The 72,089-nt window shown below is 39.8% G+C and overlaps 3 protein-coding genes across 15 annotated transcripts in view; 2 read left to right on the top strand and 1 right to left on the bottom strand.

Annotated features, from left to right (window-relative positions):
- Positions 1 to 13,607, top strand: part of pax6b (paired box 6b) — a 17,937-nt gene extending 4,330 nt beyond the window's left edge. Inside the window, exons 2-15 of one of the 12 annotated variants that reach the window (XM_072464585.1) lie at positions 271 to 452; positions 2,410 to 2,482; positions 2,683 to 2,736; positions 3,424 to 3,447; positions 5,467 to 5,597; positions 5,907 to 5,942; positions 6,026 to 6,241; positions 6,461 to 6,626; positions 9,469 to 9,627; positions 9,773 to 9,855; positions 9,944 to 10,094; positions 10,584 to 10,696; positions 10,815 to 10,956; positions 12,086 to 13,607. In XM_072464585.1, the coding sequence (XP_072320686.1) occupies positions 2,724 to 2,736; positions 3,424 to 3,447; positions 5,467 to 5,597; positions 5,907 to 5,942; positions 6,026 to 6,241; positions 6,461 to 6,626; positions 9,469 to 9,627; positions 9,773 to 9,855; positions 9,944 to 10,094; positions 10,584 to 10,696; positions 10,815 to 10,956; positions 12,086 to 12,171 (1,320 nt within the window). In that variant the 5' untranslated portion in view covers positions 271 to 452; positions 2,410 to 2,482; positions 2,683 to 2,723 and the 3' untranslated portion in view covers positions 12,172 to 13,607. Of the gene's footprint in view, positions 1 to 69; positions 86 to 210; positions 453 to 2,409; positions 2,483 to 2,682; positions 2,737 to 3,423; positions 3,448 to 5,466; positions 5,598 to 5,906; positions 5,943 to 6,025; positions 6,242 to 6,460; positions 6,627 to 9,468; positions 9,628 to 9,772; positions 9,856 to 9,943; positions 10,095 to 10,583; positions 10,697 to 10,814; positions 10,957 to 12,085 lie in introns of those variants that run through there. The other 11 variants (XM_072464581.1, XM_072464584.1, XM_072464580.1 and 8 more) reach the window with 11 other exon arrangements.
- Positions 13,608 to 15,137: 1,530 nt separating this feature from the next.
- Positions 15,138 to 57,640, bottom strand: elp4 (elongator acetyltransferase complex subunit 4). Its single transcript, XM_072465117.1, has 10 exons — positions 57,435 to 57,640; positions 56,776 to 56,811; positions 53,872 to 53,993; positions 53,288 to 53,422; positions 48,085 to 48,221; positions 45,500 to 45,584; positions 43,818 to 44,006; positions 40,654 to 40,762; positions 38,880 to 38,986; positions 15,138 to 16,021 (listed from the first exon to the last, which is right to left on the bottom strand). The coding sequence occupies exons 1-10, from the start codon at positions 57,610 to 57,612 to the stop codon at positions 15,893 to 15,895; spliced, it is 1,227 nt and encodes a 408-aa protein (XP_072321218.1). The 5' UTR covers positions 57,613 to 57,640; the 3' UTR covers positions 15,138 to 15,892.
- Positions 57,641 to 63,383: 5,743 nt separating this feature from the next.
- immp1l (inner mitochondrial membrane peptidase subunit 1) lies at positions 63,384 to 69,609 on the top strand. 2 transcript variants are annotated; one of them, XM_072465734.1, is made up of 6 exons: positions 63,384 to 64,096; positions 64,466 to 64,576; positions 64,657 to 64,745; positions 64,855 to 64,975; positions 68,555 to 68,665; positions 69,468 to 69,609. In XM_072465734.1, the coding sequence occupies exons 2-6, from the start codon at positions 64,472 to 64,474 to the stop codon at positions 69,546 to 69,548; spliced, it is 507 nt and encodes a 168-aa protein (XP_072321835.1). In that variant the 5' UTR covers positions 63,384 to 64,096; positions 64,466 to 64,471; the 3' UTR covers positions 69,549 to 69,609. The 2 variants fall into 2 exon arrangements, with proteins under 2 accessions (XP_072321835.1, XP_072321833.1); XM_072465732.1 differs by lacking the exon at positions 63,384 to 64,096 and having other exon boundaries at positions 64,445 to 64,576.
- The last annotated feature ends 2,480 nt before the right edge of the window (positions 69,610 to 72,089 follow it).

Here is a 72,089-nt window from a genome sequence, read left to right as displayed (position 1 = left end):
GAAGAGCGGCGGAGGGAGGCGAGGCGCACACAGCAGACCAGAAACACATACATTAATACACTTGTCCCATCACCAATCAGCATAGGTGTGTTCATTTTCTTACCCCCACCTCCTTCCACCACTCCCCCCTCCTAACCCCCTCCTTCTCTTTCCCACTCTCTCTCTCTCTTCCTCTCGCTCATTCGCTCACTCACACGCCAGCGCACATCCACGCCAAACACCGTGCGTCCTGACATCTGAGTTCACTGTCAATCTCTGTCTCTTTCGCAGGGATATCCCCTCGGTCTTCACCGCTGAAGACCACTGGAAACTAATTTTCCTCATCAGAAGTTCCTCAGAGAGACTGATTCGGCTCTGTGTGGGCTTTTTCTTTTTTGTGCCTGGTCTGGAAAACTGGGCTAAGCCTGTAGTTTGCCAAGGACATTGACACCGGAGCAGGATGCCTCAGAAAGGTGAGAAACTTGTTTAGAGTGTATTATTATTATTATTATTATTATTATTATTATTATTATTATTATTATTATTATTATTATTATTATTATTATTATTATTATTATTATTATTATTATTTAAACTGATATAGGTGTAAGAGTAGACGTGCCTTTTTTAAAGCCCGTCCGTTTTAGGCGCAGTTTGTTGTTGTGTTTAGGCGCAGTGCGTAAAGCTTGGCGCTTATTTATAACAGCAAAGAGTAAAAAGTCACGTTGGGCCAGGACAGTGTTCATCGTGGAGAATGGGGCGCAATGACCCGTTTAGGAAAGGTGTCAGATTGATTCATGCAGGCTAGTCACCCAAGCGCCTTGACAAAAAAGAGAGCTCCTCTGAAGCACTTGGGAACGGAGAGGCCAGTTATATGTCTGTTATAACAGTTACATATTCTGCGCCAAACGGCGCGATGTTAGTTAAAACTTACTACAATGCTCTCCCAACACGCACAACTAAATTCACATGTCTTAACAGGCCTATAAACTTAAAAAAGCCTGAAGGAGTAACATAAAATGTTGCACCTGCCGCCATAGCTGTAAATATTATTCGAAACTTATCTCAAAGATTCCGCGTGCCAAGCACTATTTTCAAGAACATTTATCTTACAAATTAGACCAAGAAAATTGCCTAAACAAATTATTCCCGTCTGATCTAATTTAGCATTAAATAAAATTAACCATCCACTTAGAGCAGCTAATAAAGTGTTCTGACTTGTTTCCGAAACACATAAAGTCTGTCAGGCGCATACATTGTTGTCACGGCTTACTTGAAGAAAAGAAATGCAGATCAGTTATTAGGCCTTCTTATCCACAGAAGAAAACGTTTGAGCTTTTGGCATTAAATCATTAACCAGCGTGGCCTATACAAAGTTAACGGGCTGACTGTTCCCTATTTTTGAACAGCGTGGGCCTGAAGTGAAAGCGTTTTCACATGCATGCGCGTAAATGCATAAACCTTAACATTGGGTCATTAAATTCTAATTAGGCCCACTCAGCCTGTTGGATGTTTTCCGGAATTTGGGGTAAAATAGGCTGGCCGGGGTTATGTGGGCCAGGGTGATGGAATCTGAGTTTGATTAATGAGCGTCGGCCAACCTGTTTGTTAAAAGATAAAAGAAAGCTACAAACTCACTGCAATGGCGGTCCTGGGGCATCTCTCACACTCCTCAGACTAGCCTGTGTCAGACCTCGCTAGAAGACCATTTTGCCTTGCACACAACACAGCTTTTGGTGAAGGAAGAAAATGAAAACTTCAGAACTCCCTGACTGGCCCCCTTTTTATCTGTCCCTCCATTCAAAGGCCTTTTAATGCATTTGTCTTTCCCAATTGAGCGCCCTACTGCGCTGTTGTGTCTTTAAAACCGCTTTACAACCAGCACCAGCAGCACCGATATAACCACCAAATATTTAGCACAAGAAATTACTTAAATTTTTCCCCTAAAAAAGAAGTGAAGACAAAACCCACATTCACACAGTCTGTATAGCGGCAGCAGAGGGGTCACGGTCTTGTGTGTAGGCTGTGCGTGAGTGTGAATGATCCCGGAGGGGGTGGATGCATGCCTCCGGCTCTTTGTATTAATCTGAACTTGTTGGTATGTTTGGAAGGGAAGCGGTGTATTTTTAGACGAACAGGCCCAAGTTTTGGAGGTGTGTTAACGGGAGGGAACGGGTGCAATTTTAAGATGGCTGTCTTGCAAATCGACTTTCGCTCTAAGCTTTTTTATTTTTTTTATTTTTTTTCTTTGAACAGAAGACAGAGACAGTCAATAATGTAGGCCTAAATAAGTTTATAAAAGGATAGAAGCGTACAGGTAAAATAGATGCTGTTACATGAAAGTGACTGAAAAAGGCACCATTTAGGGCACAGGAGGCAGATAGCTGGAGGCCAGGCTGTCCTAATGTGTTGTTTTGCTCTGTCCTATAGGGAGACATTAAGTAGTGAAACGGCAGATGATTGACTAAATTGTTATAGAGTGGACAGTCAACTCTGTTTCAAGGCAAGTTTAATTAATACAAAATTATACACTGCGGATGTCATAGCTTATTGATATTTTTGTCATAAACTTCGCAAAAATGGCATTAGAATAAATTGAAATAGGATACTTATTTTACAAAAATGAAAACCTCTAAAATATTGAATCACTATCATGTTTGTGCATTATGTTAATCTATTTTGTTGTTCCTTTTGACGCTATAGAATACCACAACCAAGCCACGTGGGAGTCTGGCGTTGCCTCAATGATGCAGAACAGTAAGTTGTGTTTATTTATTTTAATGTTAATTACAAGTGCAAATTTGATTGTGATTGCATGGCGCCCACTGACATAAATGCACCTGTTGGTACTTAAAAAACACAACAACAAAATATAAGAACAAAAAATATAAATAAAACCCAGGCCGAATATTCGGTAGCTATCTCATTGATGTTAATTTATTTTTTATTATTACATTATTTCCTTTTGCAACGCTACGCTATAGAAAGAAGTTAAATTGAAAAAGTTAATCACACGTCGCATTACTCCAGGGAGAAGCTGAGGGGGTTGGGTTGAGAAAGGATGCAGATTTTTTCATGTTTCTGCTTGAGTTGGTATTAAATAATTGCACAGCCGTCTGCATTAGCGTTAGAGCTGGCTGCCAGGCTGCATACGAGATTAGCTGCGTAGATAAGAGAGAGCCCTGCATGAAACATGAGGAATAGCAATAATGTCTTATGTAGATGACTCCATATTCTTCACGAAGACAGCGAGAAGAAAATACTCATAACCAAGGCCACGGTGTTAGCAGCGCAGTGGATGATAAATATTAACAAGCACATTGTTGTGGGTGCCAATCAAAAACAAGAAGTTACAGTTGTATTAATAAAGTGGCCAGTGCTGTATTTTGTGTGTCAAAGCAAAAGTATAAACATGAAACGTTTTTTCTCTTGCTGCTGGACAAGAGGTGTTTGACATCTGTGATGAAGGTGTGTGGAATAACTTTATTATTATTGTCCATATACCTTCATGTGTGTGGATTAGTTTGCATCATTTGATGACGCAGTGTGGAAAAGTGCTAATTCAGATTAATGCTTTTTTTGGGACATGTATTCCTTTAATTTTGGTTAAGGCTTATAGTATCAGTGTGCAAAGCCCAATGCCCCTATTTGCCGCGGGTGGATGTTAATATGCTCCCTGGCTCAGTGTGTGCTGTTTGCTGCGAATTGCCGAGTAGATATTATTGGGCCCGGCCCTTTGGGTTGTCTAAAGGTCGCGCCGGTCTCTGTGGCTTTTGTGCTAATAACTCCTGTGTGTTTATAGAGAGAGCGTCCAAATTGACACCATATGTTTTCCTATTAGTCGCCTCGCAATAGAATACAAGGCGCATAATCAGCGCCAGCGGGCGAGATCGTCTCGAGTCACTTGAGGGAATTGTGCTATGATTAAGACTTAACCTTGGGACATTTTGATGCGATGTCGTTATCTGACAGGTTTATCGATCTGTTGGATTTATGAGATAGTAGTAAATCAGAGGTAAAGACACAGGCGTGGAAAAGCCGCACAGCAGTCGCGCGTAAGCAGCCAGGTCAGTTTCAGAAACAACTGTATTAATTCCCTTAATCCTGGAATTACCAAGGAGAACAAGGGATGATAGTGGATTTATATCAATCGTGTCCCTGTTGCAAGAATATTAAGATATCGCAAAACATCATCTTTGCGCACATACTTTAATGGTTTTAATTTATTTTTATTAAAACTCTGCTAATTCAAGACAGTCCCTTGACATATTGCATAGGCTAGTAAAGACGCCAGCCGACTGCACACAACAGGACTGCAGTGGCTGTGAGCATTTGTTGTCAAATACAAACAAGGGGGGGAAACGGCTTGTCACTTTTAATATGTTAAGAACCCAGGCGCGCCCTCGTTTCTGTGGCCGCGCATCGCCCCCGGCCACCTTAAAACGAAGTCTTCCTCCAAGGGTAAACGAGTAGCGTCCAATTTTGTCTGAGTGATATCCAAATGCAGACAGAAAGGGTCGTTTTATCATGCTACTATTTGTCGTGACGATGCGATTTTCAAAAGCAGAGCGGTGTCATAAAGTGACATGCCTGCCACAAGTGCTCCAACTGATCTTTTCAATTAGCCTCCCATGCATGATCCGAGGCGACTTCCGCCTATTTCCAGAAATTAAGCTCAAACTTGACGTGCAGCTAGCTTTATTTTAAAGACAAATGTCAGGCAGGCTCATCATATTTTCCCCCTCTTCTATATTTGGAGCTTATTTATTGCTAAGGAGCCTCTGCTCTCAGAGTCAATGTAGCCGGCGCCAGCGCAGGGGAAGGCAGCGCGGAGACAGAGGCAGAGCAGCGCAGCACTCCGGGGAGTCAGGGCTCCCTCTTGGCTTCAGGTTTGCTTCTTCTACCACCGCTTTAGATACAGAAGAGGATGCTAAGGACACGTTTTAACATTTATTTGTATTTTTGTAGTAGGCTAATTGTAAAAGAATCGTGCATATAATGGCATTAGATGCCTTTACGGTTGTGTATTTTACGTGTTGATTGAGTCAGTGCGGATTGTTTACTCGATTTTTCCGGTTTATGGATGTGGATTGTCTTTTTAAATTGTTTTATTATTATTATTATTATTATTATTGTTGTTATTATTATTATTTTGTTTTTTCTTTTAAAACAGCAACAACAACAACGTAAATCTTGTTTTAGAAAATGCATGTCAAAAAAAGCGACTTTGTTGTTGATCCGCAGACAGATGAGTCGTTGATGATTGTTCATAGTTTTAAGTTCATATTTCAAAGAGCAGGTGTAGAGTTCGTTTTGAAAGGGGCTTGCACATCAGGCGACACGTACTTTGTGTCTCCATTCTCCATTTTATTCTCCTTTTCCCATTCTCTCTTTTGACTGTTTGATGGACCTTTATCCTGTTTTATCTGAAGTTTACGTGCGCGGGCGGTGCGCTGTGATGACCATAGTTGCTTTGTCTCCATGTAGGTCACAGTGGCGTGAACCAGCTCGGTGGTGTGTTTGTTAATGGGAGACCGCTGCCGGATTCCACCAGGCAGAAAATAGTTGAACTTGCTCACAGTGGCGCGCGACCCTGCGACATCTCAAGGATCCTGCAGGTGAGATACACTCCATTTCAACAAACTGATTTAAACCCTTCCCCGATAACAAACAAAATGGAAAGCCAAAAACGAAGGTAAAGCATGATTTTGTACAAACAAAGGCCTGTTAGCAAAAAACCATCATCATCATCATCATGATCACAACTCTCCATGTGTGATTTCAAGACAGTAAATTAGGCATAAAGCACGATTACATTAAATGGTAATGTAATTAAGCTGATAAACAGGAAGTAATCCACCTGTGTCTCAAGCTGTAGAACGTGCCTCTTTACTATACAATTGAAGGCATGTTTTCTGTGTTTATAGACCGATGATGAAGTCCAAGTGCTGGACAGTGAAAAGGTGATAATTATTCGATACAAGAAATTCAGTGAATACTAGTCTTAAATAATGGATGTGAATTGTGTCTTTTGTTTTTGATCCAGGTATCCAACGGCTGCGTGAGCAAGATCTTGGGCAGATACTACGAGACGGGCTCCATAAGGCCGCGGGCGATAGGCGGAAGCAAGCCCAGGGTCGCCACTCCGGAGGTGGTCGCCAAAATCGCGCAGTATAAACGGGAGTGTCCTAGTATCTTCGCCTGGGAGATCCGTGACAGACTTTTGTCGGAGGGGATCTGCACCAACGACAATATACCCAGCGTAAGTGTATTGACTGGAAGTTATGTGCATGATTTAATTTACCACATGAAGTCACTTTTCTCATGCGGCAATGGGAAAGGCCAGCCATGCATTCAGACTTGATAAATTCACTGCGATGCGCGCCAGCCACTTAAAAGGCTGTTCCTCCTGCGCACGCACGCGCCTGTACGACAATTATAAGGTGGCTCCGTCTTACCTTTCGTGTGTTATGCCATTCAGGTGTCATCGATAAACAGAGTCCTCCGCAACCTGGCGAGTGAAAAGCAACAGATGGGCGCAGATGGCATGTATGACAAGCTGAGAATGCTCAACGGTCAGACAGGAACTTGGGGGACCCGGCCAGGCTGGTACCCCGGAACATCGGTGCCAGGGCAGCCCAACCAAGGTGAGTCTCATTATCAGAGCGCGGGATAGAGGCACCTTAACGCGCGGCATGTATCGTCCTTATTGGATCAGCAACGCGTTGTGCCATTTTAATTGTGGATACTGTTTTTACTGTAATTACGCACACGGTTTTAAGTGAAGGTAGAGGCCGCGCGGTGATTGTGATTACTTTCAGTGGCTCAGACATGGTTGTGCGTGACAGCGGCTCGTCTTTTCAGCGGAGGTGTCCGTCCAGCAGCTTCTGACGGGCCGAGATCGGTGCATGCGCGGATATTAGTGCAGAGGAATGTTTTTCCTTCACACGCAATGACTGGTTATGGGAACGCTCAACACTAATGTAATTGCTCATTAGAAGGGGCTTTGTGCGTCTTTATGGCAACATGCAGAAGTGTGTGGAGACGGTGAGGAGCTTTACACTTGAACCTCCCTCCCTCCCTCTCCCTCTCTCAGAACAGCGCGCAGGTATGCGCCATTTGCTACAAGGAACCAATCATTGCGTGTCGAGCATGTGGTCATTAGGCTAATTATTTCATGGTGCATTGTGAAAGCAAGTGTTGTATGTATTTATTTTTATAAATTATCAGAAAACCAAATGAACCTAATTGGACAAGCAAGTGTTTTATATAAGATATAAATATATATTTGTTTATTATTATTTTTGTTTTTCTATTCTTTGATTAAAACGTAACGGGCTTCGCCCGCAATGACGCGTGATCATATATTTTACATTAACTTAATAATACAAATTTCAGTTATTTGTTATTATGTTATTATTGATAGTTATGATTAGCTAGATGTATTATATTTATGATGATGATGACTATTATTAGTTATCATTCTTATATTTATTATTATTATTATCATTATTAATAATAACTAAATTAATTGGTATTTAGGCTAAAATACGTATTTAACGCGCCACACACAGAGCGCAGAGTGACAGGCCCAAATATACATCTCTATCCAAAGCAAACCGAATAAACCCTCTCCGCCGATTTGCGCTTTTATCTCTTTCTGTGGCCTATATGGCTCTAAATCCTGTCTATAGGATTTAGTCTCCCACTTTCCCTTTCACTTTTAAGCGGTTTCTCAAGAGTGTTTTGATCTGGTCTCAGCAACTGAAAGGTGCCGCAATTGGTTCGGTATCTCTAACTCTTTTTCTCTCTCTTCTGCTGCTGCTGCTGCTTTTCCGCCTCACTGGTTGAGACATCGTGATACTAAAGAATGAGTTTATTTCCCAGCGCTTTTATAAAGAAAACAAATCCCATCCATAGCGTCAGTGGGTCTGGCAGACGGATAATAGCTGCACATTCACTCCTTTTTATGGATTATCCGCAGTGGAGAAACAAATAGCAAGCACAAATACAAACTATTGGCTTTTGGAAGAAAATACTTTTGTCTGCTGGAAACGGTTTAGGGACAAACTTTGGTGTTTCTAAGCACATTTCTTAACTTTTTCTTAAAGTTTTAATTAATTAAGAACACAGATTGGTTGATTAATGTTATAGGCCTTTAGGCTTTTTATTTTAAGTCTGACGTTCTTATCCCAAGAAAATCAGCTTCAAACTTTGACCTGTTAATAAGTCATTGTCAAAATGGCAACTTGAAACAAACAAACAAACAAACAAACAAAAATAATAATATAAATAAATAATTGCAACGAGGAGACTAGGCCCAAGCATACAGTTAACAGTTTATAGGCTATATACAATCATTCAATTACTTATAGCTTAAAAAAAAGAGAGAGAAAAATACCAAAGACAGCAGACAAAACCGCTCTTTCCAAATCGCAATTATTAATATCCTTGGCCACAGTTTGTCTTTGTCAAACTGGCCCCTGTCAAATATTATGTTCGAGCGCACCCCCTGCTTAATTTCGCATTAACTCCTCGGTGTGATAATGATGTCCAACAAGTGGACAGGCCTCCGCGATAAGCCCGGGCCCGCAGCTGAAAGGCTCCGCGCGCCCACCGCGGACACGCAGCGCCAGTCAATACACGGGCCCTATTTGGAGTTGTTCGGGGTCTTGCATGCTCTCTCCTCACTCATTTGTTTCCAATTGAAGACAGAAATCCTGAGTGGCGTGTAGCTGGCTGGGGGACGTGATTAATGATGGTAGTGGATAAGGGTTAACACACTGGACTCAAAGCTCTGTTGACTGGGATCCTCGTGCGCACAATGCCAACGCACTATAGCCTTGTATGCCTCCACAGAGAGAGGATCCTTTTGTCATCCGCTGCTCCCCCCCTCCCATACATTACACCCACCCAGGACTGGCTCACTACCCGTCCCTGGCTCGGACCATAGCTTAATGGTTTCCCTTACTCCTGAAGGCATTGTATCAGTCTGAAAAGCGTCTTCTCCTATTCAAAAGTTGGTGGTCACCTCAATGGCCACACCAACGCCCATATGGGAGCAGACCATTGAAGCATTGCTGTGGCCCAGAAAAAAGGGGAGCTAGTGAGCGAGTTTGGAGGTTTTAATACATTTCGTGGGCTCTGAAAGGAGGCTCGCCACATCTTGTCACATTTCTCTTAACCTTTTGAGAACACACTCCATTGTTGTACGGTAAAAAGTACGAGAAGGGTTTTTGCCCCGCACAGACTGTTTTTCCCACAATATTTTATAAACACTTGAACCACCGCTTTGCATCAACACGAGCTGGCTGTGTTGAGTCAGTCACGATGACGCGTTTAATGAATGGCATGTAGAACAATTAGCTCCAGGCATGCGCAGAACAAAATGCCGGACATGCGCAATGAAGCAATTAGACCAGTTTGATTCATTTGTGCTAAATATTTCTTACAGTTTTTTGGTTTGTTTGTTTGTTTGTTGCGGCAAAGATGGCTGTCAACAACAAGACGGTGCTGGGGAGAACACCAATTCCATCAGCTCAAACGGAGAGGACTCAGAGGAGACACAGATGCGCCTGCAACTCAAAAGGAAACTCCAGAGAAACCGCACGTCTTTTACGCAGGAACAGATCGAAGCGCTCGAAAAAGGTACTTTGATGTAAACAGATTATTATTTTTTTGTAAAATAAATACATACTAACAATTCAACAAAAATGCTGCAATTTTTATTTTTATTTTGTTGCTGTTGTTATGATACTAATTCACATTTTACGTGTGTGTGTTTTTTTCGTAGAATTTGAAAGAACTCACTATCCAGACGTGTTTGCGCGGGAGAGATTAGCAGCCAAAATCGACCTGCCCGAAGCAAGAATACAAGTAAGTCATCACACGTGCTTTCAACAGTTGTGACTCTTTTCCACCACGTGAAATAACCCACAGTAAATATATGATTTTCTTTGTGAAGGTATGGTTCTCAAACAGAAGAGCAAAGTGGAGGCGAGAGGAGAAACTGCGGAACCAGCGTCGTCAGGCCAATAATTCTTCAAGTCACATTCCCATCAGCAGCAGCTTCAGCACCAGTGTGTACCAGGCCATCCCACAGCCCGCCACACCCGGTAGGTCCAGCATCACTCACCACTTGTTATGGATGTTATAGTGATCTGTATAAGAACCAACATATTCAACTGGTAATAATGAGATTTAGTACACCAAATAGAGGTGGAAGTATGAGGAAATTAAAATTAGCAAAGGAACTATTGTTTTGAAGCTATGCAAAATTAGAATATCCAGTATACTGTATATATAGTGTAAAAAAAAGTAAAGTGATGTCACATTTTGTGCAATACTTGTACCTCAACTAAGACATTTACAGGCACGTTTTAGCATATTCCTGATGCATTGGTAAATATCCTCTGAAAGAAAAAAAAAGAGACATTCATTTTTTTCAAAGCGGCCCACACGTAACCCTAAACGAATCACCTACTACACCGTTTAAACTCTGACCGACTGTGTTATACTGCAGAAGTCAAGCCATTATAAGCCAATAACATTACTAAGCTCACCTTTACAGGCTATTGGACTAATTGTAACCTGCCCTTCCACAGTGTCGTTCACCTCGGGGTCAATGCTGGGTAGACCGGACTCTGCGCTCACAAACACCTACAGTGCACTGCCTCCCATGCCCAGCTTCACAATGGGAAACAACCTACCTATGCAAGTAAGTACACACCGACACTGACATGTAGATTAGCTGATCGCTCAATATAGCATGGATAGCGTATATACCAAACAGATAAAACGGTGGTTGGCTAATGGAACATTCTCTTCCCCTTTAGCCCAGCCAGACCTCCTCTTATTCCTGCATGCTGCCTACCAGTCCACCAGTGAACGGTCGGAGCTACGAAACATACACGCCCCCTCATATGCAGGCACATATGAACAGCCAATCAATGAGCGCTTCTGGTACCACCTCAACAGGTAGGCAGAAAAGTTCACTGTCTTATCACTTGTGTTCTTTCCTGTATACTCTGCCCGCCGCAATACTGTAACATGGGGGTACCGTTCATTCACCCGATCTCCTCCCACTCATTTGAAAATTCTCTCATTGTCTGCTAAAGATATCGTTCCATCAGTTATATCTTTGTTGCATGACTGAAGCTCATTTCGCCATCACCGTCTTTACGGCGCCATGTCAGCCCCGACACTCCTGCCCATAGTTTAGTTCCACCCCATTAGAATGCTGTTACCGAGAGCCATATATACCAGTTATAGTCATGAAGAGTTAATCATGCATAACCACATTTCCTCTGTGCTAAATTGCTAATTAATTTGATTCATTTGCCCGTTGTAGCCTCTCTGTTTAAATGCCATTGCAGCGGCTTTCAATTTATTGAGCTTGTGAGCGTTTTACTGCGTGTTGTGATTTTGCCTACCTACTGTATATTGGCACAAAAGGTCGCGCTCACACGTCACAACATTCTAAAAGGCCTAGTGTAAGTCTGAGATGGATGCCCAGCTAACGTTCTGTGGTAGAAAGTGTCACTGTTTAGATTTTTTAGCATGGTAAGTGACAAATAGGGATATTAAGTTATTCATAATATACGATAATCGTGACAGCTAAAAATGAATAATTGTGGAAAGTGTACGCGTAAAATCGGTTCCAAGATATACTCCAAAACAGTCAAGCTACATGTAAAGTACTTTTATATCTGGCTGTTTATGTGACATTATCATTACTTTTTCCTTCAGGAAGTTTGAGTTCATAAAGCTGTAACTGGTACAAGAAAGCAAATGAAGGATTTCACTATTCTTTGGTCAAATTGTGATGTTTCTTCTCACAATAATACTAAAACTTCATATGGTGGGATACTTAGTGAAAAATACAGATCATTTCAAAAATATAAAACACCAAACATCAAGTCACAAGATCATTTTAGTGAAGCTGAAAAATTAATTCCTGAAAAAAATATCATATTCCACAATCACAATCATTTTTCTTTGCTCTCAAATTGAACCATTGAGACCAGATTGTAAAACATGAATGCAACCATTCTAAAAAGGCACGCTTAATCATCCACTAACAAACTGTTTATTCTTGTGTGTGCAGGACTCATCTCTCCTGGAGTGTCTGTCCCTGTCCAAGTACCAGGGAGCGAGCCTGACATGTCTCAGTACTGGTCAAGACTACAGTAGAGAAAAGAGCTACTTGACTCTCTAAAGCATCCACTCCACTGTCGCCCCTCCGGCTTTGGGACATCCACGGCACGCAGGAGAGCTAGAACAAAGCCAAGAAAGAGTGGATTGAAAAAAAAAAAGGACAGATGAGGAGGACTCTGTGAGAGCTTTGGGACATTTCTATCCAGCGGGACTGTGTTGTTGTGTAGCTCAAGGCACATTCACAACCTGAGGACCTTTAACGGACGGAAACAACAGGAGAAAAAATATGGACCTCTGTAAAGTGCCCGGTGTTTTTATGGAACAAAAAACTTACCCGTTTCTTTTTCTATTTCCAACTTCAGTCATTGTTTCCTTTTTCTGGTGTGTTAGTATATGACCATTTGTATGTTAATATAAAAAACCAGGATAAAGTACTGATAGATGGCCTGCTAGAAAACCATGGTGGTCTTGCGTTGGTGTGTGCGAAAGGAGAGAGTTGGGAGCTTCTGCCATGACTATCGTTTTAAATCTGCTTATATCAAGACTTTCTACCAAGCCTTTTTTGCATGATCTCTGGACACTCGCATATCATTAAAAGTTGCATATGGAAGATCTTAACTAAACACTGTACAATATTAGGACTTGCCGAGAATGGAACATGCAACTTGAACCTCTGCTTCAACAGTTGGGATCGAATCTAGATTACTACAAAAACGAGTCTTAAATAAAAACATGTAGTAAATGGTAGACTGCGTCTTCATTATAAGCTTGTTTATGTCAAAATGTAAAGTACTTGTCTTCCCTCTAGAAATCTGAAAGAAAGATTTCACTGATATTTTTTTTATATCCCCGAAAATATTCTATAAATGTTCCATGCATCTTAAAAATACATTTCTTTAGGGTCAGGTACAATTTGTCTATTAGCTATAGTTGTATTATAGTGTCCTATGGTCAAAAATGTGCAACTAAAATATTTAATTCTTATAAATATGATTAAACATTTGCTTGACAGAGTTCTAATGTGTTTGGCAGTTGTTTACAAGTACATATCAGATTTAATCATTGTTGATTGTAAAACAGACCAAAGCCTTTGTATTTCATCTAGTACACAATGTTTTTTTTTAAAACAATATATTAGTCTTGTGTTGCAAACTTTTGTAACCATGTTCTGTATTGACTACATTGGCTTCGAGTTGGTAACCCGCAGTCTATATTTATAATTGACGACCATGGGAGGGTTTTTCTAGCATCATCTGTCATGCTCTTATTGAGTTTTTGCATTTTGATTTAAATGTGTATGTAAAAACATCTACACACAACTGGGTTTATGTCCGAGCATTGCTTCTGAGATAAACGTCGACACGCTGTCTCTTAAATATTTCAATTTAATTTTATTTAAAATGGAGCTTTCTAAATGTATTTTGTGAAAACTATAAAACATTTTGTACAGTAAAATTGTGTCTTAAAAGAAATGATTTTTGTCTGTTTAATGCAGCAGAGCAACACACATTTCTATATCTATAAGTGCCATTTCTCTGTGTGCTACTGCCAAACAGTACAACTACGGTACTTTTCTAAACAAAAGGTGCCCAACACAGCAAATCTGACTAGATGTATGGTCCGGCGTAGACCACACAGCGCAGACACCATTGCATGTGGAGAAAGGTCAAGCAATTCACCAACGCGGCCTCTTGTTTTAGTTGAGTTACAGTGTAGTATAAAAATACAGGGCCAATGAGGCGGGGAGGGGGAGGGAGCGCAAAAGAAAAAAAAGTCATGGAATAAAGCAGTCAGTGCCTAGAGCAAGGCAGAGGAGCAATTGTGTGGCAGAGTGAGTTATTTTGCTTCACTTGCCGCATCAGCAGGGGGGTGGTGTGTGTGAGTGCATTTGCCAGTGTCTATTGGAGAAAACGAGAACAAGAGCATCTAAAGGGGGGCATGTCCAGGAGAGTGAGGTCAGGTAACAATCACACAGCATGCACCACCGCCTAGTATCCCACCAAAGTGATTAATTGAAAATCACACATCACTCAAAGTTAAACAGACCAGCCCGAGCTTGGCACATTTAGTGAATTGGCTTTTTAACAATTGCAGTGAAAAGCATGTTTTAGAAAGTAATACAATATTTTGTTTTCACTGTAGAAAAGAAAGAGAAACTGCAGACTCCAATTCAAAGACATTTTCTTTCTCAAATGAAATTTCAAGTGTGTGAAACCATCTAAACTGCCTCAATCCAGACTAAGATTAATAATTGGGTTCCCTAAAATAACAAAACTAAGTTAACAGCCCTGCACTATTTAAGTTTGGGAAAATATCATTTTTTAATCTTTCCATTTGCTTCCTCACAGGATGGAAAAGCATGGTTTTGAGAGTAGGGCACAGAAACACAGAAGAGAAGCATTAATTATTACACACAAAGAATGAGCGAGAGACTCGCAAGAAAGATGCAATTAGAGGATGTCTAAATAATACACAACTCCAGGATTAAAAGGTTTAAATGTAATTCACGGTTGGTACAACGTCAAGCAATTAAAGTTTTTGCAAAAGTTTGGAGAGAACTTTGTGATAATATGGACAAGGAAATCCCCCAGTGCAACTAAAAGCAGACACTGTGCATCCTAATGTGGTAAGTTACATTGAGTGGTCGTGTGAGCCAAGCTCACACATTGGAAATTAACAATGTCTAGCTATGTCCCAAGTGCCACTTGAAGTTGTACTTTATGGTCTTAAAAGCCGCTTTACAATGCAGTAACGACACCGTGAAGCCCCTGTAGGTTTTGGATATTCTAAATGTAAAGTTTTAAATGTTATATTCATTTTTGGGTCTATTCATCTAATTGTTCACAAAATTATTATCAGACATGAGGAAATGTTTGGAATGCCTATGAAAATGATTTGACAGCACTGACATAACTGTGGTACAGATACTGTACCTTTAGGTGAAAATCATAAACACCGGGAAACACACATGTTTAAGAAGGTTTGTAAAAGTTTATTTTCAAAAGAATACTTTAAAGGTTTGCTCTCTAAACTCAACAGGCCTTTTCCACAACACAAACAGACAACAGTTTCTGTTGTTCACCTGTGTAAGTGTCTGCTGCTTTGCCCATTCGCTCAAACAGCCAATACAAGCCATTCATGCATAAAGCTGTCAAGTTACACTAGCTTTCTCTCTTCAATGTGCTGCAGATTGTTACCATTTCAGCCAATTTTATGGGCAAATATATTCAAACTGGCACAAGAACTACACTGAAACATACAGAGAATTATTTTATGCTGTTCCGTAATTGTCAGTGTCACCACTTGACCTAATTTGTTCTTTTGGGCTTGTCATTGCAGAGCAGCTCATCCAGCAAACAGGCCTGATGAGGTGTGAAGCTCATACACAAACCTTCTGCTCATGCTCCCCGTTCAGTGGAGGTCCTGGGACAGGTGCAGGGTAAGATGGACAGCAATATCCCACACTGAAGCTCAGGGGCCCATAGATAAACCATTCAGCACATCCTCACAGACAATACAAAAATCTTTATTTACATTTTGCCATGATTAGAGCAAAACCATTTCCCTTGTATTTTGTCATAATAAAATGCCACTCACAGTAGAATAAAATCTTCCACTTGTAGTATTTCCACTCATTGTTGTACATTTCCTGCGTGCTAAGTTTAGTCCCCACTCTGTTTTGTGGTCATGTCCCACTTGACATTCAGTGGACAGAGACAAAACATGTGGGTGCAGTGAAGGGTACAAGGATGGCCTCTCAGAAATCCAGGTGTTTGTTAGTTGAGGTGCTGAGGCCACAGGCTGACGCTGCACCGGTCGCTCCAGGCAGATCCCCTCGGCTCACTCGACTCACTGTTTCAGACAGATCTGGAGGCAAATGCAGTCTCTGCAGAAAGAGAACAGGCAAGGGCAGAATATTAGAGCAGCTCGTACGGGTGAAATGAGACACAAACACAACAGTGGGATCCACGTACAGTAGACTCTGCACTCCAGTGATGTTTATTCAGTCCATGTTGGCCTGAAATTGCATTAGATGCTTCAGCACTCCCTTTAGCACAGGCAGAATGGAGTAAACCTGCTAGTGTGTTGCTAAATGCTTCAGAGAACTTTAGATCTGTTACAGCTCACAGGGAGTGTGTTCAAGGGTTGTGAGCACCAAATAGCCACATGATATAAGGTACAGAGCACGGGGAAGTGCACATGGAGTTTTACTTGTCATAGGTGCAGTTATTCCATCACTATTTTTCATTTCTTCAATTATGCTTACAGCATTGATATAACAATACTGAAAATTAGTTCAGTAACATTTTTTCTTCTGTAAAAAGCTTATCGGACTTGCTGCTCTTGCCAACATTAAGTACAAAGACGGTAGGTTAATGAGAGCCATTCACCTAAAGCCCACTAACACCAATGACTATAAAGCTTAAGAGGGCTGTCTTTCTCACTGAGCACGCTGCATGAAAGGCCCTACGTCAACAGACTGAGGTTGAGAGCACTTCAAGTACCTCCAGAGTCCAAAATGTGTGTTGAATCAGTTCAAGTGTCTTTCGAGAGAGCCACCTCAGGCATACAAGCAATATAGCCTCAACAATAGGAGAAGTTGAACCCTGTAATTTTTCCATGAAAGAATCTCCAGTGACATCTGAAACCTCTACTCAAAGCAGGATTCAAGCTCCACCTGAACCCTCTCTGCCCATTACATTCACAGCCCCTGAAGACATGAGGCCCGCAGATGCTTATCTTAATGACCAGGCGTTAGAAACAGGGCTTATCTGCGTCGTTTTTAGGAGATAATTCAGGACTACACGACACTTGTTAACCCTTTGGGGTGCAGTACTTCCTTCTTTACCACCAAATTGTGTTTTTAAGGATTTGGGGATTTAGAGAAACAACGTTTTACCCCCAAGAAAATGATGTTCACGTTTGATATGAAGCCGTGCGTTTCCTCCCTCAGCAGTCAGGGGGTCTGCATACTCGCCCTTTGTGTGTCCTTTGTGTGTGTAGAAGAAGTTGGCTTGTCGGGCCAGTTGAGGAAACAAGAGGAGTTGTATTCATGGAGCCAGCCTTTTATGTAGAGCAGGTGACTACTCTGCAAGCCCTATAATTTAATGTAATGTGGTTAAGGTAAGCTTTCACAAGAAGAATACACACAGGGGTGGAAGATTTCCACTGGGAGAACACAGGGACCTACAAATATCTACTAGACGACACTAAAAGGAACGACCGGTACTACTTTCTCAAACTTTTGCAAACCACAAAATGAGTGTGTGCCCAAATATTGGCCTAGGGGGTGGCTCCACAAGAGTTGTATCCTGCTCTGCCAAACCTCACCTGTGTAACCTTTCGTGTCTTCGGCTCACTCAAGTGTGATTGAAAAAGAAAAACAATGCATTGATCAAGCCTGGATTCGGTCCTGCTTAGTGCAGTGCAGCGGAAATGGGCAAGAGAGAAGGCTAGTAGAAAAATCAATCACATATACATCATCCTTGGTGGGAGGGTAAAAAAAAGACATCACACCGATGTCTGGCTGTCACGCATCCACAGGCCTGGCTCTCTGGGTCTCTCTGGCTCTGGGCTCGCTGAACCAACTGAGCATGTGCAGAAGGAAGGTCAAAGCAATCGAGAAGTGAAGCTGGCTCCTCTAACCTTTGAGTTCAGGGGCATATGAGAACAATCAATGCCTACATCAAAGTTGGAGGGAGGAGCAGACAAACCCAATCGATTATTGTGACACACAGGGAAAAGGCAGCCTGGCAATAATCAGCAACCAACCTGGACATCCGCAAACAAGCTTTATTATAGACAATATAACACAACTTGGCACAATATCAAACTTCTCACAAGAAAAAAATAAACTTGGAGTGCATTAATAAATAAACAAACTTTATACAAAGACGATATTTTAAAAAAAATCATATTTTTACAATACACATACAATTTACAATAAATACTTCTATATACAAAATTCAAAATACTATATACCGATACCATCTTCCTGACTAATAAATAGTGATATACTGTAATTTTAAACAGCAATAATAAAAGATGCGAGTTAGTAAACAGCGAACTATACATAGTTAGGACAAGAGCCACAACATATGCAGTGACACCAAATGAATGGAGGTCAGTGTAGGATCAGACAGACACCGTCACAGAGGCTGCCTTCCTGCGACCTGCACACTCCATGAAGTAAACAAGGACATCCGGAAAAGCTCTCAGAGGCATAGTGGGGTGTATGTGTGTAGAAAGTCTTTCTGTGCTGCCTAGCAACCTTCAGAGGGTGCAAAAAGAGGAGCAAAAATAAAAGGATCTAGAGGGCTGGAGGGGGTAGTTGGACTGGAGCGAATGGCGGGAAAATAGCCTATTGGCTCTGGTGCTTTGGTTTCGTGGTGGTACAGAGGGAAACTGTGAAAGTGGAAGAGCAGTGCAGTGTTAGAGCAGTACATGGCTTTGCGTGAATTGACGTGATGTCAGCGGTGCCTCTGGTGCAGACCAGGCTGAAGGTCTGTGGTTTAGCCCAACTCCACAGCAAAGTGGCTGGGGTTGTGTTGGCTAGAGGCTAAGAGGTGACACGACTCCAAATGAGCGCTAAGCACTTGAAATGAGCCCTCTGGGTCGGCCCACAGACTGGATTTACCTAAGAGGGTTACCCATATCTCCTCACAATGGACAATTTCCTTCAGCATAACTAACTAAACATTTAACATGGTTCATTTGTTTCTTAATAAATAACAGTATTTCAGTTCTGAAAAAATAGACTTCTGTATTTGTAAAGCTTTTATAAAAAAGAAAATGTGAGCAACACAGACTAAATCCTTCTGGCAAATTCTTTAGGTACAAACTCTCAAAGCTCCGCCATCAAAAGCATTCCAGTGGTGGTAACTGCTTGCTAATGACTGGAGTATTAGGTGCTAATTTAACGAGTCATTTCTTCCATAGAGTTTTAGCCACAGTCTCAAATGGCCTGTCACTGTACTTTAGAACTATGGGGAACTCAACACCTTGTTGTAACACATGATGGCTGGAGTGCACTAACAATCAGATTACCACTGTTTGAACAAGCAACATGAACTCATAGTAGTGACACGATATTTACTACGACCAGACCTAATGCAGTCACTATATTCTTTTCTGTGTCACAGGTTTGGTCTGTTTAGTATGCCAGTGCAGATACGAAGATGGCTCCAGACTGAAAAATATTACAAATAAATTGCAGAGGTTTCATTGATGCAGAAGGAAAATATTGCATGACCATTTTTGTCCTGGACAGTTGTTATGGAGTTTATATATTTATACCCTTTGTCAATTCAATTTCACAGAGCTGGGCTGCTACAGTGCATCCACTGTGTCTTAACACGTACATATGTCCAGGCACCAGGTCAATGTCCTACATTTTCAGTCTCGTCTTTGCAAACGTCCCAGGGTCAATATGGCAGCCCTACATTTTGTACCGTAATTGGAATTGCTACACATTCCCAGACTTCCCGGTCTTTTCACTCTCCTCCAGGTGCCATAATCCCTTGTACCTATAAAGTTACAATACAGATTGTGTGGGAAAATATTTGTTGAACCTCCAGAAAGAAGTTTCAACACACCAAAATCCACAATATGAGGTGAAGTCACATCCTATAATAGAAGCAGACTATCACTGGTCATTTCAGACAAACAAACCCAGGAAACTGCCATGGTAAACTGCACAACAATCTGTAACTCTACCCCACCTGTACTAAACCATGTCTGAGAAAACGCTCTACCTTCCACTGCTATTGTGACACTGAAGAATGCAGCACTGTGCCAGAATATCCTGCTTAAACATTAAGTAAAACGCAGAAGACGATCGTACTCACAAATAATAACAATCTCGATATTACAAGATACTATAATGATCTATGTGTTTTTGGTATTCATTTCTGGTATATAATCTACATACTGTAAAACTGGCACAATAAAAACAACTTGCTACTTAACTTTATGGCCCTACATGCCAATGCCAAATCACATCAGCTCTGCAAAGCTAAGCACTGCTCCTGCCAGTGGCTTCCTCCAGGTGAATGAAGGCCATATTTAATTCCAATGATTCATTAATTATTTATTAATTAACTTTGGGGTATAGAATGTACTGTATACTTACAAATTACTGTGGCCTTAATCTTCTGGAAAATATTTCAAATAAGTAGTGTAAGGAATATTTATGTGTATGTCTGCGTATTATTATTATTTTTTATGAATTGAAAATAATTACCATGGGCAATACAAGCAGTATTGACATAAATGCAGATATACGTTAATAGAATAAAATAGAGAACAGAATTTTCTATAGTCTACAAGTAACTGACAATGATTCAAGATTTTGAAATACAAATCAGTGATTCTTGAGTGTCGAAGAAAACATGTTGAAAAATAAATAAATTATATACAACATGAACTGAATTCAAATAATAAGTTTATTTTTGAATCCATACATTTGTATGGATCTGATTGAGTTGAAAAAATGCCTTAACACTGGTGAATCCCCCTCTGGGTCTGCGTTCATCCTTTATTCTGATCTGTGAAAATACCTTTGCTTTTGTGACAAATGTTAAGCAATAGGTAAAGAAATGTTAAATTGTTTACTAAGTTGGAGGGTTTTTCAACTCTGTCACCCTAAAATGTCAACTCAGTCACACATTCAACAGGAGGGTTATAAAATATGATATGCTGAATGTATTTATGTAAATGATGTGCAACTTAAACTCTGAAATGGCAATTGAACACATTTCTAAGTTCACAATATTATTTTATCAGCACATACGGTCTATCTTCCACTTCTAAAACATGAATGGTACACTGCAGCTATGGCTTTCTTCCATATTTTATATTATTTTTTATATTTGACGGGGAGAATATAGAAGAAAAATACTTTGAGGATTATGCATTGTTTGGAATATTTAAAGTCTTTCATTTGACATCAACAGTTGCATTTTTTTCTTAACTCTTGCAGAAGACACAAAAAATACATAAACCTTACAGCTACATTTACATCGAAACACAAAAGATATTTGCAAATAAATAACTTCTTTATATAATTTTGACATGCTTTTCTAAGTATGTAAGTATGTCTTAAACTCTTTTGTGATTTCTGTATTTTGATGCATTTTTCCCTGTTTTTAATTACAATTTGCACTTTTAAAAGGGGCCGAATTCATCTCAACTTTCAAGAATTACCAAGACACCAAAAAGATGGCATGGGGCCCTGGTCTTGTGGTGTTTTTGAATAACTAAATGGACAAAGCAGGGCCAAAGTGTAACTGCGCTGGAGAAGGGGATTTGACTCGTTCTGGCCGTCTCCATCTTCTGGGGGCCTCGGCTCTAACCTGTCAAAGGCCACTGACGGAAGACCCAGCGTGAGGCCATTTTGTCTCCTTTCTGTTCGTTTTTATTTCTCTGTGGAAGTGTTGTGGTTTGGACTGTAGGCATTTTGCAGGGCGAGGGGCTGAGGGCACACTGACTGGGCAGAGAAAAGGGTGGTGAGGGTGGACAGGGGTTAGTGGGTGTTAGATGGACTTGGGCACAGTCGGGGAGTGTGTTGAAGCCCCGGGGTGACACGGCGCCTGCGGAGAAGGGCAGAGGGAGAAAGGGCGGAGAGTACAAACATGTCTAAGTGCTGCCTTCACTGCATATAGAGCCAACGCTGAGAGTGAGGCTGCATGGGTTATGACAGCATATCTGGGGGCCTGAGACACATATTTTACCCTCAAATCATGACTGTGATACATAAGAAGAATGTGAGATGGGGTGAAGCATGTATTTGTGACTGCAGATGTAACAATGCTTTGAAAGTTGGTTAAAACGTTGATGTGATGGGTGTGTTGAGTGTCTTGATGATTACAACTTAACTTGGGCAATATGTGCTCCCTTCTCTCTCATTTGTACTGTGCAATATGTCAAAATGAAATCATATCGTGAATCATATATGGATTAATTTGAACATAGAGTATATCGTGCTACAAAAAACCTGATGTCCAATGTGTTTGGTAACGGCTTATGCAATTAACATCATGAACAGTGAACGAAAAAAATCATTTATTTTGATCAATTTTCAAATGAATTATTTAGAGGTGGGGGATATATTAAAACATGTATAGTATGGCTATTGTAGTTTTGTCTATATTTGTCTAGTCAAGAATTAAAAGAATTATAAATTACCTCAAAAAGAAGCAGAAATATTGGGCATATTTTACAGTGATAGTGATATTTCTGGCCTTTTGTGGTTCATTTTATGGTCCATGCATGTTTTGTGCGACACTTGAACCTCAACAAAACATTGGCAGACACATTTTAGCACATTCCTGATACATTGTTAAAATATTGTCTGAATAATCCTCATGAAGATAATGCAAACAAAATTTAGATATGACCCAGCCCCAATATTAATCAAATCTAATGATTCAAATTCAAATATAAAAATGATTCTTTGTTGGTTTGTTTGTGGACAGAAAACTACATTTTACCCATTCAGCCAAACTATTGTTCTGAACATTTCATTTGTATAGTATTTGTAAAAAAGAGAGCAAAATTACATCAAGATTCTTTACTTCCTTTTTTCACACCTTTGACCTTTAACTTTTTTTTACTAGACAACAATCTATTGTCAAATTTGATGAATGTAGAAAAATAAAGAACTTCATAGAACAATGCCTGCCAACTGTTTTATTCTGCTGCATTCAACCCCCAAAATACAACACTCAGGACATTTTGTCATATATTATTCATAGTTTTTGCCTCTGCGGGCAGACTACAAGAACACACAGCCATGTACAAAAACAGAGAGGGACCCATAAAACAACGCAGCAACACAAAGCCAACTGTAAAGCCCTTCACCACCACCACTACACCAGTCTTTCCAGTTATATCTGCCCCTTATCGTTTGGGCCACAGTAGAGTTCATGAGGTTAACAGGCAAACGCTGGACGAGTTGAAAGGTCAGTTGGAGGTTACTGTGCTGGCTGGGGAAGCAGTTCAGCCATTAGAGGGGTGTGGCAGGGGCAGAAGTATAAGGCGTGCACAGCCATTAAACTGAATTATTGAATTAGTATAGTTTAAACAAAGTGTCACAGCAAGGTTGTGCCAGAGCAATGCAGATGTTCGAAAAAGCAACAGAACTGACATTATGTCGAGTATTGAGATAATGCTGTGGGGCAACTGATTATTGGCATCACACAGATTATTCTATTATTATACACATTTGTATATTAAAAAAAACATATATTTGTGTAATTGCTACAGAAGAAATGACAGTAAGTATCCCAAAAAATAAAATGTTGTGATTTTTATGCAAAAACAGTTCTCTTATTGACAGCAAAGGCTTAAAGCTCTACAAAGAACATGGATAGAAATGATTCCTCAGCATATATGAAAACGTGCGTCTGTTCTATTGCATAAGACTTCAACACGCTACATTGATGAGTTTGTAATAGTATCTGTGAATGTGCCCAAGAGAGTGAAAGTTTGCACACATCCTCGTCGAGCCGCGAGAATAAAGGGGGAGTATAATCCATCACTAGTTGATAGTCCTCACAAAAAAAGAGGCCTTTTCTGCTCAGAGGACAGCCCTTGTGTGGACAAAGACCACCATACTGAGGACTTCATAGGACCCAGCTGAAAAGGTGTTGCCCAGAGTAACCCCATTCACATTAACAGGCATGCCGGCCAAAGCCAGTCATTACTGCTGACTTGGACCAGCCGGGCCACACATAGACAAGTCTCAAGCCTCACAGGCCAATCAGAACATCAGGCACAGGAGCATCTGACTGTCCACCAAGAGGACGAACGCAGATAGTATAAGACACAACTGATGAATATAGAAACTGGTCAAATATGGAGCTGAAAGAGAAATCATGTAAATGCTGCAATATCTGAATTGGGATAATGTGATCAATATCATAACTACTGTTGTCATGATACTAACCTTTAAAAAAAAAAAAGAAAAACTCTATTTCGATACTAAGGAAAAAAACTTGATGCTTAATACAATTTTTTATATCACAATGATTATTAAAAATGCTCTCTTTTTAGGTCAATATCATGGTTTTAGACAATACACTGCTATTTTCAACACAAAATAACTAAACCCTGGATCTGATAAAGCTCAAGATCATTCCAAAACTGTTAACAAAGGAAACATTGTGCCCGGTAGATGTCATTTTTGTTGTAATTATACTGGCTCATGTGAGTATCTAGTTTTAGTATCGAATTAGTATCAACACTTTTGACATTCCTAATTATGACATAATGTCAACTTATAAGAAACTAAATGTTTCATATTTGTTCTGAGTATACAGAGTTTGCACTGCAGAAATACAAATGACATTTTGCTAAACAGAGATTGAATGTGAAATGATAAAAGTCCTTTAATTATGCATGTTGCAAAGCAGCAGCACATTTCAGTGACCTATCATCTCTCTCCCCTTTGCCCTCTACACCCCAAAACTAGCTCGGGCTCTCTAGCATGCCCTCGCTGAAGGCAGGTGGTGGTGGTGTAAATTTAGCCACAGCTAGGTGAGGTGCTTCCTGGGCTAGCTGAAGGCAGAGCCACCTTTAGGGTGTCCAACACGTCAGAGGGAATGAGACATCACCTCGAGTGGCCTGTCAAAAAATTCACCACCTTCCATTGCTCTGTGACCCCAGGTCCTAAACTCACGTGGGTGATGGGGATTTTTGTTTTGTCTGCTTTAATTTTACCCCAAACATAACAGTCTTTAGCTAACCATTAGCAGAGTGTTAATCATGAGGCACTATTAAAACTATTAAAACAGTGAGCTCTGGCCTGAGGACAATACATGCTATTTGAAATCTGTAAGATCAAGCTAAATGCATGCGATATCTCCTTTGAAAATGACCTCTAAAGGTGGCAATACAATAAAGAGACATAAGGAATATTTTCTATTTTAATGATTTTTCTTTCATTTAATGGCCTTCATTTATACTTTATAAATACAATTTATAATTGTAATGCCAAATGCATGATGAATGAATTAGTATTCAAATGTAACATTATAACAGAGTAAACTAACATATAGGTTTATATAGATGATTCAAACAACAGGGCAGGTAGCGAGTGCAAAATAAAACTAAACAAAGCCTCACAATCTACAAAGTTGTGTGGAGGTTTAACATGTTCGTCAACGATCTGAATGTGACCACGGAAAACTTCAGAAGACTAGAAAAGTTTATTAGAATATTAGTTTGATGATTTGTAATCACCATCTAATTATCTTGTTTCAGTATGAAAGAAAAGTTGGGAACAAGTTTTGAACTAGAATATCTGCTTTTTCGTTCTTCCAATGAGACATTTTGCTGGGAATTGGGCGGCCTGCCAGATTGGGGCCAAGTCAGAGTTGTCAGGGGATTACAGTTCTGCCTTGCTCACCACAGGGGGTGCGGAGTGGGCCTCAATTACCCTGGAGCGGCGTGTTTGATTTGGCCCGGCACTTTTGGGGACGGACCAAAAGCTGAATAATGCACCATTAGCAACTCAAAATCCTGTCCTGAAATGAGCCCACTTATGCATCACATACAGTAATTGTGTGTCTATCAAAGGCTGGCAGGTCTACACCAATTACCCTGATAACAACAAAATAATATATGCATATTATAAAGTGCAGAGCACCTGTGGGTGCCAGACTCATCTTTTGAGTTCACAATCAGATGGTGACTATGTGTCAACTTGAAAGAGATCAAATTCAAATTCAAAGAATAAAAAGAGATGAAAGCATTAGAGAAATGAAGAGACAAGTGAGTCTACAGTGGGAGTTCTGTGCAATTGAATTTTACTGGATAAGAAGCAGCAAATGGCATGTAAAGGCTGAAGCGTCAGACGACTGCTGCCACGTGGGCCACACAGATAAGGGAGGTGTAAGTGAAATCATTAGGTAACTCTACAGGACATCAGGGCCAGTCCGAGGTTGGCAGGGGGCTCGCACAGCCAAAAGGTCCTCCTTGAGCTCAATTGAACAGCCACTCATCTTGATACATGGACTCACAAACGCACAGGGAAAATCACTTCTACAAACAGCTACAAGGCAAACAAGAACCCAAGATTGACACAGGCAAGCAATCAAGTTCTGTTTTTCCCACTTCTCCAACAATACATGCACAGCAACACACAGATGTAGTGATGGTGCACGTGCGCATACTGGAGCACTCAGCACTTCAAACTACAGACGCCTCATTGAGGTATCAGCCCCGGCGATTGTGTTTGTCCACCTGGGTATGAAAGAGCCTTTCTGGCTTGTGTCGCACAAACTGCAGAGGGGTATACAGCTCAAGCCGGAGCCCAGCTAGGCTGCGTCTGTCTCAGGCTGAGGCAGGGAGCAACCAAGTGTGGATGCACCTCATTACCTCACTCATCCACACACCAATTACCCCTAAATAAATACACCCAGCCCACAGGCAGCAACAATGACATCCTGCCTGAAAGGGAAGAAAGGACGCTGTTCAGAGAGCATTTGCACGCACAAAAAGTGCTGTTGGATAATGCTGAGAAAAGTGCAGAGAAAAGAAGCAAATAGAAGAACATGCAGCAGGATGTAAGTCTTTTGAAGACCTCAAAGACCAGGCACATAAAGAAGAAGAATGAAACAAACACTGTGCAAGCCGAGTGAAGTGATTCAGAAAATGATAATTTCTTGCTAAATTTCACCCAACACATCCACAAATGATTTTTGTTGCAGGGGAGGAGCCAAGTTTAATTGTTTTAAAGCAAGCAGCCATGAGATAGCCACACAGTTGAATAAACTGGTGAATACTGTAGCTGACACATATTTGCATTTAAGATGGCGTGCTCGAGGGTAATCACAGCAGCAACTATGTATGAAGGCCATATTGGCTGAAAAGCAAATGAGTTAGCATTTACATCGAAATATCTCTGTTAAACATCTGACAAAGTGGGACAACCTGTATTAAGTGACATTGATGTGCATTACAATGTTGATTTAAGACATATATCAAAGGTGTGTTGGACAAGAAGTGGGACAGAGGTATTTGGAATACGGAAGAGTCTAAATGAGGAGATAGTTCCTTGATGCCCCCTCCTCCTCTCCCACCTCCTCCATGTGGGATCTTTCTGCATGAGTGCCTGTGTCGTACCTGGGGACAAAATGGTGTCTGTCTCCCCTATCTGTCTGCCGCTCTGCCCCACTTCCTTCCTTCCCATCTCTCTTTAAGCTAACAGAGGGACAGTGGGCCAAGTTTGTGCTGTTTGAGACACAGCCCAAGGAAAATGCAAACAAACAAGTCATTAATAATAACTCTTCAACGTCCACCGTGAATCACCGTCTACAGTTGAAATGTTGCATGACAGCCAGAGGCAACAAGATGATTCACTTCCTCCTTTGACACCTGAACATTCAAAAGTGATGGGTTTGATGAAAATTTTGATGAGATGATTTCCAAGCCACGAGAACAAGCCGTCCTGATTTGGCCGACTTAAGGCAAATTTTTGGTTAACAGATACAACGGCTGGGAACGTGTCACTTTCCGAGCTATTGAATCCGTGAGGTAAAGGCAATTTGATGAAGGGAGCAGATGAGATGAAGGCAGGTTTATTAGGGCTCCTTGTTCATTTAAAAGAAGAGCATGTGTGCACTGTAGGTCAAATGCCACAGGTGGGTTGGTCACAGTTGTTAACAAAATGACAGAAATTCTTGGTTGCGACACTTCTTGAGAATCCAAAACAGGCATACAAATTTTCAGCATGACTCAATTATGTTTTCCCTCCACTTCACACGCTCTTTATAAGAACAGGCCATGTGCAGTATCTTCCAACACATATCAATGGTTAAGGTGGATAAACGCTTTTGTTTTTGTTCATCAGATTATTTCCTGCAGCAGCATCTGTCACCACTTAAGTATATTTGACAAGTGAAAATGATTTGGTGAACCTGACAACAAAAGGTGTGGTTTGGCTATGTGCCTGAACTGACAATCACAGTTTTATTGTTGGTTAACATTGCAAGAGCAAAGTCTTTGGCAGATGTGTAAGTCTCATGTCTCCATTTGCACTGAATCACCAAAGCAAGTTCGTTGAATTTTGTTCACTGACAACGGCAATAAACCTTTTCTGATTCTGATTCTAAATGAGAAAAAAAATCTATGACTTGTATGTTTGAATTTTTGAATCAAAATGGTAAAATATTGCAGGTGTTGAGTGACAGTACACTGCTGCTGTTAATTAAAGTGCTATTAATAAAATAAAATAAAAAACACAAACTGCTGAATAAGCACAACACTTATTTGGAGTGAACATATATTGGCAAACATGCAACATCGGCCAAAACACTAAAGTAACACCTTCCTTTTTGGTGAGAAGGCCCAGTATAGAGCAGATCACACCAACACCACAGCTGGCATTCAAGGGTAAAATTAATTACTTCAGATACATGTGCTTCCTCTCAAAGTGGCAGACTTATTTGCATTGAGGAACATTCAGCAGAAGTAATCGATGCACACACAAAATACGGCCACCCGATGACCCCAGCCCCGTCACAAAGTCCCTCCTCATCCCCAAAGCCCTGACGGCTCAGCCATGCATGGAGGAACAAACATAGGTAGAGAGAGCAAATCACACTGCAACAAAACACAGAAACATGAATGGGAGCAGTACAATGACGGGCAGGATGCAGGACAATGGGCGAGCTATTAAACAAACGGCAAATCCCAGGATGGGCTGCACGGGTATGATACAGATTATATGCACCTAGTCCCTGCCTGGGGAACAGGGGAGTTGGAGAAAAAAGGACACAATATTGCAATCTGACAGCTGACGTCTTCATATAAATGTATGAATTTACATTCCAATTAGAGGAAATTTACATCTTAATCACAGCGAGCAGTACGTCGGTCCCTGGGTTTGTGTGTTGCTACGGTAATGAGGTGGGATGCTGCTGTGCTCTCTCATCCAGACAGTGATCTGTCAGCAGACGACACCTCCCTGTTATGAGACTGATGCTTCCTTAAATGCAACCACCAACACAATTCGGTAATTTTCACTCAAATCTGTCTTAAATACCAACAAGGTTTGAGCTGCCACCTAAGGATAATTTGCCAAATACAGAGTTTGGGAAATATCAAACATGCCTTAAATACAGTGCGCTGAACCAAGAGTATCTTTAACTGTCACTCAAGTGACAAGCCTTCAGCTCATTCCACTTCTAATTTCCATACTAATAATGGGTGTATTATCTCAAATGAGATGACTTTGTTTTGAGGATTTTAATTTTATCATGAGATAAAATTCTGCATGTTAAATAAGCCAAACTGAGTTCAAAATGATTACGGTTTTGAACTGGGCTTTGTACAAAAATACTACTACAAAAATAATCTTCAGAGATAATTTTAAATGGCTTAATCACAAGGAAATTGTTCTTGATACGAGTCACTTTTAAAAGTGCACTTCTGCAAGTCTGAGTGAGCTGATAAGAGGTGGCTGTATGATGATGATCTGAGGAATTAACTTTTTGGAGAATTTATTTATTGAGTAACCAATTTTTTTCTGTGGGTTTGACATTGGTGATTGCTGACAGTGCAAACAGAGCAGATTAGTTACACGAGACAAGAAGGGATCCCACAAATCAGTTTAACATTGTCCTTTGCTACGAATGAATTTAATACAGAGATGTGTGAACAAAAAATTGGAGGTAAATGAGGCATGGGTTCTTTATCAGCCGCCTCATAGCCAAACAGGCCTTTTCCGCCAGAGACACTGCTCTAATGGCTCATATCTATGGATGCAGCCTATTACTGGATACTGCCTGTAATTAAGACAAGTCAGATTACACCAGGGCATTTCCTCATATTTAATATTGGACTGCTATTAGGGTGAGTGGTGTTATCAGAATCGGAAAGGGCACAATCAGCACAGTCACTCATTCCATCAGAACAATAAATGAGGCAATGAACACCATGGTGCAGATTGTAGCCTGCTAAATGTTTAATGAAAAGATGCGCACTCACACAGTTATGGCTTATATTAAAACTAAAGAATTTATTCCTGCCAACCACAAGTGACTAGACTCTCCGGTTTGAAAAGAGGAGTTGTTCAGCTATGATATAATCAAATAGACTACTTCTCATCACATATGTTTTAAGCTACAAAGCCTTCCAAGTACCGTAGTACAGATTGAAAAGTAGAGATGCTTTCCAAAGCCACCACGAGCTTGTGTAAAGGAGTCAACCGTTAAGATTGTGAAAACTATAGGTTTATAGCAGAGTACAACAAAAACAAGTATGACTGTATTAAGCCAAAGCTCTGGTGGTACCATTGTCAGAGGGATAGGGGATTCTAACATATGGAGTAACCTTTGTGGCCTTGAGGCCTTAGGGAGCAGTGGCGAGGTTTGAGGGGGCTGTAACGCTCAGAGGACGGTAGGCACGCTAGGGAGAGGTGAGCTGTCACCCCCCATTACCATCACTGCTGCGCTCAGAGAGAGGGAGGGGGAGTAAGTTAGCAGCTAAAGAAAAATACTGGTTCATTGCTAACTGCCATCTCATCTAGAGCCATCCTCAGCCTGCAAACCCTAGGCTGCCTCCCGGGAAACATTTGCACGCAACTTCTCCCCATTCTTAACTAGCACCGGCCACAATGAGCGCGTGAGGTGCAGGGGGAGGGGCCTGTGTGGTCAGCCTGGGTAAGCAGAATGTATAGACTTGCGTAACAAAAGGACAACTGCCTCACACATTGTCGCGCCTTCATGCCTTGTAGTTAAGATATTCTGATTGTAAAAGACAAATGTAAAGTGACAGAAACCTCAGATTTAGATTTTAATTTAAAGAAGTGAAACTAAAGGTCAGGGATAATTTGGGGAATGTACGCCAGGGTCAAAACAGCCCTGTGATAACGTCAAATATTAAACATAGGAATATGACATGACATCTTTAACATGTGTCATAGAAGATGCTTGCCTCTAATGTGACCTTCTGGGGCCTTTTGTGTGAGTTTGGGTGAACACTGCTTAGCCACATTCTGTTCCCCAGATCCCACTGCTAACACCCCTGTCACTCATCATCACTCATCATTGTTGTGGACAAAAGGAAAGTTTGGTTAAGCCACACACTGGAGTACTCTCTCACCCCAAACATCCCCCACTTTAACAACAATCACATATGTGCACTAGGTAACAGAGAAACAAGAACGAGTTGATGCTTCTGTATGACTTATGTAGCATGTCATAAACCTTTTTGATAAGCTGTAAGCATCTTGCCCTCAAAGTTCTCTTTTGAAGTGCAGACTTGTCCTCCCAGTGCCCTGTGCTTTGACTATAGAGGGTAATTAAAGTCTATTCAAAGCTCTACGTGTCTAACTATCCTCCATCATCTAGCTAAGCCTTTCAATAGCCACCTGTGAACTCTGAAGGACACTTGCCCTCACAAAATTCATGAGTGCAACTACATTCAGCCGCAGCTCAATGTGTCTCACTCATTTAAACAACTTTGCATTGACTGTTGGTTGACTCCATTTAATACACTGGCCTATTCCAAGTAGAAGGGGTTAAGTGGTTCATGTGATTAGCAGAAACAAATACCTTAATTATGATGAAGTTAAATCAAGAAGAAAGAGGAACAATTTATCAGGTAGGGCTTCTGACAAAATCATATGAAATAATGGATGTTGGAAGATATACGTAGTTATCTGTACAATAACATTGTTCAGCTCTTCTTCATTTCTCATACTTAGCAACTGTGGATAATAAATTAGCAACGAAAAAGATTTGTGTTAATTTTAGTGGTGCCTCGGCACAATTAAATGGCAGCTGCATGACCAATACAGAACTAAAGAGTCAAATAATCTACACTGCGATCGTTTCCAATTTTAATATTTCACAATTCATTTGAAATTTGAATGGTCACAATTAGCAAATCGCAAAAACTGCAATTATTTCATATAACTGTCAACACATTATCTTGTCTTATTCTGCGTAAAAGCTGCAAACCCTGTAGTTTGGACCTCTACGTACATTGTGAATTGAATTGTCTTCACAGTGCTCGTCAGGAAAATCACAATCAGATCATTTAGCTCTATGTGAGATGCTAAAGCTCATGATAAAAAATACAACATTCATGCATGAAACACTGTTAACTGTTATATATAGATGCCGTTTTGACTGAAAAATAAAACGTCCATTTAAAAGAAACCCCCAGTCGGTCTCCATGTTGTGAACCTTCTGCAGATCGAGCGGTGAGAGTGTGGGAAAGTTATTTTTAGGACCCAAGCAGGGAGCGTTCCAGAGGTTGATGCTCCTGCTCCGGATCAACATTCCACCTTTGAACCACTCAAACCATGGAAGTGTTTGTGCCCACATGGCAATTTGACATTTTTTCTGCAGAGACATGTGACTTTTGTTACACCAGTTGGGAAACTTTATACAAAAAATCCTAAACCTAGCACCCTTGGCAATAACTAAATGCCACTATCATTATGGTAATGTTACAAATATGAATGCATTTATTCAGGTTCTATACGAGCAAAGACCTCATAGAAACAAAGTGGCCTGAAGAAACAGCCCTTTACTTGTACTTTTAATACAAGCTGAAGACGACTAGTGCTGCTTTAATCAGGTTTGAGTCCAGTGTGGCTGGTCTGGACTGATCCGGGCAGAGCGGAGCATGGACAATGTTAAAGGTTCACTGCTCATTGATGAAACAGCTTCACAACCAGGCTCATGTAGACCAAGTTGTTACTCGCTTTGGCAGAAAATGGTGCATGTGGTCTGTTTGGTTTACTTTGGTATTCAGAAGTTGCAAGTATTATTTTGGCACAGTGTTGATAAGGTGCAGAGGACAGCACATAGTTGGACCTTAAGAGTCCAGAAAAATCAGCAAGAAATGTCTGTTGCCCTAGTGCAAGAAAAAACAAGTGAAAAAGCAGACATCGAAGTTGGTAAAAACACATTTTCTTTTCTATAAACTAAGTTTTCATCAACACTAGATCTGTATTGATCGGTCAGCGACCAGTTGACTATAAAAAATAATTGTTTGACTTTAAAACACGTTTTTTAAAAAGGTCTCCAGCAAAGACAGTGGCATTATTATATAAAAAAGCAGCAATAATACACTTACACAAAATAGAAATAATCGTTTGACTAATTGTAATTTTCATTTGTGATTTTCATAATTGTTGCAGCCCAAATCAACACAGTATTTTCACAATAACTGTGAAAGAATATTTCAGTTTGTCTTGTGTGGTACACATCAACAAATCTCTTATATTAGTTATTACATTTCTTTCAGAATATTAATCATGATTTCAGTCACGATTAGAATTCTGAACTAAAATATTTTGAACTTCTGTAAATATTCATTTTTCGCTGCATTAACAGAATTAAATGTTTGTTGATGCAGACGCCCGTCGAATAAAAAGGTCTTGACATTTTAACTAAATATGTCTTATTTGTCATGAAGCCAAAGATATGATGCCACAGTCGTATCATAACACATAAATCTGTAAATAAGTTAAAAAAAACATCCCTCACAAACCCAAGAGTCAGCAAACAGTCCATACAAGCACATTTCCAGAATAGATGAAAACCCTTTGAATAATTGATGCGTATCTGATGTATGTTGCGAATATTGTTCAGCTAACGGGTCTGATCGCGTGCCACTGCCTGGTCTGCACTCTCTCAGTCTCTTTCTCATTCGCACACTCACCCTAACTACACCTCATTCTAAAACGTGGGTGAGAACGGTGTGCATTGAGGGAGGAGGTATAAATTATTTACTGACATTTTTATTCCAAAGGTCCATTCACATCTGATTGTGATTCCCAAGATAATGCTATGAATCGCAAATGCAGAATATGCATTTTATGAACCTATTGGATTTCTTGCCTTATCCATTTGGTTTCCTCTTGTAAATATGCACAGGGAATTACTGGTACATATGAATCAACTGTTCGTCATGAAAGCACATACAATCACCAGGCATGGAGCATAAACAAAGACACAAGCAGACAAAAGATGCTCCAGGACTGTGACTTGTCCAACTCTGTAAATATTTTTCTCCACTTTACATTTGCTTTCTGATAAGATGGTTTAGTGCCTCTGAGGAAAAGCCCTCATTTTAATTAGACCTGACCCGAGAATCACTTAACTGCTCCTCTTCACCAGCGCACCCCTCCCCTTACAGTCTTTGCTCTGCTCCTCACATAGCTCCATTAACACCCTTCCCTTGGCACCCAAAGGCTGCAACAGGGGGCGGCCATAGGTGTGGCTAAAAGATGTTTTGAGGACATGCCAAGAAAACTTATCTTTAACCACTACCATATTCAGACACTTAGTTTATGCCATTTTAATTCTTATAGCTACATTTTAAGCAAAACTCTGGCACATGGCCCCAATCATTCTGTTCTCGTTTGATGATGTTGAAATTCAAAGTACAATTTACATGCCCGGAGCAGCAATCGGCCTACTTAAAGGCAGCATCGCGTGGTGCTGGTAGAGGCTCCCAAAACTATTAACTATTTCTATATCCTGACTATGTATCCATACAGCACACACAAGACCACAGGCTTACAGGCGTTCAAGCCAAAACCATTTGTACAGATAGTTTTGTTTATACAGTACAGAGAATATCTATATTGTATAAAGTAGAATAAACTGATCAGTCGTTCCTAAAACTCTAGTAAACTCACTCGATGTTTTCACCATGCTACTGTCGTCCATATAACGCCTTTATAATGGAGATGATATAAATCAATTCATTATAAAAATTATCAACTGTGAAATCCAAATGAGTAGAGCGCCAAAGCCATACCTAAAATATCAAGAGTATAATCAGCTCAGGCTAAACTAAAGGTAGGCTAGACTCCGACTATGCAGACAGTCAACAGTCCTCAAAGTGAAGCGCTGTCATTGCAATAGACACCTTTAAATTGCCTCTTTAAAAAGCTGACTAATTTGACAAATCCTCGTCTTATACTGTATTTGACCCTGTGACCCGCCTGTGGCCCTCAGAACCCCACAGGCGCATTGCCAGTCAGTTTAAAGGGTCACCCAGAGGTAAGACTAATGTAATTACATACCACCAGCATTCTTCCCAGTTTCATCCTCAAAGCAGTTATGACAGAAGCCTATTTTGGCCTAATATGAGAAGGCGGGACAGTTTTCTAAAATGTGCGTGCATGACAAAGTTTCTGTCACCCCAAGTCAGTGTGTGAGCGTTGTCAAAGGCATGAACTAAATGACAATACAGACTCGTGTTTGCTGCGTGTCTATTAGTATGTGTTAATCTTTCGAAACACCTACGTTCCCTACCTGCTCAGACAAGGGCGACAGGTTAATTCTGGCTGCAGGCTTTGTGCTAATAAGTACTCATCAACCGCAGTTTGAACCCTTAAAAAACATCAGCCATCACTGTAGTTACCTTATCGATTAACCAGTACATATATTGACAGCTTTGGAACACAAACAATACAAAATTAATACTGAACAAACAATTTAAACTGATCTGAATATTACTGTGAGACTGAAACCGCAGTTTAGAAAAGGAGTTAGCAGCACAACTGTGAGTAATTGTGCTGTAGAAACTAAACTATTATAGTAGTCGACTAGTCAGCAATTATTTTTTTCAATTAGTCAACTAGTCAAATTATTATTTCATCACAGATTAAATCAATTGATATAGGATAAATGAAAAAGGGAAATTGGAACAATATGGGATTAGGGGCTTCGTTTTACAATGGATTAAAGTGATTTGAGTGATAGAAAACAAGTCGAGTGGTTAAGGCACAGTACACGTATGCCAGGCTCCACGTGCACCTGACAATTTACTGCATGTCCTCCCTTCTCTCTCATCCCCCATTTCACTCTGTACTTTCCTGTCAATAAAGCCTACGGGCCACAACACCTTAAAACCATGAGGTTTGCTGACGACACAAATCTATTTTATTCTAACAACCAATTTCAAAGGCTTATTTAAAGATGTAACAGTACAACCTGGTAAAATATTGTGGTTTGATGTGAACTATTATCACCATTAGTTATAATGGACAATCACAAATTAAACACAGTATTGCAGTACTTAACAGAGTGAGACAGGTTCTGGTTTATAAAGCACTACCATACCTCACATGCTGCCCCACTATTCCTAACATTAAAATGATTCAAATTTTCTGACAAATAGGCTGTCAAACATTACAACTGGTATTTAAGGCTATTAGTAAATCTTTTCCTTAAAATATTCAAAAACTCTTTGCGGCTTTCAATCTGAGAAACAAAAAACAAAATTACCTTTAAATCAATGAATGTGCGAACAAATTTGGAAGAGCTTTTGTGCTTCAGTTTGTGAAATAAAATTATGCAACAGTTTGCCAGTGGCAGTAAAATAAAGTGTAACTATAAAGCACTTATTTTATTTATAATTTATAATGAAAAAAAAAAAAATTCAGGAGATTTGTCAATTAATACAAGAATGATAATAGTATTAGCATTAAACTGACAGTGGAACTTCTAGTAATGAATAGGACAAACAAATGAAAATTAAATAAAAACAAAATTAAATATTTATTTTTACATTTTGATTTAATAATCTTGCTTGTGTGTTTTAGACTGGGTAAAGCCCATATAAAGATGAAGAATGATTAAATTGTTAACTAGTCAATTATTCCCATTGATCAGTGCAGCCCTACTGCTAATCTCCTGTCAGACATAAAAAATACACCAGAATGAATGCAAGTTAACTACACAATATTAACGTGGAGGGCAGCAGGTTAAGGCTGTGTCCTCCAGTCTGGCTTGAGATGTTTTTGGCGTTGAGCTGGCTGTACCGCGTGGCTCCAGGCAGAAGAATCCTGTAGCTCGGGTAAATGAGGTGATTAGCAGGGATGGTGTGGGCTGTCACATGTCAGACACAGGGCTTAGATTCTTATCACTCTCTCATATGTCAATCAGTGGGCCACCGTCACAGTTGACCAGCCGGTCACACACAGCAAGGAGCAGCACATAGCCAGACGTGCAAATGAAGAATACCAGTGGTGATATCCGAGACAAATGACTCTGTTTCAGGTGCTGCATGAATGAATAGCAGTGAGTATCGCAGAGAACACAACACAAAAAAGCAAAAGTAATTACATTTGAATGACTAATTTGAGTTTGACTTGCGTTGACATTTGGCTGGTGGTGATACAATATTTTCTGGGAAATACCCTTTGCTCAACAGCAAGTCGTAGCAGGAGATTCCAATTGACTTTTTGTATTATACGTTCTTGTGTCAACAGGTGCAGCTATGATAGACTTCCGAATGCCCCCATGCTATGAAACCATTTTAAAGATAATGGGTCTATATTTTCTTTTCTTCACATAATAAAGTAATATATAAACATAATAAAGTATATCATAAAATGGACCACGTTCTCTGCATCTAATTATAAAGTGTTTTATTCTCTGAGAAGCAGGAAGTGCGCTGTTTGCATGCTAGTTGTTGTTAGCAAAATGTCAAAACTTTCTCTGGCCACTTGAAGAGGTGAAAAGCATTTATAAACACATCACAGTGAATAATTATGCTAGGAATGCATTAGGCAAGTGAGCAAAACATGTGTTTTTCACATTTTTAAGACAGCAAAAATTTGGTACAACGCCTTTAAGCACCAAACCTTATAATGGAGTAGTAAAAGTCCTGTAAACCGACCAAAATAAAGGCGAGCGACAACGGTTAATTTTAACTGTGTGCTGCTGAGATACATGGCCCCAAGAGTTGCACGTGATGCTGCAGGCCATGGCCCCTGCCCTCGCCAACACAGAGGGCTAATTAAAAGACCATTGAGGGTAACCACCTTGACATTTATGGGTCTTATAAATCTATACTGTAGTGGCCTATTTAGGAACGAGGGAGGGACACAGAAGAGAAAGGATGGTAAAGGCTGGCAAGGGATGAATATGGGCAATGGTGGCAGAGGGGTAATTCCTCCCCCTCAGCTCTTGACTCAGACAATAGAGCTCATAGGGACCAGAGGGTGTGATAAGGTAATGATAATGTAATGAGAACCAATCATGAGCCGGAGCTAAGAGGAGGGCCCCTTAATTTGCTTCCACAGTGGTTGTTCACTGACAGATTGATTGCCCTGAGAGTGATGATGTGACATGGTCAAAATGAATGTACCTTCGACTCTGCGGGGAAGAGGATTCATAATATAGAATAAATAGAGGAGGTTAATCAACATAAATTCAAGAATGTGCATTGAGTTTAGAAATTCTTTTCTATGTTGTTTTCTACAGAAAATTTGCAGTCCGCACCAAACAGATATATTTCAGTCTGATTCACTGCTGGTGATTCTGGCGTATGACAAGATATTTGGTAAATTAACAATCACATAGTGAAAGTGTAGGCCAATTTAAAAAAAATTAAAATGAGAGTAGAAGTGGGAGACGCATAAAAAAAAAAAGTACAATATTACAGATTATGTTTTGGAGATGTACACAATTAGAATATCGAGTATATCGTCTATAATTCAAACTATTAAAATGGCCTCAAAAAGGGACAAGAGAAACATCTAGTCTAAGCTCCCAAACAAGGGTACAAAGTGACATTTATGCCTTTTTCTGGTTAATTTTATGATCCATTCCCAACTCAACAAACACATTTACAGGCACATTTTAGCACATTCCTGATGCATTGTTATTCTGTCTGAATATCGTTATCCAGCTAATTTAAAAAATATATTTCAAGATATACATTTTTGACCCCCCACCCCCAAAATGAGAGAGTAAAAAAATTACCTCAATGCTGAATTGTTTTCTCTTGAGCTTAAAAGCCAGGTCCTTGTGATCAGGGAATTGACTGGCCAAACAGTTCAGTTGAGGAACTTGACGCACATGCAGCAAACCTGGATGGACACAGAACAGGCTTGATCCAGTAGATACACAAGTATTTATTACTTTAATTAAAACTCAAACAGTATGTGTTTGATTCTAAGAAGACTAATAACTGAAGATACTGAAAATGTATCGCATACAGTAAATTATAACATGGACCGTGACTAAAAGTGGGCAATATATCCAAATGTATATAATATTGTAATGCTGTTATGAAAATATATAGCATTTTAATATAGAGTAATTTGTTTTAGTAAAAACTGCTAAAAAAAAAGAAGATAAATATTCATATTTTTCAACATATGAGATTTATTTTACAGCCATTTAGCATGACATGAGACATGTTTGAACACATTTCGGTTGGAGTAACACAATATCGTCTGAATATCATTATCGAGATACTCGCAAAAATGATCTAGATATTTATTTTTGTAAAATATCGCCCAACCCTAATTATAACTATAAACTTCTTTGTATAGCAATTCCACTGTTGCCAAATAAATGTGTGGATAAAATAATCTTACGTCACAGAAAACATACAACATTCATATGACAACCATCTTCAAGTGGTTGCCACAAAGTTACATTGGTTCAAAGCTGGGAAAGAGGGGTAAAAGTGGGCTGGCACAAGTGTGGGATAGAGGAGAAGAGATGGAGGGAGTGATGGAGGAAGAGAAACAGACAGACAAAGTGGGGGGATGGTGGGCTCTCTCCTCTGTGCACTTGGGTGATTTCCTCTTGCATGATGTGCAGTGACAGGCTTCCCAGCATGCTTTGAGCAGCCCCGAACTGCCGCCGCAAACACTCACGCACGCGCATCCCCTCGCGCACGCTTACGTTCATACCAGATGCGCTTGCACTCATGACTAACGCACATTCAAATGTATTTCAAAAACCAACCTCTGGCTGATCTCACAAAAAGGACAGTTTTTGACACAAGTAAAAATGATACGCAGCGGTAAAGTGTAATTCATTTGTTGAAAAGTGCAACCTGTTTTTTTATACATCAGAGAAAAAGGGATTACAGCAGACAGTAGAAAATTAATTCACAGGCAATGCTAAAACTACAAAAACTGCTTCATTGGTTTTACTGACCTTTATGCATGAACAGAGTTAAATTGATAGGAGGAGAGAGGATGAAGAAATCTGAGAAAAATTAATGGCTGCCCCAAAGAAGGCATAAAGACCCCTTCCAAAGCATCCCATGGGGCTTTTTCCTCATTTGTTTGTGTCCCTAAAAACCTTGCCTACATTTATTAGAAGCTCATGCTGGTTAGGGAGACATTGAGCGAGAGACAGGGAGATAGAAGCAGAGGGGATGAGAGAGTGATGGCCAGGATATCGATTCCCCAGTGTTAGTCTGCTCTGGGCCTCAGGGGTCTAGGCGCTGGGACCGGGCAAGGGCTGAGGGTGAGAGAGGGAGGCTGTGCTAGAGGAGAGAAGCCAGGGATAGAGGAAGGGAGAGGGCTACGGCGTGGCAGCTGAATACCCCCCGGCCTGTCTACTGAGGAGCACGTCTGATTGAGCAGCAACACGCTAACTTGCACTGACAGCCTGGCCTGCGAGAGGGATGCCCTGCCTCCATCCACAGCCCAAGCCCCGCAACTTAATGCACTGCCTAGTGTATGCGTTTGGAAGACACAGAGAGAAAAGCCAGTGTATGTTTGTGTGTTCATACCGTGGTAATCTTTATATAGTGGGTTGGTCTCCCTCTCAGAGCCTTTGAATGATTCCAGTGCTATGGCGGTGTCGGACAGCTTGGCTATCCGACCCATTAACGCTCTGTTCTGTTGGAGAGACAGGGAATGAGAGAGAAACATGAGCAGGTAATTAAAAGCCTCCCGATGAGCCATCAGTGTTGCAATTAAATTAGGTCATCACTTCCCATGGTCAGGTTAGTCCTGTCCTGGGCTTATAGGAACTGAAGAGAGGCAAAGGGGAAAGGACTCGGGTTATGTGTGACGAAGGCCAAGGCCAAGTTCACTTCAATCTCCACAGAATGCATTAAGGAGTGACAGAACTTTTTACTCCAGCGTCTTAGTTGTCCAACTGTTTTTTTCTGTTCTGAAAGGACTGTTTCTTAATATACTTTACTATTCTTAATAATTCTAATAATATAATACATTGTAAAGTGCTTTTCAAGATAGCTAAAGAAGCTTTACATAATGAGACAAACATAAGATAAAGTTATTAAAAGGTGGTTTTAAATAGATAGGTTTTAAGGGCTTTTTTAAAAAGAAGATGAGTATGAATACGTTTTAAATGTATTTAAAATATCGAGTTGTTTTTTTTATCATTCATTAAGTGAATCGTGATTGAATAAGTTATTCCACAGCCTAATATGATTCAGCTATAAGTACTCTGGTTCATTTCTGAATTTACTGTATTTACTGTATTCACAGATTTGTACAGGCACATACAAAAAACTACAATGTAAGAAAAAAGATGAAAAGGTAAAATATGTTGACTGCAAGTAATGAAAAAACACAAAGTGGAGCTGCAGAATCAAAACATGTGCTCAGGAGGATAAAATGTTACTGGAAAAAGAGCAGTGCAGAAGCTTGATGAGGAGAGCTCCCCCTACTGGTTAGGTTGAAACGTGTAACTGTAAAGAGGGCAAATCAAAGAGGAATGGATGGAGCAAAGATAGAGGGACATTGGGAAACGAGGGAGAGGGAGGGAGGGAGAGAGAGTGCTCTGAAATATTAATCTCTTTTGCCTCTTGAATCATTCACATACATCTCTCTGTGTTGGCTGCCACCGGCTAATGCAGTTTTCATGCCTCCGTGTCTTTTCCTAACTCTTTCTTTTTCCTTTGCCTTTTTGTCCTACTTTTAAAGTATGCAGATCCTAGTCCGGACAGCCAGCACGTATAGGGTATGTGAGGTCAGTCTCCAACTCCAATTAAATAATGATGCATCTATAAACTATGAATATAATCAAGACATTTGTCGTTTGTTGCTTACTTCAACTATTGCATAAATCCTACAGAGCTGTTGAGTGCACTTGTAGGGCATTTAAAGGTCAGTGTTTATTTGGTTCAAACTTAAGGGGTGATAAAAGGGGAGCCTGCAGTAAGTTTATTATTGATTGAAGAGGCAGAGAGAGGACAGTTTATCCTTTGGACATTTTGTTCACGATTCATTAGCATATTTCTTGTCACAGTAAATATTCTGAATAATCCAAATCTTCAGTGGCAGCTGAGACTTTTTTCCTGCTCTGTACAAACCGTCTAACAGCTTTACCACAAACAATAATAATAAGGGAGCAAGAAAATACTTCTGGATATTATTACCTCCAAAATACATAGTAGTAATAACATGTTGTGCAATGATGGATGTCAGAGTATTCAAACGTCAAATTTGTGTTTAGCAGTTTCATTTTTATTTTAACATCAAATACGTTCAATTCCAACTTTATCAGCAACACATTTTAATATGCAGTGATTGGGACAATTTCTTGTTGCTTTTCAGTCAAATGTAAAACATCTCAATAAGCAAGCTAAAATTAAAGTATAGTAATGTGAAAAACCATAATTAAAACACAAAATTTCAAAAAGACATCTAGAAAAAGGTAGAACACAGTGGGCAGTGCTACATAAGTCTCAAAGTCAGTGCATTGGTCATGACACCACTCAGCATGGGCAGCAGGAGAGGTGTAAATAGAAGAAATTAATGGTGAGTGTGCTTTTTGATTTGCGTGCATTTACTGGCAGTGATGGGGTGGTGGCAGGAGATCTGGTCGGATGGACGAGGACTAAGCTAGGACAAGACTAATTCATGTTTCAGACAGATTGTGGCATTGAGCTGCCGTGAGGAGCTTTCAGTGAGCTGCGCAGCTTCAACGGCTCTTAAATAATACATTGAGTCCAGAGTGGTCACTGCTAGCTCACTATTGCAAGTCTAGACGAACCCAGGCTAAATAGATTAATAATTACATAAATCCAAGTCCCATTGATTTATACATAGCGCCATTTCCTCTGGATCTACGATTTTATTCATTGTTATATGTTGCACCTTAATGCCAAAGGAAGTTCCTGGTTTGTGAATTCTGTTCACTGACAATGGCAATAAACCCCTTTCTGATTCTGATTAATGGTGTTGATAATGATTGCAGCAATAGGACAATAATAAGATATTATTTTATTAATAATTATTTAGCTCACTATCTCAGTGCTGGCTCTAACATCCAACACCTGACTTGACTCCCTCTTTCAGTCTTTCTTGGCTTCTTTCTTTAGGTTGATCCAGAAGGGTGGGAACAGATTAAGGCTTTTGGGGTCCAGGCCAACAAAAGACAAGGGGAACACTACCACCACAGCTGACATCTGCGAGTTTGACACTCTACACTTTCAGACCCCTTTATACTACAAGGAAAAAGTACCTTTGCTGAAGGAACTCAGGTTTTAAAAGCATGAACATGTACGAGATATGTACAAGTTAAAGTTAAGATAAATATAAGAAGGGGTGATGGCCTCAGCTGCTTCTGTCCTCATGTACTAGTGGACTGTCTGGCGGAGGATTGTGGTTTGCCATATGCCTCAGCAGATGACTCCACCTTCACACTGAGAGGCCAGACTGGACTCAGACGCCCCCCCCCCCCCCCACACACACACACACATCCACACACCTTACAAATACATAACCTAAAAGGAGGAATTATTTAAAAAAAAGAACAACAGCGGCCTAGAAAATGTTGTAGTAGTACCTAGTAATATATATGTGCTGAAAGTTTTGAAAACTATATAATTACAATGTTTATGCTAAATTACATTAGCAATATAATATAATATAATTAGTGTACATATATTGATTTTAACTATAATTAACTGCTCTGTCTTACCTGAATAAGATGTGCAGGCAAAGTAACTACAGCGACTGCCAGTGATGACCTCAGCAAAGCCCGCAGACCGTAAAGAAAGGTTGTGAGGGCGTGGGCATGCTTCGGGTTGTCACAGCAACACAGGTCATCACCCCAAAGAGACGAGCCAAGGGAGTGAAGCCCGATGCGGAGGATGTTTCTTGACTTTGCCTGGAAAAAAGAATCAGCAATGAAAACAAATTATTTATGCATTTACACCGACATCCAAATCTGAGATATTACCTAACACAGCATTACATATTGATTTATTTCTGCTAAACACAATGGATGAGAGAACTGCCACATGTAAGTGATTTTTGGGGATAATAATCTGAACTCTGGGTGCGACTGTCTGCTCTCCAGTGCAGACTATTGGGACACTGAGCTTAAATGTGACTGGACACAACTGTCCAATCACAGAGGCCATCTGACACACACACAATGGACCTGTCAGACTGTCCTCCAATATGGCCGCCACCCAGAAACCCCAGCACATTCTTGGCAAAACAGTTGTACTCTTTAGCCAAGGGGGCCTGAATGAGGGTAGACAGAAATGTAGCAACCCACTGTAAGAAATCAACAACAACAAAAATCAAGAATATATTATATTAATGACATAGTAAGTGGCAAAGAGCTTGTCAAAAAGAAGAAACATGTCTAACCTTTAGAAACAACCGTGTTTTCATTTTGGGATTTATTTTTGAATCTCTAGAAAACAAACCCAAGACTTAAAATTGGCCCATTTCAGTTGTTGCTTATGTTATCTCTCTCTATCTTTTAAAGCCTCCCAAAATCACCGCCCCATTCTCCATTGCTTTCACAAAAGCCTGACCTTATTTAGATTTGGATCAGAGTTACAGGCATCTTAGAAAAATAAACCCCATTGTCCATGTGACTTTTTCAAAACTGAGTCAAAGTTTCCAAAGGAGGAACTCTCAGACAAGAGCCATCGTCCTCATGCTTATGAATGTGAAAGACGGCATTTTAAAGATATCTGTATAGTCCACCAACAAAGACATTCAAGAAACACATAATATTATTGTAATATTATTAAAAGAGTTCAAAATGTCTGGCGTCCTGCAGGGGGCAAGTGTTGCTGTGACAACAACCGAGAAAGAAGCCAGAGTGAACTCTTAAAGCTGGCCTATAGAAAAGTCAGGGAACAGTGCCAGTTAAGTCCAGCCAAGGACCTGTCATACAGCAATGGCTCACCTCTGCAAAGTGTTTCTAGTAAAAGCTGCTGCAGAATATGCATTAATTGAAAATATTGTATTCAAACATAAAATGACCCTGTATATAAAAACTGCTTTTCCGTATAGGGCACCCATGTGCCAGTGCCCATGTGCCTCTGTGCATTCCTGGACTGTGCCAACAGTATGTCAGACGGCCACACTGCTTTAATGATGTCAGCAGTTAATCTGGTGTGTGAGTGACAGCGCTTGGGGAGGAGAAGTGGGGGGTAGGCCTGTTAAACCCTCCATCTGCGTGACGGGAGAGGTGGCTCCAGGTGACAAGCAGGGAGGTCAGAATCTAGGTAAATAAAGCACAGCAACTGTGGGGTAACGTGATTTATCTCACAATTTATTACATTAGGAAGTAATAGATGAAGAAATGAAAAGATGTTGATGATGTCTTTGCATGATCCAGTTCATTTAGTTTCTTACCGATGAGGCAGCGACAACAAATCCCTCCTTCTGAATGACCTCTTGAAGTGATTTCAGTAGAGCCGTGTAGGACTCCAGGATTGGACTAGAGAGTACAAACAGAGACATGGGAGTACATGAAAACTGTACAGTAATTGAGACCATTTTGATCAAACTGGGCTGAGCCCATCATGGCAGAAACCTAATCCTTTATGGCTGCAACATGTTCCTCCTGACTATGCTTTTCTGGAGCCACTGATGCAGACAGATCCATATCAAGAGATCCAATTAATGTATTTGGTTGATTAAATTACAAGATGACTTGTTCTCTTGTCAGCTCCCCAAGGATTTCATTGCGCCTCAACAGCGAGACAACTATATGCCCAATCATTTTTTGACACTAATACAAAGAAAGAATTGGCAATTAATAGTCTAGTATTTTCAATAAAAAAGCTGCAGTCAGGTCTTTATCTGGAATAATATGTACCTTAGCCTTAAGAAGAAAAATAAATAAATAGGCGGCACAGTGGCAGAGTGGGTAGAGCAAGCAAGAAGGTTCCGGGTTCGACTCCTTGGCCAAAATGGTATTTCTGTGCAGTTTGTATGTTTCTCCCCTTGGGTGGTTTTCCCCCCTTCCATCAACACAAAGCAAAATAGTTAAAAATCCTTCAGCTACAGTCCTGGCCAAGCCTAGCACGAGCACTGTGACCCCTGGTCCTGAGGATATGCCCCAGTAGTATTTAGGAATGGGTCAAATGCAGAGGACAAATTATCCCTACAGGGACAATAAACTGTACCTTAATACAATATGCAACACATGTTAACCCTTTCTTTTTACACAGAACTGTCCACTTAAAAACTCCCCACCATTGTAATGACCACTTTGCAAAGAGTCACACTGCGCTCCAAGTCAGATGTCTATTCAACCCCCACGCTGTAAAAGCTAATACACCGATTGGTCACACGTCAATAGTCCTACATAAAGAACAGTAATACACCACACGTCTTGATTACACTTACGCCAAGTATATCTATGTACTCCATTTCAGTTATTCAGTTCAACAATAGTACGTCCTGACCCCGCTGTGGCTAATGATACAGAGGGTTTGGTGAAACAGGGACACCTACCCTCCTTGTCCTCTCTGCCCATGCCTGCTCTCAGTGGCAGGGGGTTGTGCTGGTTTGACATGCAGTTAGGCAGGAGGTTTCCTCTCGTTGGCAGCCATTGTAGGAGCGCATTGTGTTTAAGCTGCCCCTACTGAGCATCTCTCATTCAGGTAGCAATGAGGTCTAGGTGCATTGATTTGGGGCTATAGTGTTCCCCAACTAGGATCATACAAGAGAAGAGCCTTTATCTAGTATCTCATTCAATCAAGAAAAAAGAGGCTAAAGGGGGTAGATGGTTTTAAACAACAGGATCTGTATCACCTAGAGAGCAATTTGTGCCAATTATGCCTTCAAGTGAAATGGTGCAATTTAACAGCAAGGGTATCAACATGGGGCTGTGGCCACGTGTGAGGGGGAGTAGCCTGCTTAGGAGTTTGTGTGCCGTGTGTGAAAAATGCTGAGTGTTATACATCTTGTGAGCACAATAGTGAAGTACAGGTGTAGATTCCTGCTGTCAAAATGTCTACGATCTATAATCCATTCAGGGGCCATGATGTATGGCAATGCCATTCAAACTTACTGAACAGCTGCACTTTATCTTCACCTTATATCAACTCAAAAGAGCGCTTCATAACTTATACAACTGAGAATAACTAATGTGTTTGCCTGACGGCTTTTTTGTTTGATAAAAAAGGAAGCGTTACTGAATGAAGACCACAGACCTCCTCTGTGCCCCAGACTGCTGTATTTAAACAGTGTGTGCTTCGTGTGCCCTTGTGTGCTCAGCAGCACTCTCAGAGTAAAGAGTCAGCATGACCTTTGAACTTTAAGTACACTTGACGCAGGAGAAATCAAACAGACACTGAGCAAACAAGGCCCTTATTTGAATATATACACACGCTTTACAAAAGCCTGAGGTTTTAACGTCACTGGTAAGTGACTATGAGCTAAACAAAGCACTATTGAATGAAGTAGAAGTACATGTCAATTTATCTGGCCAATCTTTTATGGATCACTCCTGGACGAATGAAGGATTTCACCGGCCATGTTGATGTATTATACATTCATGATTTGGTAAACACTTTTAAACCCTTTCTACGCAACCAACAAATGGAAAGGATTTGGCCTCCTTTCTGTAATAAAGAACTCTCACCTAACCAGGCAGAGTTCCTTGGTTTTGTACTGTGACCATCCCAAAATACTAAGAAAGAGTCTTTACCATGTTTTGAACTTAATTTTATACATAGTTTATTGCCCAACGTGGCGCTCCACCTTCGAACAATCTTAATCTAAAAAATCTAATCGACTTCAATCGACTCCGAGTTCCCAGATATTTCTTGAATGTTGCCATTTCTGCAAAGTTCTCTTGCACCAAAAAAAAAAAACAGATTTAAAATGTGGGCATATTTGTGCAACAAAACTTTGTGAATGATGTCATCTTTGTTTAACTGTGTCTCACTGTTTAACAAACACACTGAGATGTTGCCTTATCATTTTACCTCTGGGACGGTGCGGTCTGGTTGAGATGATCAGGCAGGTAGAAGCAGTGGCACTTGGCTGCCTGGCGAATTTCTGCTTCCATTGTTTTAGAGACATCATAATAGTGGCCGAATCGAGATGATGATGTAAGTGTGCTCTGGGAAAATCAAACAAACTACATTTACTGTCAAGCACAGCCTGAATAAAATGTATGTAAAATGTCTCTGCTAAAGGACTAATGCGTATATTTTGTTTGTTTAATAGTTAGAGCGAACAAAGGACCTAATCATTGTAATACTGGTGGTCATTTGTTTTTGTAAAAAGTTAAAAGTGTGTGTGTCCCATCTCTGTGAAAAATCAATTGCATTGTTTATGGGTCATTCCACTACATTTCTGCAGCATATAAGTTAAATAACCACTATAATTGTGTTCTCTAATCATTTCTTAACATAAACGTCCACTTCTGACTGTGAAAGCAGAAGTGTCAAGGCTGCGAGGGAAAGCGGATGTTTTCCTGCAGCTGAGAGGGAGAGTTTTAGCTCTTCACTCTCAGTAAAACTAGGGATTCCATTGTTAAAGGGGCCCTTAATCTACTCTTAATCTGGATTAGGTCCCCCGGTGTGTCCCTCTCCTGGCAGGACGAGGGGGTCAGCAGGCCAGTGGGGTCAGGCGCTCATCTTCTCTTTGTGAGCCTGGCTACCCGCTTAGTGTTCTTTCCCCGCCCCGACGGCCTCACCTTTGATCTGACGTCTTCATCGGGAGTGACTCAGTGGGTTGTGTCAGCAGAGGTGTATGTAAAGGGAAAGTAAGCAATGACTCTGGGGGTGAATTTGGGATGCAAATCCTCCGCTGGCGGCTTACTAGTGGTTTGTAAAGACGATTTTACAGAGTAAGGGGGAGAGGTGAAGAAAGGACACAGATATAAAGAAGTATCCAAGGAGAGAGAAAGAGGGAAGGATCCCCAGGGATGCACTGTGTGCTGTTAATCCACATAGCAATATGGATTATAGAAGTGCCAGGACTGTAGAGAAGTAGTAGAAAGGGTCACCTCTCCTCAAAGCAGAAGAAAGAGTGTAGGCCTGCCGACTCGAACAGGGGGAAAGGCAGGGATTTGGGGGAAGACAGAAGCACAGGTCTGGGTCATGGGGTTGAGCGAGCAGACATGCCTTTGCACGGACTGCAAAGTACCGTTGTTTCCCAGGCTAAGCAGGGGTTCAGGCGTGTGTGCATGTGTATACGTATATGAGTTGGGGGCAGTGAAAAGCCTACCTATCACCAGCTAAGTGTGAGTAATCTGGTGCAGCTCTGAAAGGAGAGGCTGAGAACTCATTCACTCCACAAAGGAGTTTAGAAGCTGAAGGATTTAGTGAGAGGACAATTGCCAATCTAAGACCAAAAAGCTATGCTCGGTTCTTTCAAACTCATCTGACAATAACAAAAGCAGATGTCATGAAAATAGATTACAATAACTGACATTTAAAATAATTTGTATCAATTTTAATAATTTAATAACATTTCATAACAAAATCAACAACATTATTAAATCGAAAGGTGAAAAAAAAAAAAAATGTGACATTCATCAATAATATACGGTACTATTTAAATCTTATTTGTAATATTCTCCATTTTGAAATCTTCAGTCAATATATCTTTTAACCTTTAAACATTTTTTTTTTTACAATAGAATAAATAGTTGACTAATCAAAACAATTAATTACGGACTAGTGTACAACTAAAATTATAATTAATTGAAGCCCTAAGAGTGCATTCAAAGAGACCCATTCAGACCCCCTTCAATTTGATTATGTTCTAGCTAATGTTGGAGAATAGGTTAATTCAGTGCAATATGCAATACATATGGCGATACGGCAATAATTTACAGCATATAAAAAACACATTGTATCCAGATACTACACAAGAAACAATTCTCTACCTCTATCAGAGGTTTTTCTGCACTTCCAGTCATAGTTCCAGTTTAAGAAATACTCTTTATTACAGAATTAGAACAAACCCCAAACTAAGGATGTCACAATATTAAGTTTTAATGTTTCAGCAGTTAATGTGAGGATAAACATCACACTATATGGAATTTCCATATTGTGGGACAAATAAGATAAGATAAGATATTCCTTTATTGTCCCACATGGGGAAAGGTTATCTGGAAATTTTGCCATTGAAAATGAATAAAAATCATCTTTCAAACTGATTCATGTCATGTATTCAATGTCATGATTATTCCTCACATCATTTATTGTTTATCCTGCTGGAGACCTTGCTAAAATCTCTCAGATCCTTAAATCAGGTATTAAAGGTCCTATTTCCACTTCAGACAGTAAAAAAATGGTCAGGGCAATCAAGGCAATCAGTGATTGGCCAATAAAATCTAAAATTACAGAGTGTCACAACTATATATTAATTGTTCTAAAATATATCCAAATAAACCCTTTATTACCCTTTTCCCCTTTATTTCTGTTGCTGAAGCTTGGCTGAAGTCACGGCGTCTTTTAGTGGCCACTACAGGCCGCTGGGCATTACTGCGCGGGAAGCATGATTCTGCTTTTACCACAGCGGCTCAGTCTGTGGCCGTGTTCAGAGGCCCGTTCATGCTCCGCTCTCTAACATGAGCTTTTAGAACCAGAGCGGAGAGCAGCTTCTTTTAGGGGCCTGTGCATGTGCTCTGAGGACCACACAGCCTCAAACCCATGGATCTATGCTCAAACCACGCTGAATAAACCTGTGTGAGAGTCTTGGATATTTGCAGGTTTCACCCTAAACTGAGCATGTGCGAGGAGAAGCGAAGCAACAGCAGCGCCAAGTTTCAACAAACTGAACCCGCACTCCATTACAAGATATAATAGTAATAATATAATAAAGGTTATACTAGCGATATTCACAATCTAGTCATATTAACCAAGATATAACACCATACAATATAGCAGGTTGATTTGTCGCATTCCAGTTTCCATCAACTACATTGTTTTAACCATTTCAGAAAGATTTTCATAGATTTTCTTTTGAATTTTATCACATTGCTTGTGTTTGTTCCATAGTTTTACTCCATTAGTTGTTATGGAGATCGGTTTTCTACTCACTCGATAGTTTTCAATTTTACAATGTAAGTTGTCCCTTAAGCTGTATCCATAGATGCTTTAATAATACACTTTTACTAAATGGTCCGGTAATAATTTTTGTCTGACTTTATTCATGTAAATACAATTTGAAATTCCACATGAAATTCCACAATATAATTTTTTTTTTTTTTACTTTAGAATTTATAAAGAAAAGATTGGTGTGCTCAATATATCCTGTGTTATTAATTAGTGTAATTGCCCTTTTTTGCTAAATAAACAGTGGTTGTAAATGGCTTTCATAAGTATTGCCCCAGACCAGTGCACAGTAAGTTAAATAAGGTAAAACTAGGCAACAGAACAGAAGCTTTAGCCAATACAGAGATATTTCTAATTATTTTAATGCAAATGTGTTAAATGTGAGAGCAGATTGTATCATCTATAATGACTCCAAGGAATTTGCACTCGTTAACTTTGCCTATATCAACAGCTTATATTTGAACAGTTGTATCATAATTTATTTGTTTATTCCCAAATATCATATTTTTTGTCTTTTAATTAACTTATTTAAATTACAACTTGTTCTCCTGCACCTCCAGCCACGACTCTGTAACTCATCAAGTTTGCTGACCATCTTCATCAGGCTTATCTTGGACGGGCATGAGTCTGCCTACAGGAGGGAGGTGGACCGGCTAGTGTCCCGGTGCAGTGGTAACAACCTGGAGTTCACAGCCCAGAAGACAGTGGCGATGATTGTTGACTTCAGGAAAGTCACAGCCCCCCAGCGCCCCCTCACTATCAGACTCCCCCATCTCCACAGTGGACTCTTTCTGCTTTTTCGGCACCACCATCACCCAGAAGCTCAAGTGGAAGCCCAGCGGCTGAGGAAAGCCAAGCTGACAGCGGAGATGATGGTGCATTGAGTCCATCCTCACCTCCTCCATCACCGTGTGGTACGCTGGAGCCACAGCCAGGGACAAACAGAGACTACAGCGCATTGTGCGCTCTGCTGAGAAGGTGATCGGCCGCGAACCTTCTCACCTTGGACATGGACTATTTGAGCCACTCCCCTCAGGCTACGGTCCATCTTTCCCTCTGGCCTTTGTACTCATTAACACTTCTTAAACACTGTTTCTGTAACTACATATCAATCACTCAATGCCCTGTTCATTTCCTGCACTGCATCTGTAAATTTAACTGTAAATGTTGTGTACATAGTAAGCCTATTTTTATCCCATAGTAGATTTAAATATGTTTTTATTTAATGCATGCCCTTTTTTATTTTATTTATGTTGTTTTGTTATTGTAGAAAAAGCTTCAGTTGTAATCATCTGGACTCAGTTAGAGTACAGATGACTACAACTGAAGCTTTTTCTACAATGGAGCACGCCTGGACGAATGAGGGACTACACTGACGTTGTTTTGTTATAGTTTTATGTTGCACTAAATCACTAAAGCAAGTTCCTATGTTTGTGAATTTTGTTCATTGGTAATGGCAATAAACCTTTTCGGATTTTGATTCTGATGTTTATAAACTCTGTTGAAAACTGTGTTGAAATTATCTACGAGTTGCTTTATGAGGATTTTGGAAGTTTTGTATACATAATTTATGTAAAAGTTATAGATTATATAATTTAAATAATGTATACCACTCCAAGTCCTCTTTTCTTTCAGGAGATTCTTATTTTTTGCATGAATTTACTATGTCTATGATTTAATTTTCTTGTTAATTTTCACCGGATTAAGGAAAATTGTAATGTTGTTTCTGTTTATTGCATTTAGTGCATTTTAATCTTCTCTGCCAATTTTGGTCCTAAATTAACCATTGACAATGTTTTCCATATTATTTGTCTTTTTAATATTTTCTATAAAAATATTGAGGATAGTTTACATTCATAAGTTTTTATGAATTCAGAGTTTGTAAGAATAAAGTAAACCAAATAAAGACAAATACAATTTTGATGTGAAATTGTATTTATACTTTTCACACCTTACTACCATGCAGTTTTAATTAATTTGTTCTGTGTAATCAGGGTAGAATTTATTTTTTAAAAAATCTAATCAAGTTCAACACCTTAAACATACCAAAACATTAAGGAAATAAAGGGGGTCTGAAAAGTAGGTCACTCTTATGCCAATTGGTGTGTTGGATTACCTGAACTTTTGGAAGATTCTGATAGCGCCATGCAATCTTCATTGCATCCAAATTATCTTGAGGATCAGAAGGCCGCCTAGGATGCTCCAATGGTTTAGGGATGGCAACATCATCCATGATAGGCGATGGAAGTTCCTTTCAACAATATTCATACATTAGAATTTGTGGATTACACAACATAGTACTTTTAGACGCATATACAAGTATAAATCCTGCATATAAAAAGGAAGTCCTGTTGTCTTAACATGTCTTTGAAATGTTAAAAAAGGGTCGAGGTTGCGACCCCTAGCACTATCAATCAGTGGGAAAGAAGTCCACCTCCTGCATGTTTAGTGCCAGTCAGCTTGTGGAACTATAGCCTTTTCAGTACAATGCATCAAGAAGCATTTCAACAATTCTACAAGACGCCACTCAAACTCTCAAGCATTGCCCCATCACACTGCACATCATGAAAGCACATCATCAACAGCCCTTTTAAAGCTGATGATTAAAATGTAATGTAATGCTGATTAAAAAAAAAAAATATATATATATATATATATATATATATATATATATATTTCAGTAGATTTAAACAAGCATACCTGCAATATGTCATCTGGTGAATCCTGAGCTGATGCCAAGAAAAGTTCATGTTGACACACAACTCCTTCAGCCAAAAAGTACTTTAAAATCATCCGGGAGTAGCTGTCATAGCGATCCTCCTCTAAAAAAACCAACAAAGTTTATTTACAAACATTTTACAATCAAAGCTTGTAATGTTCAGACAGAGCAAAGGAGTAAGTGTCACCCTGTCCTAAGCAAATACATTAAACTGTAAGAAAAACAACATCACCACACTGTATTGACTTGTAGTTTACTCTAATAGGGTTCATCAGCTCCAGAGCCTGACGTCTGTCAGGTTGTCTACGCTTTCATTTCATCATCACGGGTCTTGCAGTTTGCCATATCACAGTACCTGACAATAATCGACGTAAGGATCGTTTTTAACAGTAACTTTTGGAGCCTAGTGGCATATAAGACACAGGCAAAAAAACACAGGAGTCCTTGTGCTACTTTGGTGTGTGGATTAGATATGACAACTCCCACTCTCTTGTCAACAGTCTCAACAATGTTCCCGTCTCCTTTTACTTGCAGTCGAGGTGTGAGCAAGACACCTGTCGAGAATATTCACCTGACCCCTCCCACTGGAAGATAAAGTGGTCAAGCTGTCAAGGCAATAGAGGGAATATGTAGGACACTGGATGATCTCAAAATGCAAACTGACATAAAGCTTGTCTGAATCTACTATTTTCTCACAAATTAAAAACTAACTCTGACAGTAATGATACAACAGATGCACAACTTTCATGATCATAATCATCAAACTAGTGCAACCAACAAATACAGCTCCTGAAGGTTCATAGCATTACACAGCTTGCCACCTCGGCTTTCTGTCAACATTTCCACCACCATCAAACCCAATACTTGATAGGCCGGGCCACACAACAACCAACAGTGGGCAGAAGAACAATGGCAGCAGTGGCAGTTTAAGGTAACAGACATGACGGCTTAAGACGGACATGTCATCCCGAGCATCTCTACTATTCGCCCCTCCCACGTTTTCTGTAATGCCCTCATCTACGGATTTTAACTTAGACCAGGAAATTCCATGGCTCTTCAATTTGTTGTCGGTGGGGCTCCCCGTTCTCTTATTGATGGGTTTCTAGGTCAGCATGCCTTTGTGTCTTTCAGATGGCCCCACAAAGACTCCCAGATGGGCCCTCTCAAGATGGGGCCTATTGTGGCTGTGTTTCTATGGGAGCCTTACAAATGGAACCTCCAGGAGTCATTAGGCTGTTGTGGCGGGGGGTAAGGGGAGGAGGTAGGAGGTAGTGGGATATACGAGCAACAGGGGGTGGAGAAGGCCATCAGAACTTTGTGGTAGATTGGTAACTTTTGTCCGTCTTTAAGAATATTCTCTTAATTGTATTCAAATTGAATCAAGTTCACGAAGCAAGGAAGTGTGTCGGAATGGTTGGCCACCAGAAACTGGAATAGGAGTTAATGGATCTAAAAGATTACAAAAAAAAAAGGATATGGACAAGGAATTTAGAACATAATTTAAGAATTTTAGACGGTGGATACAACTTTTAAACATAATATTAAATTTAGGAAAACAAAAATATTTGTCAATTTTGGAATGACGCAAAATGCGTGTTTGTTTTTGTTTTTGAAAATGTGATTCTGTGCAAACCATTCCATTTATTTCTGAAATGATTTGACCTTTTATTGAGGGTTTATCATTCTGTGTCGTACAGATTGAGATCTACAGAGGCCTGTTTTGGTTAAACTGCCCAGATCTTGACCATACGGCAGTGAGAGGTTTGACAAATCGACATGGACAGCTCCAGACACTTCAAAGACAGACAGCGACCACCGATAATTTTATCTCGGCGTCACTCAAAGAGACCATCGCGGCTAAAGGGCCAGGCTGCAAGACGAGCGCCTGAAACAAGCACAAACAAACACACACTCCCAAATCCCCCATCACACCTCCCGCACAACCAAACAGTGCACAGCCAAATGGGTACACACAGACAGACAGGCCTCTCTTTCAGAGACTAACACAAGAGGAGAGCACAGACGCATTTCACCTTTACTGTGTCTCTCATTACCAGATGAATCCAACCGTACATTGATTCACAAAATGGAAGGGAAGAACGCATTAGTGTGTAATCACTGACTCCTGCATCGATTGGGGGGATGAATTAAAGGGCAAAGCAATATCATCAGTTGGTATAGGCCTCGGCTACACACAAATTACAGCATGAAGGGAAAACAAGACTACCGTAACCTTACTGCCTGTCAGCGCATATAGCCCAGCCTATGATGAACGATAATAATGCTAATAACACAGTAGAAAACATTTATGTGCAGGAAAGCCACTTGTTTTGAATGCCATTTGGAAACTTCAAATACATCTGCAGAGGAGCATATTCATTAGACTAAAAGTGTGAACACTTGGTTTCATTCAATAGACAAGAGGTGTAGGGCATGTTTAACACTTTTCTGAGACACAAACAAATGCCCAGACAAATGAATAGGAGTTCCCTCCTCATCAACTTATTCAAAGTTGTATTTTGATTGATTAAAGCATGTGTGAGTAATTCTGTATTGCTTTGCATTCGAGGCTTGAGTGCTCAGAGCATCTCTAATTTCACCTACCCTCTAACCCCGCCCACTGCTCTGTGCTTACTTGTAAAAATGGCAGTCATTATAAATATAAAAAATTAAATCTACTGCTTGTTGCAGTCAATAGCCCTGTTGCTATTATTAAGATGTTTTGGATTCATATTGAGAATTACATTGCAGAAACTGTAAAATAATGATCAAGGTATGTTACAGTTCAATACTAATGACCTAATACTATACAAGTTCAATACTAGATTACTAATTAGAAAAAGAAGACATTGAAGTGCACATTCCACTAAAACACCAATACTCACCAATAAGTAGTACAGACCCAACTGCTAATCCACCGCCTGTAAAATATAAAATAAAAACATAAAATTGAATACTGTAACATTGCTGACTAGATTAGACAATATTGACAAAACAACCGATTTGTTATTTTTTTTCTTGGAAATTATATATATATATATATATATATATAATATATATATAATTGCTTAAGAATAACATTACGCAAATATACAACTGCAAATGTCCCCATGTGTAGACAAATAAAGGCATATTTTATTTTATCTTAAATACAACCAAGTTAGATGAAGAATTGCTTTTCATTATTCCTCCTAATCTAATGTAAAATAATGTTATGCTGCCCCTAACAATAAACGCGCCAATAATCATATACATATACATATATATATATATATATATAATATATATATATATATATATTAGACTTGATCAAGACTTAGAATAGAGATAACTGCAAGACGTCACATTATGTTCACACTATAATTGACAGCGTCAAATATGTCGTAATAAAAAATCCCACAAATGCAATTTTAGGTTTAATATTTCTTGTAAACATGCATAAACATGCTTTAGTTTGTCACAATCAAGTGTGCAGTGTTTCCCTTCGGGCAGCAAGCTGCTGTGACAGTGTGTACTCCGAGGGATGCTAACATGTAGCACTGACCGAGTAAAAAGTCTAGTGAAGTGACACCGGTCGACACTAAAAGCTGTCCATTTTGAACCGAAGGTCTTGTGCCGGGTATAGAGAGAAGCTTGCTCCTTGTTTTCTTCTGAAAGCTCGTCAAATTTAAAGACGAGGATTTAACTCCAGGACAACCCACACCGCTCACGGGGGCTGCCATTTTGTCAGTGACGTGATGACGCAGTCATTGTACTAACGGTCAATGGCCAATCAAAGCTCTTAACAAGTGGATTTGTCCAATCAGCGGCGCGATTGTTCCTCACGTAATGTCACCAGGAAGTTGTGAATGTTGTATTCGTTGTTTTGATCGACTTTTGACAACTGCGTTTTAGGTACGTTTTGAATATATTACACTGTATTATGAGATTACGTTTCCCCGTTCAATCTGTTTTTAATCTGCACCTGACATTCACCTGCAACATCTAATGCTAAGATCCTGTTATTAAGCGTTTTGGCTCACGAATGCAACCCTAAAGAAAGCAAGGGCTCTGGACATCACACATCATAGAATTTGATGTTAGACTAATGTTAAACCAATGAACCTTTTAATATGCTGATTGTAAACTTATCGTTCATTAAACATTTAACTGTAGATTGAATAATAGATCCATGATTGAAATAATTATTAACCAGAAGTGGCTCGGTCGTTCATCAGGTTGTTCCACGGCTTTTTTGTTTATTTTTTACATGGTTTTGGCTAGTCAGTGTATCTCTGTGCACGTTTAGCACACCAGCACCAAACATGGCATATTTCCATGGTAGCCAAATCAGAAAAAAATTTCTAAAGTGTCAGATTTACAATTGATTTTCACCATACTTACTATGTACTTTTGGAATAAGTAAATTATCCCCGAAAACAAGGGATATATTCAGGTTTTAAGATTTCAGCCCAAAAGCTGAGACCACTGCTGCTGCTGTGCAGAGGAGCTGTCACCTGTGTGTTGAATACATTCAACCACATAGTATTATTTTCTGATAATGTCAAAAAAATATTGAAGGTGTTTCATTAAATGCTGATATTCCAAGTTATACATGATTTACTAATCAAGGTGGTAACAGAGTCAGCAAACTAATATAAAATATTAGCTTATAGCTGTATGTCATAAAACACATTTTAAACATTAAAATAATGTACTCAACGCTGAGAGATTTGTGGATAGCATAGAGTATTTGGCCAAAGCAAGTTTAGTTTGTCTTTCCACTCTTGGATGTTAAAAAACTTACAAAATCACATGGATATTTCTCCTGAAGACGATGCAGTCTAGTGCTCACTCCATCAGTTTTGTTTTGACAACACATTTGAGATGTATTTGCAGTGACAGGAGACCAAGAGGGGATATCATGACTGACAATGCTGGAGAGCCTAAATGAAATGAATAAGACATGCAGACTGACCTGCTTCTCAGAGGCTTGTCTAGTCTTGGGTGAATGGACAGGATGCTAAATCTTTTGAAACTTTTTTTTTAACAACTGGCCTGTTAATTGATGATGAAATAATAAGGATTATTACCATTCAGGACCTTTTTCCTGTAAACTTTCCCATTCAATGTGCCATCTGTGCATTTGTATTTGCCTGTTTTTATTTGCCTTATTTTATTCAGCTTCTGATCATAATCTCATGTAGCTAAATAATGGCAGTAGTCATAACATGTCAACCCTTTCCTGTTGGACTGTTTCTCTTGCTGGTTTCTTATGTCTGCCATCTGTGGATAGAAAAAAAGAAGCTGTAAAGGTTTTGTGTCTAAGGGAAGCAGATAGTCATCTACTATATTTGTTTGGTCAGTGTCGAAAGGAAAGTCATATTCTAAGGGCACACACAATAAGCCTCAGATATTTTTGTGCTCAGCTAATTTACTTTAACATGAGATTTTTTTTCAGCTCATTTGCAAACTTCATGACCTACTTTGATATATTGTTGGACCTGAATGTAAATTCTGTCAACCTTGTAGTTTGTGAGTTGTTTTTTTTAAAGTCACTCTTCTCTCCCAAATAGTATAGGTAAAGATAAGATCTGATCTCTTCTCTCACACAGGGCCAGGCAGGTGCATAAATACAATAAGGCTTATTGACTTTATATGACTATTTTTCTGGTTGTAATTGTCTAGGGAGTTCTTCAACCCACATTTACTTTCATAGGTATTCATATCACTTAGCTATTATTTCCTCGGTCTGACCCATTGATTGTAGGTTTAAGCCCTCTGCTCTTCAAATAGCAACATTCAGCTGTTTGGCGGCTGTGTTGCTATTGACAACAATGAAAAGAGCAATATGGAGATCAGTTGGTTCAATTAAGCCTCGGATCCAAGACACTGGGATTGTCACATCTGTCATTCTCCCTCCGGCCAGGTGTCTGTGTCTAAATCAACAGGATTAACTCTGATTGGTCTGAAAGAAGATGCAGACCCCCCTCTAAGACGGGGCGCCTTCTTTTTATAGCTCACATTAAGTTCAATTCAAGCTCAGCGCAACAGGACTAATGCCCCACCTTCCTCTACCTTCTGCTGCCCAGTGTTCAACATCATAGGTGGGATCTAGCCAGTGTCTGCTGCTCCTGCTTCTCCAGACTCCCTTCCATCTGGGATCCTCAGGGACAAGTGGGGTATCTGACAAGGGGCTTGTAAGCCTCTTAGCCCCCCTGTTGCCCAGTTTGCTCTCAGCCCATGTTTTCCTAATTTAGTGGTGGAAGGTGGCCACTGCGAGGTCCTTGTGTGCTATTTGGATTGACTTGGTCTTTGTTGGTCTAATAGACTGCCTCTGTATATCAATTAACACAACCCAGACAAGTCAAATCTTACCTCTCTAGAGGCCAATAGCTCTCTTTCTTATTGAATATTGAACATTTCTCCAAGAATGACATGTGGCCTATAAAACCAGGCTGATTTTCTGGCCTAATTTATCATCATGTAATATGGCAATATTTGCCCAACTAAATTTGCCCAAGTAAATATTTTAACATTACCATATAGTCTATAGTTTTTACATTAAAGCCTGACAGTGAAGTACAACACAAATCATCATGTAAACTGTTCCACACATTTACTCCTTGGAAAGACAGACTTCTTTGTATAAAATGTGAGTTCTGGACACAGTCTGGAACCATCATGTTTTTAACTCTGTACATTAATTGATAAATGTTATAACCGACCAAGTTATTATATTTTATAATTTGGAATTAAAAAACAAATTGAAAAAAAATAAATATTGTGCTGATTGTGTTTATGAGACACCAGACACCATGAGTACCAGAGTAACAATTGCTTGTAGGGTTATTTTATATGTTTCCCCCCATATCTCAGCGCAGTAGTATGTCATGTGCAGTAGCATTAAATAATTATATAAGAGATGTATAGATTTGGGACTCACGATGTATTTGACTTTTTGCAATATTCCGAATTATAATTTTTTTATTTGACATGATTTAACGTGAGGTAGCCAACACTATTTATGACCTGCTCCAATTGAACATTGTCTATGGTGATTTTAACTTACTTACAAATCTTTGTGAAATATTTCTGGTAAATATATGATTAATTATTATTATTATTATTATTATTTGAGAGTTTATTTATGTCCAACCATGTTTTCAATGTATTTAATTATTTTTCCCCTGTGTGGAGGAGTTGCTTAATTGTCTTGTTTCTCAAGAATGTCTTGGTACTGGAGTAAGGGAGAAATAGGTCTGTAGTTGGACAATGTGTCTCTATCACCAGTTTTGTATATGGGAATGACCTGTTAATGGCTTCACAATAAATCTATATCATTATTATATGTAGATTTACTTTTAAATATTTCAACTATTTTGATTACCTCCTGTTCTTCAACTTGATTTATAAAATTCATATTATTTTCAGTGAGATCCAGCACTACTACTTTTGATTTGGGCGTGTTTATACTTTTTGTGAGCTCAGGTCCCACTTTTGTAAAATAGTTAATTAATTTACAACTAAATTAGGTTGAAAATTAGTTTTTGTTTTTTAACTATATGATTTAAAACATTCCAATTTCCCTTTGTGTTATTTTTGTTGTAATAATTTCTTATCGTATTGCTCTTTGTTCCAGGGTTTTGAATTGTATTTTGACTTTGTTTACACAAGAATAAGGCAGTATTATTAAGTAATATTTTTTTAATGGACAGGAAATTAGACATGATTTGTTTGGATCATAAATTGTAAACATGTCTTCCCATAGTTTAATATTTTTATTAATTCTTAAATGTGTCTATGGCTATTGGTGATATATGACAAAATTGCAAAAGTCAGACTCTTGTATGTCTGATTGGTGGCTATTAATACGCATGAAATAAGTTTTGCAATATTGTAAAACAACTGAGACATGATCGCATATGTTTTTTATCAAGAGCTAGTTATTGCTGTTATGTTTGTAAAAATTATATAAATGTTTTCAGTTGTTATAAATAAATACATAGAGACCAAAGAGTCCTTATTACTTTTCAATTTGTCTACATTAATTAAATCTATGTTGAAATCTAGTTACAGATGTTGTTTATATATACAATACATGTCATTACTGTGAGCGGACTATGGACTGCTTTAAATTTTAATTTCTATGGATTCATGCAGGTGACTTCCTACCTGCAAAAAGATACCCTCAAGTTACATTAGTTGTTAGCTTCTTGGAGATCAGCCCACAATAATCAAAGCAAACCGATGCAAAACCATGTGAAGTGACATTTCCGTGTAATAATGAAATCTTATGCAGACTCATTAGTGACTTGTCTTGTTTATAAAAGCAATTTTGACGAAAGACATGAAATGAAAATATGTTGTTTATCTGCTGTATAACCGTTTGTTAATAGCAAAATATGTCAAAAACAAAACATAATCTGGAGATCTTTGTCAAGCCTTTGCCCTAAGAGGCTCATAGAGTTAAGCACACAATAAGTTGTTTCCATAGGTGGCCATTCACTGAGGATTTCCCTCTTTATCTACTGTAACACTGTAGCACTGTAGCACTGAGACAGCAGGAGGCTGCTGACTACAGATGGTTCTGCTGAGAAAGCTCTGGTGACTTTCTTTGTTTTCACATGAACGTGTTTACCGTGTAATCCTGGATTACACACAGAGACTTTGTGTTAATTTACAGCTGTAATGCTGCTCTCAATTAATGTTGCTACTTCCAATTCACACATGAGCTGGGTATTAGCCTCCGCAGCCTCTATATTCTGGCTGCCAACCTCTGGGGAATAGGTGGTAATATAGATTTTATCAGTGGTCCCTGTAGATGTCCACCCCAAAGGAGTCCCTCATACACTTTGCATTAGCCACCTAAGTAAGGCATCATGTCCACATTCACACAACACACACACAGGCATACTATCAATGACAGGGGGTGCCTCAGAAAACCAGGCGGCTGCATATGGACTCGCTTGATATCAGTCACTGGCCGTGTGATCTTGTTATGCAAAATCCCTTAATCCCCACCTATGATGAATGCACACTGGAATGGAAGAGGGGGAGACACGGGAATATGAGGCCAGCTGTACTCACGGCTGTCCACTGTGCTTTGGAAGTAAGTGCCATAGCACAAAGCCCTTTTCCAGTTTATAGTAGAAAGAAGAGTACAGATGAAATCATAGGTGTCTTCAATGGTCGTGGATAAAGCTGTGAGCAAGACGAATTGAGCTGAACATATTGCATCTACACGGGTCTGAAATTCACATTAGCCTTTAGCCCACTAGTATCACAACAGAGGAATTATAGGGCCAGAGGTGTTGCATTACCAGCTGGGAGGATAGTCATTCTGAAGGTGTGGACCTTTTTATAATGCGGATACTTTTAATCATGGCTAATTGAATTCTGTTTTGTTTTACTAGACATATTCTCACCTCAGCTACTCAAAAAGAAAATCTATCAATGGGTTCATCTTGATTGCTTGTTATTTGGTCTTGCATGTTTCAAAGGTTAGTTACTGTAAAATGTCAAGGTACTAATGGTCAAAAATCGATTCTTGAAAAAAGTAATGGAGGGTTCATTTAGATGAACTATATCTGGCTAAAATTGGAGAATGCATTTCATGCATTTGTATGTGTGAGAGGACCAGAGGGGGTAATGGGATTAGGGGTAACACCTTTGGCTGGGCCGGGAGAGCCACCTGACACTCGGCCTGTTGGGGACCCTAGGAGGAAAGGGAGGACTGGAGGTGGCAGGGCAAAGGGAGACATTGGGGGGACTAATCCGTGTCCATCTTTGGGAAGTCATTCCCAGAGCTCCGAGGATTTGGGGCTTTGCTTTCCGCTCTGCTTGCTTTGGTTAATAATACCCTGGGAGGAGGAGAGGACATGAGGAGAGTGGAGGAGCTGGAGAGAAGGAGTTTGATGTGTCCTTGCAGAAAATCAGTTTTAACCCACAATCAGCACCGTTTGTTTTTAAGTCATGTGTGCAGGTGTGTACGTATGCACTGTGTAAACATTAACTCACTTACTTGTGTCTCTCCTGCAGATGGAGTAAAAGTCAACATCATAAGTGTGTCCTGCTGTTTGCTTAGAAGATTCACAGAGGTTTTGTGTGTGTCCATGTGTTTGCAGGATGGTGTGTGTTTGGGTCGCCTTTATATTTCTATGGCACTGACACAAGTTGATAACCAGTCTGCTGATTGTGGCACCCTCAGAGGCCGCACCGTGTCAGGTACCAAGTGAGGATGATAGAGAACCGCTTTGCTAAAGTGTCACAGCTTCAGTGTTTGTCCGTCACCTGACTACAAGGTGTTGATTGGTTCATTCTACTGCAGATCAGAGTTCAGGGCAGTTCTCTGGTGTTAAGAGGGTGTTGAGTCTCTGAGAATGAAACACCCTGTTTCATGTCACTGTGCCATTTTAGCAGTAGACCATGTGCGACAACCTTGTCTGCACCTCCACAAAAACTTAAACCCCCAAAAGCCTTTGTTTGGCCCATGCAGAGACCCTCAGCCTACCATAAGCGGACACACTAGTCAGGCCACACAACTCTGTATTCTGTCTGAGGTCGTATCTGAGTTTGTTGATGTTTTTTCCACAGGTTAAGATGTTCCGGGGCCTTCTAGGGAAGACACTGGGCTTTGTAGGATACACTATACAATATGGCTGCATTGCTCATTGTGCTTTTGAATACATTGGAGAATTTGTAGTGGTTTGTATTGACTTCATATCTGATCATCCACTGCATTGTGTATTTCAATAAAGTTGACATCAAATGTAATTTTGTTTCAGTGCTCTGGTCCCTCCATGGAGCCCACCATTGTCAGTCATGATATTGTGTTTTCAGAAAGAATGAGTCGTCATCTTTGCAAAATACAAAAGTGAGTTCAAATCTATTTTTCAGTATTTCTCCTACTAAAATCAGAGCAAATGATGTAATGATCACAATTGCAGATGTATCAAACTATTTTATTTTCTTGTGTGTTTCAGGGGGGATATAGTTATTGCAAAAAGTCCATATGACCCAACTATGAACATCTGCAAAAGAGTCATTGGTCTGGAAGGGGATAGAGTTTCTACTCGCTCAGACATTTTCTCCTCACACACATATGTGAGTATTTTATATTTACTGACAGTCTCACCTTGCCTATAGTCTATGCCATTATCAGTTTTACCAGGTGAGCTTCAGCTTTTGATAGTCTTACCAACCAAGCAAATCTTTTTTTAAGAAACGGTTTCAAAAAATACTTCCCAGTCAATCAAATGGCTATTGAATGAGGCATTCATCCCTAACAAAACACCTGATAGTTTGTTTCCCCCTAAAATGGAGAACCCCATCTCCATACATAATGCAAAAGCCCCTTTCACTTTGACATAAGCTTCTTGGTGTGCAATGTCTATAGACCAGCATAGTTGTTTACATTTTAGACGGCACACTTCCATTTTGTGTCATGGCTCAAAATATTAGCTTTTGACGACACCTATATTTCCTCGGAACAGTGATAAAACCAGAGAGTGAGCAGGGGTTCTGCCGCCGAAACCACTGTCATTGCTTTTCTATTACTACTCCCTCCAACGCCCATAGCCTAGGCCTGCAATCACTCTGAAGCCTGTTAGAGTTAGTGCCAGCCGAGTGGACAGACTGATGGGTGGGCGGAGGTGCGCCTGTGACAGTGTGTACATACATTCTCAAAGCAAAGGTTGCATTTATGCTTTTCTCTATTGGTTGTGTATTGCATAGACTATTGAGCAGCCTCTTGAGATCTAGGATAAAGCTATACCTACTTGCAACAACACGCGGTGTGCAGGTCTTCTTTCAACTTTGTAGCATGCACCTATGCATTAATTTTATTTTGGTATTCTATTGACCTTTTTTTTTTTCCAGAGGGGACTATGTACAATTAGAACATAAATGTTGCCATTTGATGCATTGTTACAGTGTTTGCCTTGGGCTAATTTACATCTGTAGTCCCCTGGCAGGGCAAAGAACAACCCAAAAACAATTCACAGATGTGACAATGGGTTGAACACAGAAAGTACCTTTTTAATGTGACCCATAGCCTGATAATTTAAAGTCCATATGACACATTAGACTACACTTTTCAGTAAAACAAAGGGAATATGATTATCGGTATACCGTATATAAGATTTTACCAATTTGGCAATTTTGGTGACATTTATAATGTCACTTCCTGGTTTGACATGGCCAGCAAATACGACATAGGTAGAGGTAATTCCACAGCTGTTACTTAGCAACCAGATTGTAAACAAAGGCCATAATCCGTTTAAATCATACAAGAATTATGAAATAATTACGCCCGAGAGCATGTTTTCTTTTGTTAAATTATGGTTTAAGTTGCATGCAAATGTTCTGATTCTGATTCTGGTGTAGAACTCGGCACTATTTCCTGTAATTTACAAGTTTTATTTGTCAAACTGCAACTTGTCTGATTAAAAACTATGACAAATATTCACCATGGGGTCTTGCTCACCAAACAATGTCATGATTAGAAAAAACATGTGAAACTGTCATATGGGCTTTAAGTTCACCACATTTAAATTATAACTATAACTTCATTGTTTTAATGCACATTACCACAAGTGGCATACGTTTTGTCATTTGTAGCTTCAGATACAAGGTGCTGTCAGTGACTCTGCTTTGACAGACAGGTCCTCTCCACCCTCCTTCCACACAACATACTAATTGCCCTGTCACCTTTTTAAGAATAATTTCTAAGTCTGAAAAGTTGTGTCAAAACAATGACACCTGAACCCTAATATTACAGCAAAGACATCAAGGAAAGAGATGACACTTTCTCTTGTGGCTCATGTGTTAAAATTAGTCTGAGCTATGGAGAAAGACGAGACATCCAGTATTAGTGTTTTCAAAATGAACCACTTCAATCATGTTAATATAATGAATACTGTAATGTGGAGGCTGTTAAACAGCACAGGTTTGCAGTGAGTAGGAGCACCTCTCGACAGGTCTCTGACAGTTACACAATGCCTTATGTCGACCCACGCGCCAACCACAGGAAAGGACCAGTCTGTGCCATCCATCACAGCCATGGAGCAAGTAGAGCTGGCTCGAGAGTTCCTTTTCACAGTAATTACAATAGGTAGTTGTTCTTAGATAGAATTGTAAACAGGGATATTTTATTTATCCTATAATTTATTTCTGAATACCTTGCATTTTGGCATTAATGTAAGTTAGAATTGGATTATTCTTATATTTTTTGCTGCTTATCACAAGCTTGCACTTTATATTAGTTGTACAGGTCTCAGTAGACACAGTTATGTTGCTAAATTTCTCATCAAAAGCATTCAGTACCAAAGATCCATTACTGTATTGCCCTCTTTTTTCACGTGCATGGATTGGACTATCTATGTGTCAGTTATGGTTTCTTGATCAAATTATCTCTCCAGTTACTCACAGAAATGCATAAATAAGATGCACAGTTATGGAGTCTTCAGGTTTGTTAGATGACTGTTCTGTTTCTTTTGCTAGTGCTTGGGAGCCAGCATATGTTACCATGTTAATGAGGTGTAATGGTGGGAATCCAGCATGCTGGCATATGGTTCTCTGATGACTCCTTTAATCATATTCATTTGTGACGTCGTTATTCATTGAGTTGTTTACCTCGTGTTAGGTCAGCATGTCACTGCCTCCTGATTATGTCACATCATGTGTCTCAATTATCGACTATCAAACTAACGGAGCCATCGTTATGTGTGATTGGAAGAGGAAGTGAAGAAAAAAGCATGACAAATAAGCCATGTAGATAATGATCTTTTTCAGTAATTTGTGTATTTTCCAGTGGACCTTTGCCGCTAAAAAGTTGGGCAACACAAAAATAGACTCGTGGCCTGTGATGCCCATTATGACAATATAATGTGTTGTTGATCCTGTCTGCATATATAGGGGGGACAGCGCACTTAATTAGGGCCTTGACAAGCCTACTCTCCTAAAGTGATGAGATTAATCATAATTGGTGTCACTGTGAATTAGAGCCCGCTTGGATGACCGCCCCACTGGCTGGTCGGACCGCGGTGCAGACCCTTGGACACTGCTGCTTAGCCCTCTTCATCCATCCTCCCTGTGTCTCCCTGGCTAACTCGAGCCCCAGTGTAGCGTGGCCCTCCTCGGGTAAGAGGGGCGCACATTTCAGCCAACAGCCTAATGACCCCTTTTGAAGTTCTGCTAATTCCCTCTGACCCTGCCCGTTACCCATGACCCCGCTCCTAAGACGGGACGGGTTAAAGAGGGATAGGCAACTTGACGTTAAAACTGTGAGGGAAATTGTTAGGGGCAAGAAGGGGGGAATGGGTGTTTATAGTAGATCCTCATCACATATTAACCATTAAACTTTCTTTGCAGAACTTTTAAACTAGATACTCTTTTATGATACAGGGAATGCAGTGAAACACAGGTCTTTTATTCATTAAGAAATAACCGGATGTTGCAGTTAAGTGAATACATTTAGTCAAATTGTCAAAATATTTTATGATTTTTGTCAACTGGTAATATATTAAGTCCTTCTGAATAGTACATATCATAGAGCATTTCACAAGAGCACAGGATCTTTATATGTCACTTACACAATCTTACACAATAATCTATGTTTTCTTAAGAATAAGCTGATAAAGTGTAATTACATTCTGTTGTCAACCTGTGATGTTATGATTTCAGGTTCCAAAAGGCCATGTATGGCTTGAAGGAGATAACCTTAGGAATTCTACAGACTCAAGAAGCTATGGCCCAATTCCGTACGGCCTAATTCGAGGACGGGTTTGCTTAAAGGTATATCACCCATGTAAATACTACTACATATATACTACTACAGTATGCATTATAGAATATTAAGTATATTGTTAATAGCTTAAAAATAAAAAAAATGCTACAATCAAAGTGGATTAAAATAAAAATAAAAAAAGTATGTTGTAAACTTTAAAATGAGGGAGTAAGATGATATTTCTGCACTTGTATGATAATGTTTACTCACATTTGTCCGATAATTAAACCTCAACTAATAAGTTTAAATAGATGTTTTAAGACATTCCTGTTGGATTAACATAATATAGTCTGGCTATTGTTATCGGAATACTCCAAAAACTATTGGAATACCCATTTGTGTCAATATCGCCCACCCCTAGTCCCAAACCAGTGTGCTCTTTGTGTCTGTCCCAGGCCTGGAGAAACGGTTGTTTCCCAGAGAAGTCTATACATCACATTATAAAGATTATTGGTGCAACTCTAACAATACATTTACCCATATTGTCATATAAAGCCTTCTGAGAGACATGAGTCAGTTAAAGTTCAAAGTGTGTCTGATTGACCGAAGCCTGGACAACATATTGTCTAGCTTTCCATTCTGCCGTGTTGTCACGTTACTGGATGTCATAGCAACCATGACCCTGGAAACAGGTCAGCCACCCTTCTGTCCTCCTGATTGGACAGCCGCACTCTCCTGGAGGCCCTATGACGACAGCTGATAACATAAAACCCCTAGTTTCCAAGAATATGTAGGGGTGACAATAGGGTAAAACTGTTGTATAGAAATGCTATGTTTTAAATAAGCTCGTCTGTTTTTATGTCTGTACAGCTCTGGCCAGCACATACCTTTGGAACCCTTGGAGAAAACCCAAACAAACAGAATGTGAAAAGCCATAAAGAGTCCGATTGACAATGCACTCTGTACATACATAGTCTTGTATTTCTTATTTAAATAAAGCTCATGTATTTAATAGTTCAATCATTTGTTTGGTTTCCTGTACTGTATAACAGGGCTGCTCTTCAGTTACAAATGTAAGCTCTAACTAGATGCTCATTGGTAAACAAGATAATTTATTCCACACTAATGATGAAATATGCCACTCAATCACATTCCTGGTTATCCTTCGATCCATACAAATATTTCTCCCCATTTAAACATAGGCAATTCATTTCTTGTTCTTTGTTATTATAATAAACCAAAAGCTTTTTGGTTTAATATTTTATTAAGCCTCTGAAGGGGAAAAGTTAACATTTGAGCCTACAATATTGATGAGCACTTAGTTCCATGGTGTGTGTGTTAGACTGGGGGCATTAGTGTGCCTCAATCATTTAGGTGCACACAAGACACTGCATTATTGTCAACCTTTTGTATGTATGACTACATGATCTGAATAGGCTTTCTGTAATCAGGTTAAATAATAGTTAACATCTCTGCTTTTCCGTGTGAAGACTATAATGTTATGAATATCAATTGAGTCATACAGTGGAGGTTTGGGGGAAATGACATTGCACATCAGAACTTAAAACAGATAAATTCGTGTTGCCCGTTGGTGGAGTGGTTAAGGCACACCACACGTATGCCGGGCTCCAGGTGCAGCTGGAGCCCGGCATACAGTGTCATGAGTTCAATTCCTATATACTGCATGTCCTCCCTTCTCTCTCATCCCCCATTTCACACTACTTTCCTGTCAATAAAGCCTACGGGCACAAAACCTTGAAGAAAAAAAAGCGATAAATCTGTACCAAGAAAATGTGAATTATTTACTAAGTTTGTGTGAGAAGTGTGCAAAGTCGGTTCAAAAAATATACACACAAACTAATTTTTATGCCTATATCATAAGGTAACAAACAATATAATTTAGATATTTGGAGAAAAAAGATCACACAATATTATTTTTGAATACATAGATCATACACAATGGCGCCTTGGCCACAACAGCAGAGTGGCGCGTTCACAGAGTAGTGTTAAGCTCAGCTGGTCATCCTCCAAGGCCAGAGAGGGAGCACTGTGGTCGTGGTTCCCAGAGGGAAGAGTGTCTCTGCAGCCGTGGGTCCTTGTCCAGCTGCTGCCTCTTTCTGGAGGGGGCCGCAGGGTCAGTCCAGCCTGCCTGTGATACTGAATTATCTGCCTGAGTGTGATTGTGTGCCTGCTGGGAGAGATGCTCAAGACTGTGAGAGCCTGTCCTTACTGTGTGTTGACAATATTTAAGCATAGTTTGGCTTCAAGCACATCTTGGTTTCTCAAGGTTTAATACTCATCTGCTGCACGTCAACATGGCGCCAGAGCTCAGATGAAATGCTGACACAAGTGACAGTGGCCTTTTAAACATGTCGCCCTATAGCATCAACACTGGCTGTTTACTTAAACGTGTATCACTGCAGGTTCTGTTTCAAATAGCAATTTTACTGCCGTCATTACTGTCGTTAAAATAATAAATTTAGCCCATATCAGTTTCCGTTTGTTGTCATACTTGGACTAGTGACATGAGGGAAAAACTTAGAAAGAGATGATTGGGCAGAGGTGTATATGACTCTCTTGCTGACTGCACACAAAGCAGAGTGAGATTGGAGGCAGCAGACAACAGACAGCTGTGCTGAGCAGTGCAGCAGCAGCACACAGGCTGTGGGCTGTCAGCCATTCAGATGTGCTGCCACAAGCACACTGTACGAGGGAACAATCTGTTTTTACTGCTCTGTACCTGAGGTCTTGAGGTTATGTTTGCACTGGTAAAGGTTCACTTAAATACCTTCCACTGTTCAGTGTTTTTCAATTTTTGTAATTTATTAAGTTAAGGTAAACTGTTAACTTAAATAAGGGTCCGTTACCTGCTACTCAAGTATAATCTATTGAGTTATAAGGCCAGATAATTTATTGCATTACACCATCTTGATCATTCAACAAGATATTTTTTGTAATATTTAATAATATCCCTTCCTCATATTAGCTTGATTAAAACTGTTGCACCAACAAAATTAGGACCTTAAGTATAACAAGAGCCTGGACTGTATCTGTTTGCCAGATTGCTAATTTCATTTCAGGTAAATTCAAGAAGCATTTAAAGTGCCGACGCTTTTGAAAGAGGATAGAAAGAGATATGGCTGAAGAAGGAACCGCCCCACTCTGGTAATGGCTTGGTTTGTTTATTATCATATCTCCTCTTAGGACCATGACCTAAACTTGTATTTAGACTTACTTTGACAGACAACCCAGTCACCTATACAAATGAACTCTTAAGAAGCAGTAACTCTCACCCACTCCACTTCATATCAATCACATTGGGTCACGCTTCACTTATCGCCCTCTTTTTGCATATTCCTGTTGATGTTTTCCTTGACTCACCCTTCTATACCACACATGTAGCTATTAGCTGACGAGGGAATTGCCTCTTTCATTGACAGATCCTTTCATTTGCTCCTTTTAATCAAGCTTGTTAGTACTTCTTAATTAAGA

This window comes from Eucyclogobius newberryi, unplaced genomic scaffold (genome assembly GCF_026437365.1).
Source record: "Eucyclogobius newberryi isolate DKJ021-1_F unplaced genomic scaffold, fEucNew1.0.hap1 SCAF_5, whole genome shotgun sequence".
Taxonomy (NCBI): domain Eukaryota; kingdom Metazoa; phylum Chordata; class Actinopteri; order Gobiiformes; family Gobiidae; genus Eucyclogobius; species Eucyclogobius newberryi.
The sequence above is the reverse complement of the archived record's forward strand: the minus strand, read 5'-3'. Positions and strand labels throughout refer to the sequence as shown.

Coding starts and splice junctions, on each gene's coding strand:
- elp4 (XM_072465117.1), bottom strand. CDS start 57,612: ATGGCAGCCCCCGTGAGCGGTGTGGGTTGTCCTGGAGTTAAATCCTCG. Junction 56,812..57,434: donor TTCACTAGACTTTTTACTCG/GTCAGTGCTACA, acceptor TATATTTTACAG/GCGGTGGATTAGCAGTTGGG. Junction 53,994..56,775: donor TGGGTCTGTACTACTTATTG/GTGAGTATTGGT, acceptor TGGTTTTTTTAG/AGGAGGATCGCTATGACAGC.
- immp1l (XM_072465732.1), top strand. CDS start 64,451: ATGTTTTTTCCACAGGTTAAGATGTTCCGGGGCCTTCTAGGGAAGACA. Junction 64,976..68,554: donor TTTTCTCCTCACACACATAT/GTGAGTATTTTA, acceptor TTATGATTTCAG/GTTCCAAAAGGCCATGTATG. Junction 68,666..69,467: donor GAGGACGGGTTTGCTTAAAG/GTATATCACCCA, acceptor ATGTCTGTACAG/CTCTGGCCAGCACATACCTT.